Genomic DNA, 65,894 nt, shown 5'->3' on the forward strand with positions numbered 1-65,894 from the left:
GAAGTGATGAAACCACGCTTGCTGAGAGTCAAAGTATGTCCATCAGATTCCTAACTTCAATAACCAGAAACAGTGCTAAATTCAGAAAAGCCTTTATGGCCTATGGTATCCAGTCTTCTTCCTCTCAAAATGGTCTTTCAAGCTTTATTAACAAACATTTTTGAAATAAATGAGTAGCACATGTTAATAATTTATAGGAATTCCTATTTTCTCCTAATTTACTTAGTTTTCTAACACAAAGGTCCATCTTTTTCTTTTTTTTGGGGGGGGGGTCTGGTCGTGGGGCCTGAACTCTGGGCCTGGGCGCTGCCCCTCAGCTCTTCAGCTCAAGGCTAGCACTCTATCATTTGAGCCACAGCGCCACTTGTGGCTTTTTTCTTTTTGCTTATGTGGTGCTGAGGAATCGAACCCAGGGCCTCGGGCATGCAAAGCAAGCACTCTACCATTGAGCCACCTTCCCAGCCCCATCTTTTTCTTTTTGTTGTATTGTCCAAGTAAGTTTTTGGGTAGAAGTGTTAATTAAAGCTCAAGAGTACCTGTTAACATTTTTGTTTGTTTACTTTTGTCTTAGGATGAAGGCTAGCTACAAGACAATACTCCTGAAAAATTGTGAACCCTAATCTGGAGTGAATCTTCTGCTGAACTCTCTGGCCCCAGAATGGCAATTCTCTTGCAGAATAGATCTCTTAATAGTGAGCTGATAGTAGAGAAGAGGACTGTGCCAGAGACCAAGAATTAGTACTGTAAGGAAATCACGGATCTTCTTTGGCCTATTTAGGGTGTTACTTCCAGGTATAAAAACTTGAATCTCAAAAAACTTCAGAAGACTCAGGAAACTTGGCTATATGTAAGGAAGAGGTGCTGGAACAGGTCCTTAGCCTAGAATAGGATGATGTCCAGAATGTGGAGAGGAGACATTGGTTATACTGGAAAAATTTCTGTGACAATTTGAATGAAGGATAAGCGTAGTGGGAGGGTTTAGGAGGATCCTTTAGGGCTTAGTGAAAGGCTTTGGAAATAGCACAGAAAACAACAAAAGTGAACTTAGGATCCAGGAGATGTCTCAAGCAATTATCCTGATGCTCCCTCATGAACTTCATGTGCACCACTGGAACCTTCTCTGTTAGATATTTTTACTGAAGATTTAGGTTCAAATTATGTTTTCTAAGACCAACTTTGTCTAATTGCCTTCAAGTCTCCAGGGTAAAAGACAGAAGATATACAAGGCAGAGAGATCATAACCTTGAAATCAAATGTTTCATGTCCAAACTAAGATCCTAGTTTAACTCTCAGCTCTGTTACTTTTTGGTAAGGAAAAGTGAAAAAGAGAAAAAAAAATCTCTGGAGAGACAGAAAAAGAGAACCTCACAAGGGAAGCTTTGTAGTGTCCTGACTCTTGAATATTTGTCTCTATCCATCTCCTACTTATGTCTTATTCTTTAAATAGAAACTCAGCCATATGTATGAGGTTTTGATTTTTATTTTTAACCTAATAAACTCCACTAGCTTCAAACTTTGTGAAAAATGATGGAATGACCTGCATTCTTTTAATATGTTAATGAATTAATTTACTATTTTTAAGTATATTTTCAATATTTATGTGAAATTGGTTCATCTTTTTTTTTTTTTTTTGTCAGTTGCGGGGCTTGAACTCAGCACCTAGGTGCTGTCCCTGGGCTCTTTAGCTCAAGGCAAGTACTCTACCACTTGAGCCACAGTGCCACTTCCATTATTTTCTTTTTTAGTACTTTTCAGATTTAGATTTTACCTTCTGGGATAGAGTATCAGGTGAAGTGGGAGCTTTTCTGAAGCTGGTGATGAGCAGCTGAGGTTCTAGAGTGGTGTTTATTGACCTAGGGGCTCTTGATGTCACACATTTCTTGGTCAGACTGTTCTTCAGATTCCTTGATGGTTGGTGGTTCCAGAGGATTTGGGAGGTTGTGTGTGGAAAAGGCTACCCCTTTCAGTCTTCTCACTGTTCCCAAGCACTTAGTTTCTTTTTCAACTTCATGTTTATTTGCAATTGAATGACATCCTAAGTCAATTCTCATGGTCCATTCATGCTGGATTCTGCACTAACAGGTTGTATTATTACTTTGATTTGTGTGCCTAAACATTTATAGCATTTTGTGCCAGCCTTTGAAGCAATTTTATCAATCAGCAAGTCCCTTACCACATATTTGCGCTATAAATATGTGAGGTATTTCCAGTTTGCCTTGTATTTCCTGCATTGGTTCTTTTTTACCATTTTGCCTTTGATCCTGTGTATATATTATTACATTGAGTACTGGTCAATTTATTTTGTAATTGGAGTCATACTGAGTTAATGAAGGTAATGTTGAAGATTTAGAATAACTACCTAGTCTAATTTTAGATATGCTAATTTTTTATATTTCTACTATAAGTATTATGCTGAATAATGTATTCTTAAAGACACTGGTTTGAATTTTACCCACACCAAAATTCTGCACAAATTAGTCATTTTAGGTATAAATGGTCCTTAGAAATAGGAGAGTTTTCATCCTAGAAATATTTTCCCTCAACAGCCTGTTTTTTGAAATTTTGTGCCCTAAAAAGGTTTTATGATATAGCAGCTGATTTATTTTGCTAGTTTTTATCAACTGAACAAAAATAGACAGATTTAGCCACTCTTATCTGGTAATATGACTACTATAAAAATCCATCAACACATTACAGCAATTACTATCATTTTAGCAACTACACAATATTAGTTTCTGGTCCATTAATGCAACACATATTTATGGACCAGGAACTATTTATTTTAGGTATTGTTATTAGAGACATAAAGATACAACCAAATGAAAGCATAATGAATGGACATCTAGTTCCTAACAATATACAGCAGATAAATTCCTGCTAAGTACAATAAAGCCCTAGAAATTATGTAAAACAAAATTCTGAAGGTTGATGAGAAGACAGCAGCTAGGGACCCAGGAAAGACGCAGGTGAATTTCCTTGGTAATTTTAATTTGTTTGGCCTCATGTCATGTAGTGTCAGTAGAGACGTAAATTGACTGCTAGGAAAGCCTTAATTCAGTAATGCTGAAGTTGAATTTACCTAGGAACTTATTTCAGCTGATTTTTCAGTTCTAAAATTTTAACTACACCCTCAAATTTTAGACTCCATTTTTTTCTGATACTTTCATATCAAGATTTTCCTAAATGGACCCTGAAGCATTTTTATGATTGCTTTAAAATCTTTGTAAAATAATTCCAGTATCTGTGTTCTTGGTGTTGGTGTCTACTTATTCCTTCACTTTCAAGTGAAGATTCTCAGACTTACTGAAATAGGAGTAGGTTTTTTTTGTTTGTTTCCTGGATTTAAAAAGATGTGGACATTATGGTCTTTTGGATATTATTTTAATATTGTTTTAGCAGACCTTGAACTGGAAATTACATGTAATCTGTAGAATTGCTAGACAGAAAATCAGCAAAGATGAAGAACTATTAACACTTTAAAAAATATCCATCAGAACTGGGCACCAAGGGCTGGGAAGGTAGCTCAGTGGTAGAGCGCTTGCCTTGCATGCCTGAGGCCCTGGGTTCGATTCTTCAGCACCACATAAGCAAAAAGAAAAAAGTCGGAAGTGGCACTGTGGCTCAAGTGGTAGAGCTCTAGCCTTGAGCTGAAGAACTGAGGGACCGCCCAGGCCCAGAGGTCAGGCCCCACGACCGGACCAAAAAAAAAAAAAAAAGAACTGGGCACCAATTGCTCATGCTTGTAATCCTGCCTACTTATGAGGCTGAGACCTGAGGATCATGGTTCAAAGCCATCTTGTGCAAGAAAGTCCATGAGACTTTAATTTACAAATAAACTACTCAAAAAAGCCAGAAGTGGCACTGTGGCTCAAGTGGTAGAGCACTTACCTTGAACAAAAGAAGCTCAGAGACAGGGCTCAAGCCCCAGGACCACCACCAACAACAAAAAGCTAGAAGTAGAGCTGTAATTCAAGTGGTAAAGAGCTAGCCTTCAGCAAAAAAGCTCAGGGATAGCACCCAAGGCATTGAGTTCAAGCCCCATGATGGACACAAAAATAAAGCAGGGCTGGAGGCATGGCTTAAATGGAAGAACACCAACCATTAACATGAAACCCTAGTAAGCCAGTTTATTATTCATTCAACATGAACTGTGCTAGATGCTGAGGATATTCTCGACATTGGTAAACCAGTTACATCTCCTGTTCCCCAGCTTTCTCTAGCTTGATCTACAGGCTATTACTGCCAGATGAAAGAACTGTCATCTTTAGGTTGTACATGTTCTTGACTATATTGAAGATAGATATAAAATGACATGTGAAACTAAAGCCCTTTTATAAAGTTATTTGAGGAAACAAAAAGTGGGAGCATGATGAAAAGTTTTAGTAATTTAGTTAATGCTTGAAATTACAGTATTGTAATGGTTAATTTTTTTTTTTGGTCGGTCATAGGGCTTGAACTCTGGGCCTGGGAGCTGTCCCTCAGCTCTTCAACTCAAGGCAAGCGCTCTACCACTTGAGCTACAGCGCCACTTCTGGTTTTCTGGTGGTTTATTGGAGATAGGAGTCTCACGGACTTTCTTGCCCAGGCTGGCTTTGAACCGCAATCCTCAGATCTCAGCCTCCTGAGTAGCTAGGATTACAGGCGTGAGCCACCAGCGCCCAGCTGGTTAATTTTATATGTCAACTTTGATGGGTCACAGGGTGCCCAGACATATTGTCAAACATTATTCTGATTATGCCTGTAAAATTGGTTTGAAGATTAACATTTAAATCTGAAGCACATTGTTGAGTTGCAGCATTCAATCAATTGAAGACCTGCCCTTCTCTCAAAGACTATTCATCTTGCCTAATGCCATTGAGCTCGGACATCGGTTTTCCTAACCTTGGGACTCAAACTAAAACTATGGCTTTTAGGTCTCTAGCCTGTTGACTTTTGGACTAGAACTCACCACATCATTGGCTTTCCTGGGTCTTTTAGTTTAATTAAGAATGTCTCTATAATCACATGACCCAGTGATAAATAGATATTATTACCAACATGTAGGTACATACACACACATGCATTAATTATACTGATTGTTTCTTTGCAGAATCCTATTATATGTTCAGAAAGCAAAAATCATGCAACAAATTTTTAATCAGTTTAAGAATTCACACAAAATGACAATATGGTTTATTGCTGTAACATAAATCATATCACTAGGATGTAAAATTTGTGTCCATTAGATCCCTGAAAAACTGAAGTAGCAGGCTTTGAAACTGGCATGAAAAGAGGCTTGTATAAATTTGCTGAAATTTTGGATGCCCACTCAATTCCTAACAAAGTACATATAATAGAAGATTGTTACAACAGAAAATGCATTATGAAGTGTTAAATTATTAAATGTCAAAAGAAAACCTTGCTGCATCCTAATTCCAGAATCGTATAGATATTACAAATACAGAATATCACTGGTGTCAAAAATCAAGCGAGAAACATTAACTGCAAAAATGAAAACATGTTAATATAAGTAATACCCTGCTGGGCACTGGTGGCTCACATTTGTATCCTAGCTCAGGAGGTTGAGATCTGAGGATCCTGGTTCAAATCCAACCTAGGCAGGGAAGTCCATGAGGCTCTTCAGTTAACCACCAAAAGCTGGAAGTGGAACCATGGGTCAAGTGGCAGAACATTAGCCTTGAGTGAAAGAAAAATCAAGGACAGCATCCAGATCCTGAGTTCAAGTCCCAGGACTGCCTCCACTCCAAAAGAAGAGAAAGTGGTCACTCTGAAACTTTTGTGGAAACTATTGAAATACACATTACTTATACAGAGCTGGCTTTAAACAAAAAATTTCTCACTTAAATTCACAGGACTAAAATTTTTACTATGAGGAGGTAAAACAGAAAACAAAAAAAAAAGATGATTTAGCAAAGTATGTTTAAAGCAGATAACCTGAGAAGTTAACTTAATGGCTGAAGTTCTCATTGTGAATAATTAAGGAGCTGCTAGCACACACATGACTTGATAGGCACTGTACTAGCTGAGCAGTGTGTCCAGCCCCACACATGGTTTTTGGAGTCAAATAATTTGAAGACCACGACTGCACGTTAATCAAGTTTCAAACCAAAAGTAATACTTGTTGAAAACATTTGGTGTGAATTCACCTGCCTGGGGAACGTGTGAGTTTAGCAGGGATAGGTTTTATGCAGTTTGCTATGTCGAATGCCTTGGCAGGTGAAAAACCACTGAGCAAAGGGCGAAAAATATGTCTCAGAAATGTCCCTTTCTATTTCCAAACCTCGTACCAAGTGAGATTGAGAGTGAGCAAAACCAGAATATTTCGGATAAACTTCCACAGGCACACTGGAAGCTGGGCAAACTAGTGCTACCTACAAAGGGAGGCTGTATTACTGCACATATACTGTCACTATATTTGATCATACAAGGATATAGCAAGTTAATGTCGATGTTTTTGTAATCTAACATATAAAACGCTTCTGCCTTCTGTAGGAAGTATAGAACAGAATACTGTGGAAAAGATAAGTGCTTTTGAGCCGGGCGCTGGTGGCTCACGCCTGTAATCCTAGCTACTCAGGAGGCTGAGATCTGAGGATCGCGGTTCAAAGCCAGCCCGGGCAGGAGAGACCATGAGACTCCTATCTCCAATAAACCACCAGAAAACCGGAAGTGGCACTGTAGCTCAAGTGGTAGAGCGCTGGCCTTGAGCTGAAGATCTGAGGGACAGCGCCCAGGCCCAGAGTTCAGGCCCCACGACCGACAAAAAAAAAAAAAAAAGATAAGTGCTTTTGTCCAGCCACTGACTGAATCTTTCACTTAGTGATGTTGGACCTCATTCATTCCTCATGGACTTCCCTTGTTGGTATGCATGAATGAGCCTCATGTCTCAAATACTGTTTCAGGTATTTTCTCCAGTCTTTCTGAAACCTCTCCCACTATCCTAGGACAACTAGGCTGTGGTCATGACAGTAGCAGGGTGGAGGCAAAATAGTTTTTACAGCTTTGAGATTTGGGGTATGCCAATGATAACTACAACTCAAGAACCCAGATGGTAAGTTTTGGAAAGTTTATCATTTTATTCTGATCTGATCACTAATTTTCACACTACCTGAATAGAAAAGTTTTCTCAAGAATAGCAAAATTAGTGTCAGAAAGAAAATAAGAAAGCATGGAATTCCATTCAGAATGATTTAGTAAAAATAAGAAGCTGTTTAAGGCATTTCTCACTAGAAGTCTTAGGTAAAGAAATATGGATTCTTTTTTTTTTTTTTTTGCCAGACATCAGTCTTGAGCTCAGGACCTAGCCACTGTCCCTGAGCTGCTTTTGTTCAAGGCTAGCACTCTACCACTTGAGCCACAGTGCCACTTGCAGCTTTTTTTGTTTATGTGGTACTGAGGAATCACACCCATGGCTTCATGCATGCTAGGCAAGCACTCTACCATTAAGCCACATTCCCAGCCCAGAAATATGGACTCTCTTTATCACAGTAACCTCACTGTCACCCATGCTCTGGCAAGCCTATTTACTTGGTAAGAAGAGCACGGGATTGACTCAGAATCTAGAACTTGAGGGAAGTAACCAATCTGGAAGCCCACTTAATTCTGATGGGGGAGAAGAAAACACTTCCAGTTCTGTCTCTTCCAGACAACTCTGTCAACACCTTCTCTGTAGAACACAGATCATTTATCTCAGATTCTAGCTTTTAATACATGATGATGTGAATCAGTAAGGTTGAGCTCACAGCATCTGTGGCCAGGAAGGGATCTGTGGTGGCTTCATGTCAATGACAAAGAGCACCAACTCTGTCATGTATGGCACAGGTCACTGTGACAGAATTCTTTTCCCAGTGTGGCTTCGCTGATGTTGAACCAGGTATGAGGTTCGAGCAAAGCCTTTTCCACATGTGTCACACTGGTAGGGTTTCTCACCAGTGTGGATTTTTAGATGTTCAATAAGGCCTGTATTCTGAGCGAAACTTCTCTCACACTCATTACATTTATAAGACACAGGTGTTTCAGTATTTTCCCACTGGCTTTCCATTCTACCTTGACCTTCCCAGTCAGGCTCCCGAACATTTTTAGCTCCAGTATGGATCCTCTGATGTCTCCGGAGGTGTGAACTACGCCTAAAGGCTTTGCCACACATGATGCATGGGTATGGCTTCTCCCCGGTGTGAATTTTGTGATGCTCAAGGAGGCTGCAGCTCTGGCTGAAGGTTTTCCCGCAGTCATCGCACTCATAGGGCTTCTCCCCAGTGTGGGTTCTCTGGTGTTTGATGAGGTCTGAGCTGTGACTGAAGGCCTTGCCACACTCTTTACACTCGTATGGCTTCTCACCAGTGTGAACGCGCTGATGAGTGATGAGGGCAGAGCTCCCAATGAAGGCTTTTCTGCACTCCTCACACTCGTAGGGTTTTTCTCCAGTGTGGATTCTCTTGTGCTTACTCAGGCCTGAACTCTGAGCAAAACTCTTTCCACATTCCTGGCAAATGTGCCTCCTATTCCCTGTGGCACTTTTCTGCTTTCTTTGTAACCTGCTCTCCTGCTCATATACAGGAATATGGGCAATGTCTTCACCCAGGTGTCTAGGCTCTTGTTCTGAATGCTTTTCAGCTGCAGCCATGTCACTGGTCTTCGTCTGCATTTCCTGACCTGCAACCACAAAGGCCAGTGACTGTCAGTTATATCCTGCACGGCAGGGAGCTGTGTGATGAAAGCCAAGAAGGCAAGAATTAAAGAGGGCTCTGCATGCCAAAGATAAGGACTTCAGTGCAGGAGTAAGGATGGGAATAAAGGGGATACCAGGAATGCTGGGGAGACCTGAGAATGCGAACTGGGCCATTGGAAGAAACATACAACTGGGAAAGTACAAGGAAAGATGCAAAGATGGTAAGAACCAAGGACTGTGCTAGGGGTTGGTAAAGGGGATGGTCCTGAGAGCTCTAGTAATAGTGAGATGGGCCATATACCTAGGATTTGATATTAAAAGGGCTAAGTACAGAAAGTGATAGTAAACAGGGCAAGTAAGAGGATTTATGAAGTATCAGAAACTCAGAAACTGGTTAGTAAAGGGCTTATCTTAGATTGCACCCTGGGCAGAATCACTGTCTCTATACAGAAGATACTGGTCCTGAGAAAATGAAGCTGGAGCCTCCACTGTGGCTATGCGACCTTTTCTATATCTCTGCACCTTCACCCCTAAAACCAGGGTCTGTAGCCAATGTCTAAGGTCATTTTAAACACACACTCTATGACTCCATGTCTCATCCTTTCCAAAAGAGTTCCCTAAGCTTTTTCTTCAGTCAGGCCAAAATATAGGAAGGAAGAGGAAGAAAGCAATCTTTTTTGAGGGAGGGTGGGGGTGGAGGAGGAACTCGAGTTTAAACTCAGGGACTTTCCCTTGTTAAGCAGGTACTCTACCACTTCCTCTTCCTGCTTTTATTGGTTATCAGATCTTGCTTTTTTCCATGGGCTAACTTAGATCATAATCCGTTTATTTATACTTCCCATGTAGTTGGAATGACAGACACACAACACTATACCTAGCTTTTTATTAGTTAAGATGGAGTCTTGTGAACTTTTTTGTCCAGGCTGGCTTCAAATTGCAGTCCTCCTGATTCGGCCTCCCAAGCAGCTAATATCACAGGCATGAGCCTCTATAACAAAACTTTTTTTTTTTCCCCCAGTGACAAGGATTGAGTTCTTGGTCTTATTCAAAATGGGAGATAAGAGCCTGACACCAGTAGCTCATGCCTATAATCTCAGGAGGCTGAGATTTGCGGTTCACAGTTCAAAGCCAGCCTGGGTAAGGAAGTCTGTGAGAGTCTTTATCGCTGATAAACTACTAAAAAAAAAACAAACGCCAGGAGTGCAGCTCTAACTCACATGGTAAAGTGCTAGTCTTGAGCAAAAATGCTCAAAGTCTTAGAAAACGCACACACAAACCCAACAAACCCCCAAACAAAAACAAAATGGGAGGTAAGCACTCTATTCCAACCAGCATTTATTGAGCATTTCCCACAAGGGAACAACACTAGAGAGTACAGTTGTATCTAATTCATCCCACTCACCTTGACTACAACACTGGCAAGTCAAAGAATGCAAGATCACAAGTGTTAAGGAGCTAGTCAGTGGTTTGGAAATCCACAAATGTGGTTTGGAATCCAAACATCATGAACTCAATAGTTTCTAAGAATCTCACGGGGTTAGTATGTTCTAATATACAGAGGATGCCAAGAAACCTGAGGAGAAATTAATGCCCATTGGTCTTACCCAGGGAGACCTGGCTGCCATAGTTCCGCCTTTCATCTCTGCTGAGGTTCATCTGAGATGAATCCTGTTGTACCCACCCAGGGGAGAGGGTCATGGTATCTTCCATTTTCAGCAATCCCTAAAGGAACAGAAGTGGTTGACTAAAGAGACAGAGGAAGGAAAAGCTGGGAAGTACAAACAACTCCCCAAGACAGTAATGAAACCTGAGAAGCCTCTTTATATAAAGTTAGACAGTGATAAGCAACCATGAGCTAGATGAGAATATTCACATCCCATCTACATATCAGGTAGAGGGCCTAGCTGGGAGATAAAGGTAAAATGGAGACGAAGGAACTTTGCAGAAGCACAACAGTAATAAAAGGCATTAAGGAGGGAAAGGGGCTCCAGCTCACCTGGGACTCTGGAGTGAGTCTGGCAGTTATCATTGGGTCTTCTCCACAGCCTTCCTGGAAAACTAAGAAGGAAAGATGCTCTGCGTGAGATCTACCCTAGCATCCAGCCTTCTTGCCTGTGAAATACAAGTTTAAAAACTGGAAAAATTTCTGCAAAAACAAGTTTATATACGGTTGATTCCTTTCCAAAATACATGATTCCTACTAGATTCAATTCTAGAGCTTAAACAGATCTAATATTCTCTGCAGATATATAAAAACTATGCAAGAGTTGGATGTGTGGGCTGGGAATGTGGCTTAGTGGAATAGTGCTTGCCTAGCATGCATAAATCCCTGGGGTCAATTCCTCAGTACCACATAAATAGAAAAAGCTAGAACTAGTGCTGTGGCTCAAGTGGTGGAGTGCTAGCCTTCAGCAAAAGAAGCTGAGGAAGAGAACCGAGGCTGAGTTCAGGCCACAGGACTGGCAAAAAAAAAAAAAAGTTGGATGTGTGTGGATTTGATCCCCAGCACCACCAGTGACAGAGAGAGAGAGAGAGAGAGAGAGAGAGAGAGACAGACAGACAGACAGACAGACAGACAGACAGACAGACCATACAGCCTAGAAGATAACACTCACCTCTGTCTTGTAAGGCTTGGGATTCCAAAGATTCATGCTTAAGTAGAGGCTTCATTGGCTGGAACTGGCTATTTTGTGAGACCTGGGCAGGTGTGAATGGGACCACTTTGGAATAGAGTAGTTCTTGTTCTTGATCACCACCTGGAACCTAGAAGTCAATCATTTATTTTTATCTTCATTTACTCATCACACATGTCTATACCACTTTCTATGAGCCTGGCACTGCTTTCAAGAACACTACAACTATGGATTCATCTAACAAAGACGACTTCCTTCCTTCCTTTCTCTCTATCTTTTTCTCTTTCTTTTTGGCAGTACTGGGTTTTGAGCTAAGACCTCATACTTGGTATGCAAGTGCTCTACCACTTGAGCCACTCTGCCAGCCTGTCAACAACTGCTTTAGAAGGGAGATACAATACTTGTACTCATTTTGCTGATGGAGCAATAAGATGACATACTATAAAATCCCCTAACAGGGCCTGGCATGAGTATTAAGATTTCCTACTGGACATTTATAGTTTGAGTTTCAAATTAATGTCATAGTGTAAATCAGAATTTTGCACAAAGCACTGAGAGAATTTTTTCTCATTGTTACAGAGTTCTGTGAAATGAATCCAAGTCAAGAACATTGGTTTCCTGGTAACTAGTTAGATGGTTCTGGCCCCCAGTTCTCTGAGGGAATGTGTACAAAACCACTGAACCATACAGAGAGAAACAGTCTCATAAAACAGGCAGAAAATGGAACTAAAAACCAAGTTCAAAACCAGTGCTCTGTTAACGTGGATAGGAAAAATAACAGGTTTTATTTTTACTAGTTTCAAAGAAACTAGTCCATTATTAATGGAAGCAACAAACCAATGCATCATTATACATGTTTTCCCTGTACATTGCGAGAAAATATCTTTAGAGTTATTTGCTTATCATCACTTTCAAATGACCAGTTACCTACACCGCCCCTGTCCCCCAACTGGCTCTTGACCTGGAAGGCCAAGAATAGGGCTGGTCCAAGAATAGGAATGGTACCTGATGTTTTCACTCACTGGCTGGTGCTCTACCAACTAAATCATGCCTCCAACCCCAAAATGACCTGTTTTTAACCTTGACATTAGGCTCATTTTATTTACCCTACTAATTTAATAAAGCATAATTTTATCACAAATTCGTTTAGTATTTTGCTAACGAGTTCAGCAAGTCTGAGTTCTTTTGCAATCTTTTGGTATTTTCCTTTATGTATTTAGAAGTCCTGTTCTGAGAAAGGAGATCCGGGTATGTTTGCCTTACTGCCAAAGAGGTTCAGGGTACAAAGAGACTGAGAACTCCGGACCTGAGAGGCATGTCCCTCGCTGGGAGAGTTCAGGATGCACAGATACTAAACCCGTTCTTTCTACCTGCGGCAGCGGCTCATCCAGCTGCCTCTCCAAATACTCCAGCAGCAGCACCACCTCCTCCCCGCTCTCTGGATGCTGCTCCCGCACCCAGCCCTGCAGGTCCCCTGGCAGGATGGTCAGGAACTGCTCCAGCACCAGCAGCTCCAGGATCTGTTCCTTGCTGCGCAGGTCGGGCCGCAGCCACTGTCTGCAGAGCTCCCGCAGCTGGCTCAGCGCCTCTCGGGGGCCCACTGTTTCAGGGTAGCGGAAAGCGCGGAAGCACTGGCGGGAATGCTCAGGCCCCTGGGCACCGCTGCCTGGCAAATGAACCTCCTCTGCAAAGGTGGAGGCCTCTTCCTCCTCCACCTTTATGACCAGAAGTCCGATCTGATCCTCTGTCGATTGGTCATCCAGGGCTGTGTTTGCCTTCGACTCTCTAGCCATCTTCAGTGAAAGCAGTACTGTGAGGTTACTGTAACGGCACACTGTTCATCGGCAAGAGATATCTGAAAAGCAGAAACAAATCAGTTAGCTATTCAACTTGCAGACAGCTGTCTTCCCTCATGCCTAGGACTCTCTAATGAGTGCATCATAGAACATTCATGGAGATTTCTTCCCTATGTTCAACTATCTGGCTTCATTTTTTGCACCACCCCAAACCTGATCCCCTGCATAAGCTCCCCAAAGGTGACCATGAGAATTGGTCTTGCCACCCCTACATCCTTGACTAATGAACATAAGATCTAGGCTTATTCTCAAACTCTCTAGTGAGGCATCTCAGTGATTTGCTGACCCTGCTTTGTCTTCTGAGGGGGCTGCCTGCCTCTGTCTTTGCCACCCTTCTATCTGCCACTCAAGACAGAGCCAACTTTTTGAAACAACATTCCTTCAGGCTCTGGCCAGTTTTCACCACTAAACCTTCAACATATCCTAGACAACAGACCACAGGAAGGTCACAAAGGCTGCCCTTGCAGAAGTGTAGAGATACTTCTTTGAGTTACTGTGTTCTCAGGTAAGCAGTTCCGTGTTGCCTGTCCTCCTTCCAAAACTCACTATTCCCTAGATTCAAGGACCTCACTCTCCAATGCCTAGCATGTGGTAAGTACTATATTAATGTCAGCCAAGTGTATAATCGATTGGCCTTTCTTGTTTTAGGTAAGAGTGGGCCTTGGAATTCTTCTCTTGACCACATCTTTGAATCACTTGTAAGACTTTAACTCTTTATTTCTAAGCTTTCCACATCTTTGAATCACTTGTAAGACTTTAACTCTTTCTCTTTCCACATCTTTGAATCACTTGTAAGACTTTAACTCTTTATTTCTAAGCTAAATATTCTTGATCCCTATCCTGAGCTCCTTCCCAGACAGTTCTACCTGGAAATCTTACAAACAAATTCAATTTGATATGCCCCAAATGAAACTAAAGGAAAGAGAGAGACAGAGATAGAGAGAGGGGGGTGGGGAAAGGAAGCAGGGACAGGGACAGAAAAAGGATACATATGACCAAAAGATGATGGTGTGGAAGGTGAGTTATGGACACATTATTTGGATTGACTAATTTTTTCTCTACATTTATGTTTGAATTTCCCAAAAATCAAACGAATTCCTACTTTCATTCCATTCTACGTAATACAGTACAAAGCATGTATGTGGGGCCAAGGGAGGTAAGAGAAATGACCAGAGCCTAGCCCAGAGTAAATCAGAAGTCTAAGGGGGAGTAAGGAGGGTGTTCACATATGCAGAAGGAGGGAAGCTGTGGAAGGAAAAGTAAGGCTGTTTGCCTGACATATGTTACTGTACCCCTTCTGTACATCACCTTTATAATAACAATAAAAAATTGAAAAAAAGAAAAGTCTCATATATCCTACCCAGCTGTACCCCAGACTCCAGGTTTCACCACCAGTCACATTTGGGTCCTGAGCCCAACTGAGCAGCATCAAAAGGTATGGGATTAAGAGACTTTACTAACAGGAAATATTCTCAAATAAGTAAATAAATTGAAGGTAATAAAATAAAAGCTTCTAATGCACAGAAGAAAGTTACAATTATTATTTATTTTTTTGTGGTCATGAGGCTTGAACTCAGGGCCTGGGTGCTGTCCCTCAACTTCTTTTGCTCAAGGCTAGTGTTCTACCACTTTGAGTCACAGCTCCACTTCCAGTTTTCTGGTGGTTACTTGGAGATAAGAGTTTCATGGACTTTCTTGCCTGGGCTGTCTTTGAACCTCTATCCTCAGATCTCAGCCTCCTGAGTAGCTAGGATTACAGATGTGAGCCACTAGCAAGGGAAGAAAATGACACAGTATTGTTACAGTGGAGTGTAGGGGGGAGGTAGTGTGAACTCATCTATGCAATATATATGGTCCCACTGGTAGGCTTACAAAACCTCCAGATCCTCAGCACAGAGCAGGATTTCTAAGCAGTGATTTCTACTTATACTAGTCCTTCCTCATTGTTGGAAACCTCTCTTGCTCCTCTTAAGTCTCAAGCCAAAGAAAAAGTATCTTTACACCTTTAAAAACCATTATGAATTTGAACATCATGAGACACTTTGGGATAAGCTGCTCTTTAGAATATCTTATTTTTTTCCCCTCCTAAAATACAGAAATCCATTACAAAAAAAAAAAAAAACTCGGTGGATGATACTAAAATTAAGAAAAAAAGAACAATATCCAGTTACCAATCCTACTCACTGAAAATAATATGCTACCACAGTTCACCTTCAAAAAAAATAGAAATCATAGCACATTTTTAGCTGCGCTTACTCTGTAGCCGGTGCTATTTTAAGCACCTGACACACAAAGCATCTGCTCACAAAGACCCCAGTGACTTAAAGTGACATCATTATCCCCGTTTTACAAAGCCGATCAAATAAGGCATAGAGAATACTGGCCAAAAAAAAAAGTCATACAGGAGATAGTCATGGTGGAAGCTACATTTCAATCAAGCAACCCGACTTCAAGGTTCGGGTTCTGGTCCAGGACAAACAGAATCCATTGAAGACCCTGGAACTAACCTTGTCTCCAGGAAGGACAAAACTAAAACCGCTCCCATGTTCAAGGTTCGTGTATGTGACCCAAGAGTCCCAACACCAACTGAGTGACGGCCCCAGACACCCGGAAACGACCCTCGCCACGGGCGCCCAGGGTGGGCCCAAACCACAGCTACGCCGCGACCGGCCCGCCCTGCCGCGCCTCTCCCAGGGGGTCTCGGTCCTCCGGCTGGGCGCAGGGGCCGGGAAGGAAAACGTTCCACACGCGTACGCCCGCAAATGCAACCCTACCCCGGAACAAAAGAACCGCAGCATCGGCAGGTGGAGAGCCACCGGAGGAGACCTACACACACACACACACACACCGGAAAGCGTCTCCCATTCAGCCCACACTCGACGGAAGTGTCCGGAACTAGCAAACCCTCCGCAGGGAGGGGCGTGGGGTCATTTCCGGCCTCTTTAGCTGCCTTCCTGGGAGGATACTAGTTCGTTTGCGGCCTCTGGGTCTCCTCTCCTCCCCGCCCTCTTACTATTAAAAAAGAGACATTAAAACAAAAATTTACCCCAGTGATTGATATAAGAAAGAGATAAAAGTAAGGTGTTAAGCTATATGTGGTTTGCTATCTTTGCGAAAGATAGCAAAGAAAGTGAACAAACTCATGATACTTGGTTGTGGGTCACTAAGTGCTTAGCACTTCTTAAATTTACAGAGCTGATTGCATTACTTAGTTTTAATTATGTATTTGTAACTAATTTTAGTAGCATGCTCAGGGATTTACATAGAAAATCCAAGGTAATCTACTGGCCAGTTTATGATAACAGGTTAGCAAAGTTGTTGCATTTTAAATAATTTTCACAATCACATTTCCACACAGCTCAAGTTAGAAACAATTTTAAAAAGACAATTACGAGCTCAAAGAAATTCAAAAAATGCCTGAACTGAAACATTATAAAACTTCTCTCATTAAGGATAAACAATTTTGACATCAGAAACTTAACACTAGAAGAGCTGCATCCTGGCCTACTCACAATTTCTATCCAGCTGATTGGTAACAGAATGACTTCTGGTTAGGGTTGATATTATGGAGTAATCTGAGAGGGTTTGTTCCTGGATTTCAAGGTTACTACAGGTTTGGGACAAAGATTGGATGTAAGCAAACATTTTGATTATTGGGAGTATGAGTAAAGGAAAAGAGCAGGAAGTTGAATTCAACAAGCCAACAAGTTATACTCGGGATGAAAAACTGAGAAGGACAACCAAGTCTCCTTCAGTTGGCTGAAGAGAAAATGCCACCTTTACAACTAGGGTCCCTTTTTATTAGGCAGAAAAGAGGTCAGGAGTGACTTGTATATTGTGAAGGGGGAGGAGCATTGGCAGGATGGAAACGGGGGAGGAGCTCTGTGCAAAAATGGAGGCAGGGGTGAGTTTTAACAGCATCTGTGTCAACAGATGCTTCAACTCTAGGCCTTTAGGCCCTTAGGGGAGGGGGAAATTATTCCAGGAGGTTGGCAGTAGGGGAAGTTCTGATAAATTTTTCAGAATGTGGCTGTCAAGGAGATGAGCTGGGTGCAGGTGGCTCACCCTTGTAATCCTAGCTACTCAGGAGGCTGAGATCTGAGGATCGAATTTCGAACCAGCCCAGGCAGGAAAGTCCATGAGACTCTACAATTAACCACCAGAAGACATGAAACGGCACCGTGGCTCAAGTGGTAAGTGCCCGCCTTGAGCTGAAGAGCTGAGGGACAGTGCCCAGGCCCAGAATTCAAGCCCCACGACCGCCCCCCCCAAGAAGATGATTGTTTCTAGTTCCAGCTGTTTTCCATCACTGGAGACTTTAAGGTGCCTTTTCAGTGGCTCTGGAATAGGATTTGGGAAACACTGACATTATGGCATGCTTTTACTTCTTTGGCCATAGTAGCCCCAGAGTCAGGGCCTTTGAATAGTTTCCAGTGCTCTTCTCATTCCTCAAGGGGTTGAGAAATGCTGGGCTTACTCCTTTAGCATTTAAGGGCTCAGCTTAAATGTTACCTTAGCTGTTCCTGTTTAGTTATTTTGTGCATTAAAAGAATGAAGTCCTCTCTCCTCTTAATTTCCTGTTACTGCACCTGTGCAGACTTCCCCTTCCCACCCAATTTGTTTTCTCACATCTGAGATGAAATTAGACATAGAGAAAGGTGTAACACTGGAGTTCGATATTTTCAAGTAGTTTTTAATGTTATCTGTTATAAGTCTTTGAAATTCCATTTTTGATTTAAAAAATACCAGTTATGATCGAAGGTCATATAATCTATTCTCAAGCTAATTTATTAAAGGCCTTTAACAATGTGTATGTATTTCATGCTATCTGTAAATAAAGCACTATGAGGATTGCAAAAAAATACTAGTTATATAATAATTGTACTGTCTATATCAGATTTCTTTGGTAGGGTGCAATCTAATAGTAGTTACAAATTTTCTGTGTCTTGCTACTCCTTGTACTTTGTTCATTTTCATCTGCCTTAATTGGACAGATTAATATTGTGTCCCAAGTAGAAATGTGCAACACATCTCCGAAAATCCAAGAGGTCTAAAGAGGAGCCTGGGTTACAGATTCTATGCAGCTGCCATGCATTATTCATAGCTACATCAACCATATAGCTCACCAATATTGAATACCATTTCTTGCTTCTCAACCTCACTCTGTACTTAGAAATAATTTGATCCATTTTACCTACACCTTTCCTGCATTCCTCATATAATTTCACTATGGATGGTTGACTTACCTGAGGGATCTCTTCACCATCTGCGAAACAACTTATCTCATTGACTGGTTCTATGCCTACAGCATTTGAGCACAGACTGATAATGCCATCACCATGCCAACGACACAAAATTATCTCATCACTTTCTTCCACTCGGAAATCAAAATACCCCCTCTTCATTTTTTTCATATGTTCTGCATTCATAAGTGGGCATTTTTCAGTCCTGTTCTCACGAATGGATCCTGTTGCCCTCACCCCTTTCTTTTTCAAAGCTGACATCAATTTGACACTGGTAAAGAAGCTATCAAAACACAAATGATAGGGATATTGACCTCTCTCTAAAAGAACATCAGCAAAGTTCATGACTAGATTTCCACCAAGCCCAAGGTCAAGATCCTTATCTGTCTCCATAGTTGATTCTTCTTGATAGGGCTCAAACCAAACCAGATAACCCTGGGTGGTTGTACCACACCAAATTTTGTAGCCAATTCTAAGAGGCTTTCCATTCAGGAATTGGTCACTATCAAAGCATTCACACATTGATTTGTCAAAGCAATAGTATTCTTCTAGGGGAGCATACAAGAGGAAATTTTTATTCATTTGTTTTATGAGAGGCCTCAATTTAGAAAACTTATCTTTTTGGTCTAGGTGACTATTATCTGCAAAATGCAGGTATGAGAAGATCAGTTCAAATCTCTCCCTTCTAATTGCATCTCTAACCAGGTTCTGGTCAGCATCAGAAATTTCCCAATACAGTCCCCTTCTGGGGCGCCTTACAAATCCACTCCAAAGCAGGACACCAAACACACACCGCATTTCCTGAACTGTGACTTCCAAGTTGACATTTTTCTGAGAAGCGTAATTGTTAGTTTCATTGACAATCAAGTTGAATGTTTCATCATCAAAAAACAATTCAAAGAGTTCTACTGGGTTCAATTTCTCACTCTTGAGGTTCAAGAGTCCAGAGTCCAGTGCTGACCAGCTTGGGAAGTTGGATTTTAGGTCTCTTTTAGTCCAGCTTTTCTCTGAGACACTTGACACCTTTAGCTTCTTCTGTAAAGGCTGCAACTCAGGCTCAATTTCTTCCTCTACCTCTGAGTCATCAGAAAATGCAAGGCCTTGGAGCAGTTCACTCACTCGAGCTTTGTCTTTTTTTCTCCCTTTTCGAGTAATGTCTCCTGCTGCATACTGCAAGGATGCAATGTGCATGCGCGCCCACGAGTCACGAGGAGGGTGACGATCCTTCAGAGTGTTCACATTTGAGACTGTCTTTTCAGTAGTACTACAAGGTATGTGGGGTGTACAATCTCTGGGAAAGGAAAGGAAAAAAAAACATATGCTACAAAGATCCTTAGTCTTACTAGGTGCCGGTGGCTCACACCTGTAATCCTAGTTACTCAGGAGGCTGAGATCTGAGGATCATTGTTCAAAGCCATCCAGGGCAGCAAAGTCCATGACATTCTTATTTCCAGTTAACCCACCCCCAAATTGGAAGTGCAGCTATGGCTCAAGTGGTAGTGTGCCAACCTCGAGCAAAAAAGCTCAGAGATAGTGCCCAGGCCTTGAGTTCAAGCCCAAGACCATCACAAGAAAGAAAGAGAGATGGGAGGTGGGGAAGAGAGATAGGGAAGCAGGGAAGGAGGAAGAGAAGGAAGGAAAGAAGGAAGGAAAGAAGGAAGCAAGGAAGGAAGGAAAGAAGGAATGAAGAAAAGAGAAAAATTCCGGAGAGATTACAATTTCTCTATTCTTTTTTTTTTTTTGGTTTGCTTTTGGGTCTGGTTGTGGGGCCTGAACTCTGGGCCTGGGCGCTGTCCCTCAGCTCTTCAGCTCAAGGCTAGTACTCTACCACTTGAGCCACAGCGCTACTTCCGGCTTTTTTCTTTTTGCTTATGTGGTGCTGAGGAATCGAATCCAGGGCCTCATGCATGCAAGGCAATCGCTCTACCACAAGTTCTCTATTCTTATCTATTCTATCCATAGGGAAGACTTCAGCTAAACTTAACATTACTAGTTTCTCCTCACCTCTCATTCATTTCTCATGACCTAAGTAATTAAATACAGAAGGGCTGGGAATGCGGCTTAGTGGTAGAAACAAAAACGTGAAACAAAACAAAAAAGCCACATAAACAAAAAAAGCCAAAAGTGGCACTGTGGCTCAAGGGGTAGAGTGCTAGCTTTTAGCAGCTCAGGGACAGTACTTAGGCCCTGAGTTCAAGCCCTAAGTTGGCAAAACAAGAAAACCAATAAATACAGAAGAAACGGGGCATCCTTAGCATATCTTCCCCCTCTGTCTTCTTTACAATGCAGATAGTCTATGCCTCTTTTGCCATAGCTTGGTCCTGTGCACTGTCCCTCAACTCTTCAGTTCAAGGCTAGCGCACTACCACTTGAGCCGCAGTGCCACTTCCAGCTTTTTCTGTTTATGTGGTACTGAGGAATCAAACCCAGGGCCTCATGCATGCGAGGCAAGCACTCTACCACTGAGCTACCTTCCCAGCTACCTTCCCAGCCCCCAGTCTAACTTCTATCAGCACTGAGTTCAGATTTCTAGGTCCATCTGTATTACTTCCCTATTCCCATCTTCTGATTCTTTTTCATTTTCTTTTTGTTGTTGTTGTTGATGTTGGTTGTGAGTCTTTGAACTCAGGGCTTAAGCACTGTCCCTGAGCTTTTTTGCTCAAGGCTAGTGCTTTCCCACTTTGATTATAGCTCCACTTCTGGTTTTCTGGTGGTTAACTGGAGATATGAATCTCACAGACTTTCTTGCCCAGGCTGGCTTTGAACCACAGTCCTCAGAGCTCAGCCTCCTGAGTAGCTAGGATTATAGGTATGAGCCACTGGTGCCTGGTTTTATTTTTATTCTTATAGGCATTGTAAGTCATACTTTCAGTTACCAACAGTCATGCAGATTCCTATTCTTAGTTACAACTGCATGCTATGTTACTCAAGTGGTAACTCTTCCTTTAGTGGAGTTTAGCTCAGTCCTTATTAGCTTAATGAAAATTTCATTTTTTCTTCTTAAACTTCAAAGTGCTTCTGTTGTAAAGGCTGGGAGGTAACTCGGTGGTAGAGAGCAGGGTGAGGTCCTAGGTTCAATCCCTAGCACTAAATTAATCAATACATTTTCTCTTTTCGCTGAGGTTTAGGTCCCTGTTTTCCTAAGATGAACATTTATGTCAACAATGGGAGTCTTCACTCCCAGCCCTGCTCTTTAGGCTAATTATATCATCTTGTTTCCTTCTCCTCTTTCCTCAAGTCAAGAGAAGTTAATGGCCTCACAAGAAGCCAACCCTCTGCTTGCGATTTGATTCTTCCCTTTTACCTTTAGTAACACAGTACATTTCTGTCTATGATAAACATTTTTGAAGAGCCTACTTATTATAATTATTTTCTTTCACCAGCTACTTTTCTTTTGATCTGTTTCTTACTTAGTTCTCCTGATGGAGTGTGAAAGTAGTCTACTTATCCTCCCTAAATCCTCTTCCAGCTCTGATACTTAACTGTCATGGCAGATTCACCTGCAGCCTTTACTGTAAATTCTCTGCCTTCTGGCTTTTCCATTTACACCTCTCATAAGGGAGCCAAGCAGACTTGGGGTATGGCTCAGGTAGTAGAATGCTCACCTAGTAAATGTAAGGTCTCAGGACAGGCAAAACATACATATATATAAACATGCATGCATGCATACATACATACATAAGCATATATACAAGAGTGGTCAATAGGACAGAATGGGTCAGTCGAGGACAGGACTGTTGGAGTTAACTGAAGGCCAAATTTAGATTTTTCCTAATTATTATATACTGATAGGTCACCATCCTGGCATGGAATCGCCTAGGATCACAGAAGTGAGAGTGTCAATTATTTAGTATTACTCAGGAAAGCAGGCTTGACTACCTGGTTTCTCTGGCTCCATTCCAATTTCTTCTTATATCCACAGGATTTGATTCAGTCAGGACCAAAGACTCACCTACTGGGACTTCCTGAGGTCTTCTCACCTTGTTCCATTTCTTCAGAAGCATCTTGTTCTATATTAAGCAAACTATCTTTAGTTATAACTTATTCGGAAACAATATTTGTTATTTAAATGTCATCTATTTCATGAATTTATATAAAAAACAATCCCTAAGGTAAGAAATAGTCTAAATTAATTTTTAAAAAAATCAACAGGTAGCCAGGTGCTGGTGGCTCATGCTTGTAAATCCTACCTCCTCAGGAGGCTGAGATCTGAGGATCACAGTTCAAAGCCAGCCCAGTCTGTGAGACTCTTATCTCCAACAAAATACTCAGAAAAAGCCAGAAGTGGTGCTGTGGCTCAAATGGTAGAGCACCAGCCTTGAGCAAAAGAAGCTCAGGGACCATGACCATGCCCTGAGTTCAAGCCCCAGGACTGGCAAACAACAACAGCAACAACAACAAACAAACAGATATCTTGGGTTTCAGTACTACTATGAAATATGGCACAGTACAGGAAGATAGAAAGACTGACTAGGGTATCAGAGACCAGTTGGGACAAGGGTCTTAAGGAAAGTTAAAAAGTGATGGCCTTGTTCACACTGAAGAGAACTTCCTCTGAGGTAGAAGGATTGGGCAGAGGCAGTCACAGGGTTTCCAAGTATGAAGGGCTATCTGGAATGACAAGTTATATGGAACTGTGGATGAAGAAGAAGATGATGCAGAGGTATCACTTAGGGGAATTAGTGGAAAGAAAAGAATAGCCAGAGAAGGTCAAAATAATTAATAACCAACCCACCAAATACTGTTTGGAAAAGTGGGGAGGAGGTAGGAGAGGAATGGGCATATGGTAGGAGGGATGAATTTGTTTAAAGTGCAATGTGTGCATGTATGGAACTACGACAGTGAGTTAGCATTCAATGTGATATTTGCAAATGTATGCTCATTACAAATGTATGTTTGTATATGTAATAATTATGTGTCAATCCAAAAATAAAATAATAAAAAAGTATCAATAACCAAGGCAATGAGCAACAGAAGATAATGTGATTGGGAAGGATGCAAAATGGTAAGGGCTGAGAAGAGTTTGGAGGCAGAGGGCAGAAGAAAGGAAGGGAGTGTGAAGACCCAGAGAAGTGAAGACTCCAAGGCCAAGTTCAGGGACAGTGATTAGAAAAGAAGAGCACTCTTACTCATCAGGCTGGCAACCTTCTCCTGAGCTGAGTTCCCATAGAGGTGTCTCTGAGTCAAACTCAGGCGTGGCCACTCCTCTGGGGCAAAAGCCTGGGGTGCTTCTTCTCCAGTCTGTGCTGACATCTAAAAGGCAAAAAATGACCCATTAGTTTTCACTGTGACAGGGGTCCAGTTATGAAAAGTATTGAGTATATTACTAGACCAGTGGTACCGTAACTAATGACATTTGTAAATTTGTTGGAGGTGATGCTTATCACCAGCTCATGCCAATACCATTCAGAGGATGAGGCTAGATATTAGGTATCATGCAATGCATGGGAGAATCCCCAATCTTTCCACTCTCCTTCCCCACCCGTACAGCAAGGTGCCCCATATCCTGCAGAACTTCTGAGTATCTATTGAACCAAACCTACAACCAGTACACATTGGCTGTACCTAAGTCTAAGAATCCTGACAATTTTTATGGGATGATATTGGGGAAAAAAAAAAAAAGTAAGAGTACTCTAGAGGAAGAAGCTTACATGGAAGAAAGATATTGTCACAGAAGCTGAGTCACTGGAACTGTGGTTCTCATTGTTTTCATACTATTTTCTACTAAGGTTGATGAGCATTTCAGTGCAATATTACAATATAGCACATACAGTTAAACTGATTACAAATATATAGTGGAAGAATTTTGAAACTCCTTTTAACAGAACTGGAACTTAATGGAAATGAAGGAATCTCACTGAATCTCATTAAAAAAGAGTAGTTCAAAATATTTTATAGGGCCGGGTGCTGGTGGCTCATGCCTGTAATCCAACTACTCACGAGTCTGAGATCTGGGGACTGCAGTTCAAAGCTAGCCCAGGTGGTGAAGTCCATGAGACTCTTATCTCCAATTAACTGCCAGAAAACCAGAAGTGGCTCTGTGGCTACTCAGAAGGCTGAGATCTGGGGATTATGGTTCAAAGCCAGCCCATGTAGGAAAGGCCATGAGATCTTATCTCCATTTAACCGCCAGAAAAACAGAAATAGCGCTAGCTTTGAGCTGAAGAGCTCAGATACAGTGCCCAGGCTGAGTTCAAGCCCCATGCATGACTGACAAAAATATAAATAAATAAAATTACACACACACACACACACACACACACACACACACACATTGTAGCTAGCTATGTGTGGTGGCTCTTGCCACTTGGGAGGCAGAGACTGGATGATTAGTTTGAGGTCTCCTCCTCCCCCACACCCCGGCAAAAAGTTGGTGAGACCTCATTTCATCTAGTAGGTTGGTCATGGTGGTATGTACCTGTAATGCTAGCTACACAAAAGCAGTATGAGGCTAGCCCTGGGCAAAAACACAAGACCTCTGAAAAATATCCAAAGCAAAATAGACTGGGTGAGGGCAGGGGTGGATGTAGCTCAAGTTGTGGACAGCCTGCCTAGCAAGTGTAAGGCCGAACTCAAACCCTAAGTACTGCCAAAAAAAAAAAAAGAAACTGAATATTTTGATAAGGAAGACATGTGTTGTTTTTTTTTTTAAATCTCATCACTGTCTTATCCTCCTAACAGAACTACTTTTATAAAGAAAAGCTTTCCTCATTTAAATAGTATCATCATTCTGTATCGATATGTAATTTGACACAAAGTGAACTTAGAGAAACCATGCCATCAGCAAGGCTTTCAGGTGAGGAGTGTGGGCCAAGAGAAGGGCAGAGCACAGGTCTAGAAAGAAAACTGTTGCCATTAGGCCATCGGACTCACCTGGACCCTAGGTGGGTTAAACTCAGTCAGTGCGGCCTCATTTCTGGAACTTTCTTCCTGGGCAAAGGTTGTTCCCTGGGGAGTAATCCCTAGAAAGAGAGGAGACAAAGGCCCTGAGTGACTGGCCTTTAGAAGTGTCCTTTGTTTGGGATTAGCCCCCCAAAAGGAGTTCCTTAACCCTCCAAACTAAGATGCAGATCTTATTGTCCAAGATAGCGTATTGAGTCCCATGGTTTCCCTTATTTGCAATATCTAGTATATGTATGAGTCAAGCGGAAAAGGTCAGATAATGTGATGTCAGGAAAATGAACCCTTAGATATGTATTTTAATGTTTTTTCTTTCATGCATGTGTTTCTAACGAATTTATAAGATTATCTCTTTGTTGCTTTGTATGTCCCTCCCCCACAGTATAACCCCTGCTTTCAATATATTTGATGTCAGTATAACTTGTGGAGGAGATGGGGAAAAACCAGTTGTTTAAAGATACAGGTGGACCTGATGCAACAATGAGAAGTACTAGTTGTCATGTCCAAAACGAACTTTACAACGTCGGTGGGGGGGGGGGGGGGGGGGGGGGGGAGGGAGAAGGATGGGATGGGGGGGGGAGGCTGGGAAGTGATGTGAAGGGTAAACAAAGGAGGAGGCTGCAATGCTTGGTAAGAAATGTACGCATTATCCTGCCCATGCAATTGTAACCCCTCTGTACAGTATTTTCACAAATAAAAAAAAAAATACTTCAAAAAAAAAAAAAGATAGCGTATTGAGACTGCCTTCATACTGTCAAAAATTCTAAAATTCTAAAACTCTGGTGTCTTTTACCTTCCAAACTCGATGGAGTTGATGAATTTATAAGGGGCCTTACAGTGATTAGCTTTTGCATACATAAAGGAAAATTAAAATAAAGATAAAGGAGGATGATGGTGGTGATAAGTACTTTATTTTGAATAGTATAGCACAAAACCCACAAAAGTCTACTTTTGAACTACTCTGATTTGATCTCTTTTTCTTTTGCTGGCTATGTTGTAGTAGCTGTTGTTTTTGTATAGACATGTAACAGAGAAAGAATAGTTTGGGTCAAATGTCAGGAGCCTTAACTTTTAGAAGTACCTTTGCTTCTGTTGACCCTGGGTGAGTTGTTTTGAGTGTTGATCTTTCTAACTATTAATTGAGGGCACTGGAGAAGACCTTAGAATTATGATACTGTGTGATTCCTTGTGTTTTTAAAGCTTACTTAGATATAGGGATGAACAAAACTATATAACTTAATATTGATCAAAGAACATAAACTTTTTGTTATGAATAAGTTCTGGAGTCTTAATGTATAGTACAGTGACTACCTTGAATTTTTTTTTTTTTAGATAAGGTCTTACTATGTTGTCCAGACTGGCCTTGAACATCTTGGCTCAAGCAATCTTATCTCAGTTTCCCAAGTACCTAAGACTATAGGCATGTGTTACAATGCCTAAGCTTCATACTTGAAATTTGCTCTGAGTAGATTTCAAGTATTCTCAAGATGCACACATAGTAACTGTAAGATGATAAATATGTTAAGTGCCTTATAGTATTCATTCTACAAAATGTACACAAATATAAGAAATAACACTTGAGGCCATGATAGCACATCTATAATTCCAGCATTTAGGATGCTGAAGCAGGAGGAATACCAGTTTGAGGCCACCTTATGTTAAGTGAGTTCCAGACTGGTTAGTATATAGTGAGACCCTGTCTCAACTCTCCTACCTACAAGGAAAGAAGGAAAGAAGAAAGAAAGGAAGGAAGGAAGGAAAGAAGGAAGTAAGGAAGAAAGGAAGGAGAGAGAGAGAGAAAAAAAAAGAAAGTGAATAAATGAGTAAGTTCTGGAGTCTTAATGTACTTTTCTTTTGTTTTTATCTAAGGTCTTATTATGTTAAACTCACCCTCTGCACTCACCATTCACTTCTTGGGGGAGCTGTGGAGGTTCACATGTCAGGGTGGTGATCCCAGGCAGGATATGGAGGCTCTGACATTCCAAAGAGGCCCCCTGATATTCTGCTACCACTAAGTGCATGTCCTGTCCTTGAATGTAGAATGATGCCTGGAGACAAGAGTTGTACCTTGAAAAAACATCCTGGTGGAAACTAGAGCGAATAGCAGTTAGAGACATCCCCAAGGAAACACTGAACAAGCCCTATGCAACCCTTTAAGGAAGGAGTGAGTAGAACAGTCATACATCCCTTTGGCAAATAAAGACTACGTGTCCACTAAAATTGGCCCTATTCTATATGTGGGAATTCAGCACCAAGCAGGGTAGAAAAGATAAGTAAGGTTCCCTGCCCAGGAAAAGAACTGCAAAAAGTCAGGTGAACGTCTAAACTAGAGTGGGAAGGTGGCTCAGTGGTAGAGTGCTTGCCTTGCATGCCTGAGGCCCTGGGTTCAATTCCTCAGCACCACATAAGCAAAAAGAAAAAAAAAAGCCGGAAGTGGTGCTGTGGCTCAAGTGGTTAGATCGCTCGCCTTGAGCTGAAGAGCTGAGGGACAGCACCCAAGCCCAGAGTTCAGGCCCCACGACTGGACCAAAAAAAAAAAAAAGTCTCCTACCAATTACTTAGTTGTCATGGAAGGGAAAGTAATAATTTTCTAGTGAAGAAATCTGATAAGACCTCATCAATAATGGGATAAAACATTACTCCTGAAATGATGGACTGAGGAGAATACAGTATCACCTGTGAGGTAGATATTCTAGGCAAATCGCACATCCTTGGATCTAATCTGCAGAAAATATAAACTGAATTTGAAACACTGGCATGGGCTTCAGGCCACTGAACAGATGCATAGAAACCAAAAAAGACAAAGCAACTAAATGGAAAATGTAATGTTGGGTTATGTCCTGGATCAAAAGAAAAACTGCCATAAAGAACACTATTAGGATAATATGGCAAATTTTTGACAAGGATTACTATTCTATAATAGTATCAGGACAACTTTATTTAATGCCCCTAAACTTGATGGTTGTACTCGGCTTGTGCAAGAGAATATCCTTGTTCATCAGAAATACACACTGAAGTATTTAGAGGTAAAGGAGAATAATGCCTGCTATTAGCTCTCAAATGGTTCAGGAGGAAAGTAGGTGAGTGTGTGTGTGTGTGTTGTATGTGTGTGTATATTGGCATATGCATGGAAAAACAGAGAGATTCAGTATGGGCTGGGTTACATGGTGCACATCATGAAATGAAACAAATGTTACCAACTGAGGATCTTGGGGAAGACATAGGAATTCTCTATATTATTCTCCTCACCCTTTTGTTAAGTTATATATTATTTCAATGTATTTCTTATGCATCACCATACCTGTCCTGTGTGTGCCTGTCCTGTGGCTAGGTTCTCCAATACTGTCACTGCCTGCTCTCCACTTTGCAGACAATCCATCTGCACCCAGGCCTGAAGCTCCTTGGGCAGGATGGTCAGGAACTGCTCCAGCACCAGCAGCTCCATGATCTGCTCCTTGGTGTGCATCTCTGGTCTCAGCCATTGGTGACAAAGTTCTCGGAGCTGGGCCAGAGCCTCCCTGGGCCCAGATGCCTCTTGATAACAAAACTGCCGGAAGCGCAGACGGCAAAGCTCCTGCGTGTGGGTGCTGCTCTCCTGTGAGTGGTATGCCTGCTCCCAGGAAGAATCTTCTGCCTTCACTTTCACAAGATTATCTTCATTTTCACAAGTGGAATCTGGCAAATCTTCAAACATGTTGAGCTCAGAAGCTAGAAGAAGGCTCACTAGGCTGAAGTCTATGCTTCAGTAATGTTTTTCCAAAGGTACATCTAAAGTATAATAATTTATCATAATTACAAAAATAATAAGTTTCAAAATTCTATTCAGTATGCTTAATGCTTGTGTGTGTATGTGTGTGTGTGTGTGTGCGCGCACACACACACACACACACATGTGCATGCCTGCACTTGTGTTTGAACTCAGAGCCACTAACTCTTATTTGGCTTTTTACACTCTTAGCTGGTACCCTAACACTTGAGCCATATCTATACTTTTGACGTTTTACTGGTTAATTGAGGATAAGAGTCTCTCAATCTGTTTGCAAGGTCTAGCTTCAAAATAAGATTCTTCTTTTTTTTTTGGTCCATTGTGGGGCTTGAACTCAGGTACTGTCCCTGAGCTTTTTTGCTCAAGGTTAGTGCTCTACCACTTTGAAGTATAGTGCTACTTCCTCAAACCATGATGAAGTTTTTTATTGTAAAAATACTATACAGAGGAGTTACAGTTACATGAGCAAGGTAATGAGTACATTTCCTAATAAGCATTACCTCCTCCTTTGTTTTCCCCCTACCATCCCTTCCCTCCCACCTTCACAACTATATTCTCCTCTCACCCCCCACCTCAAACCATGATTCTTAAATCTTGTCTCCTGAGTACTTTGGATTGTAAGTGTGAAACACAAGTGCCTGAAACATACTTATATGTGTTATGTTTGTCCCCATTGGAGGTCATGCTCAAAAGCTGAACTTGTGCTGGGCATAAGTGGCTCATACCTGTAATCCTAGCTACTCAGGAGGTTGAGATCTGGGCATCGTGGTTCAAAGCCAGCTGGAGCAGGAAATTCTGTGAGACTCTTATCTCCAATTAACCACCAGAAAACTGGAGGTGGTGTTGTAGCTCAAGTGGTAGAGTGCTTGTCTTAAGCTGAAGAGTTGAGGGACAGTGCCCAAGCCCAGAGTTCAAGCCCGAGGACCAAAAACAAACAAAACAAACAAAAAAATTGAACTTGCTAGCCTTTCTATAAAAGAAGTGAATCACAAGTACTTCTTAAACACTAAAGGTGTTGAACCCAGTGGTAAGAGGATGCAATACATGAGAGAGAAAGGTTAACACTTGGTTAGCCAAGTGTACTGGAATATTTTAGCACTTGGGAGGCAGAGTCCAGCCTAGGCTACAAAGTGAGACTATGTCTCAAAGAAAGGAAAAGGAAATGGAATCTCAATCTATAACATCATTAAAAGAAACTCATCCATTATCTATTTCTCCATTTCTTTTGCTGTCATGATCTTCCATATATTTAAGCTTATACCAGGTTCTATCACTGGGTCCAGTTTTTTTCCACAAAATGCCTTACAGCTATTCTTTCCTTTTTGTTCTCTTATTATCCTTTCTATTCACTATTGCAATCATTTTTTGTGTGATATTCTTGCTTAACCACCCATCATTGAATTAATATTTCCTAAAAGCAAATACTGGCCCCATTCATTATACCTCCGGAGAGCATGAAATATCTGTTTGGTATTTGTCCACTTTCCTGGCATGGAACTCCTTAAAATCTTCAGAGTAGTTTGTTTTTGTAGTCTAATAACTGATTGCTGGTGGGCAAGTAGGTGGTTTCTGGACAGGAGCTGATCACTGAGTATGACACCAAACCAGGATTACGAATTGGGACTTTCAGCCCTCACCCCCAAAATCTGGGGGCGGGGGAAGAGGAATGGAAAGGTAGGCTGATAAGCAATGAAGAGTGATTTAATCAATCAGGCTTATGTACTGAGGCCTCCATAAAAATAAAAAACGGATAGGGTTCATGGAACTTTGAAATAGCTGGTCATGAAGAAATTCCTGGAGGTTGGTCCCTTCACAGAGGGCATGGGAGCTGCACACTCCTTAACTTTGCCCTATGCAATTCTTCATCTGTATCCTTTACCCTACTACATCAGTAAACATGTGTTTTCTTGAGTTGTGTGACTTCAAGAAAGAGGCTGTAGGAATCCTGATTTCTAGCCAGTTGGGCAAGCACAGGTAAAATAACCTGGGGCTGACAACTGACACTGGAAATTGGAGGCAGATTTGTGCAGCTAGGTCCTCAACTTATGGGTGTCAGGGATACCCTGTGATGTCCTAGGAAAAATTAACTGTTGCTGGTGTGTGGGGGGGAAATCGCTACACTTGAGAATACATGCATCTTCTGGGAAAATGACTGTGGTGTAACAGCAGAGAAAAAAGTCTGTTTCTCCTATAGACAAGTTAAACTCTCCAGGATCTGCTATCTACTGGCTTTTATTTGGCTGTTATTCAGCACCTCAATATTTTCCAGGCATAAAGCTTTTCTTTTCTTACCTTGAATAAAATCATGGTCTTCCCAAATATCTCATGTCACGGCCACGATGACTAACTCAAGGTTTTCCCATTCACTTTGTACTTCATAGCCAGGACCATCTTTTAAATGCAAATTCAGTGCAAAAGGTTATGTAGGGCATAACCTTCTCTGGCTACCCTCAAACACATGGATAGAAGGGGACAACTGTTCTGTCTTTTATGCCACACGAGTGACCATGTGGCGTTTCCACGGGAAACCGTACCCACTCCTCAGACCACAGAACCACTCTAGCTTGAGGACAGGGGTTTATCTGTTAACAGACTGCACGCCCAGCACGTACCTGGTATTCAACAGATCCTGGTGGGCTCCTGGATGGATGACTTTACCCAGATGTCTGAGATGCTAGGATTCTGGCAGGCGCCCGGCACACAGCAGACGGGTCCGTCCAATTGGTGGCGTCCAAGTGCAGGCGCAGATTACGAGTTTTAAAAAAGAAAAGGGTGCACAACAAAAATGTGGCCGCCGACCTTGTTTAAGGGTCTCCCAGGAACCCCGGGCCGTAGAGTGGGAGGCGCCCGCTGGGCCTCTGCTCGCCCCACACACGCAGTGGAATCTTGTAGCGCCAGGACGTGTCACCAGGGGCTTCGGACAGCCGAGCTGCGGGCTGCGGGGCACGACCTGCAGCGGGAGCGCGAGCTGGAGGCTGGAGGCATTTCTTCCCGCCGCGCCTGCGCCCTAGCAGCAGCTTCCGGACGGGTTCCGCGTCTCTCTAGGAAACACGCCCCCCGTCTCGCTGGTGCACCGGGCGGAGGCAATTGCCGCCCAGCCACTGGCATTTCTTTGCTCGGATTTCCTTCAGATCTGTTTTCGCTTACTCCATCACTACACATTTTTGTAAATCGTTTCAATTAAAATTCTGGACGGAGCCTGGCACTGGTGGCTCACACCTGTAATCTTAGTTACTACCCAGGAGGCTGAGATCTGAAGATCGCGGTTCAAAGCCAGCCCTGGCAGGAGAGACCGTGAGACTCCTATCTCCAATAAACCACCAGAAAACCGGAAGTGGCGCTGTAGCTCAAGTGGTAGAGCGCTCGCCTTGAGCTGGAGAGCTGAGGGACAGCGCCCAGGCCCAGAGTTCAAGTCCCACGACCGACAAAAAAATAAATAAATAAATAAATAAAATAAAAGAGCAAGATTAGCAAGATCACAGATCACTAAAGGTTTTTTAAAGAGCAAAGAAAAATTGAAGAATGTGTGTTTAAATGATGGAGAATTATCAGAAGGAAACATGACTTCAGTGGCAGAACTAAGGTAACACTAAAGAGAGAGAAAGACAAGGGAGAGAAATGATACTTGTTTTACATGTGTGAAAACTCTTTGACTAACTGGGAGCTGGTAGCTGAAAGAGGCTGAAATCTGAGGATCACAGTTCAAAGCCAGTCCGGGCAAGAAACTCTGTGAGATTCTAATCTCCCATAAACAAGTCAGAAAAAGCTGGAAGTGGTGTTGTGGCTCATGTGGTAGAATGCTTGCCTTGAACAAAAATGTTTCAGGGATAGCACCCAGGCCTTAAATTCAAGTCCCAGGACCGGCACAAGAACAAAACAAAACAATAAAAACAAACCCCTACCTCATTGCGTGGTATAGTTACCAAAAAATGAACTTAACTGATATAAATTATACTTCAATAAACCTGACAGAATGAAAACACAAATCCCCAAGGACGATGGAGCAGTGGGAGCTGCACAGCTTAACCCACCTCCCATGTGAAAATTTGCAACCCAATTCTTACCCTTCTCTTTCTTAGGTTTCTGAACTTCACAGTCAGGCAGGACCCTCTGTTCCAGAACTACTTTGAGAGAAGCTGTTTCTTCCACCAGCAGCTTATCTTTCTTTCCCTTGTCTGGATCCTAGAGACAATTAGGTACATATAGAGACAATCAGGTATATGTAAATATAATTAGTTGCATGTGGGCTTAGAAAAAGAAAAGACTCGGGCTGGGAATGTGGTCTAGTGGTAGTGCTTACCTAGCAAGCATGAAGCCCTGGGTTCTATTCCTCAGTACCACATACACAGAAGTGGCGCTGTGGCTTAAGTGGTCAAGTGCTAGCCTTGAGCAAATAAGATCAGGGACAGTGCCCAGGCCCTGAGTTCAAGCCCCAGGACTGGTAAAGACAACAACAACAACAAAAAGACCACAACCATAGAAAAGAGAGCAAAGAAATGTCAAGAATCAGGAGCACATTTCATTTCCTCCCAGCAGAGGTCAGGTAGGTTAAAAAAGACCTTCAGAAGATAAATGAACACTCAGACATGTAAGAAATTGAACCCACGCTTAGCTATTCTCTGCCCACTGCTACACTGATGAACACCTGTCTGGCCAGAGATTCCTGCTTCCGTGTAAAAGAGGACATTTGACCCTTACCTCCTGTTGTTCTGTTTCTCCATGTTTCAGCTGTAAATCCTCCAGTACAACAACCAGGTCTTCTGCATTCTCTGGGTGATGCTCCCATACCTGAGACTGGAGCTCCTCAGGCAGGATGGTCAGAAACTGCTCCAGCACCAGCAGCTCCAGGATCTGTTCCTTGGTGTGGGTCTCCGGCTGCAGCCATTGTCGGCAGAGCTCTCTGAGTCGGCACAAAGCCTCTCGGGGTCCTGCAGTTTCTTCATAGCGCAACTGTCTGAATTGTTTGCACAGTGGTTCCTGTCCATCGTCTCTGCTGTTGTTACCTTGCAATGTGAATTCCTGTTTCCAAATAGAGCAGTTATAAAAAAGACTTAAAGGCTGGCACTTCATTTGGGCCTGTAGCTATTTCCTTTGGTACCTTAAACTTTGAGATAACTCTGCACATAGATATGTTGTTAATCATTTTTTATATGTCTATGTAAAAACGGTTAGTATAGGCCGATGTGTGTGTGTGTGTGTGTTTGTGTGTGTGTGTCAGTACTAAGACCTGAACTCAGGGCCTGAGTGTGTTTGCTTAGCTAGCAGTCTATCACTTGTGCCACAACTCCACTTCTGGCTTTTTGTTTTCTAATTGGAAACAAGAGTCTTATGGACTTTTCTACCTGGGCTGGCTTCAAAGTACAGTCCTCAGATGTCAGCTTCTTGAATAGTTAGATTTACAGGAGTGAGCCACTGGCATCTGGCTACCCCTAAATTTACCTAAGCTCTCTCCTTCCCCTTCAAAACTAAGAGCTGGGTGATGGTGGCTCATGCCTGTAACCCTAGCTACTCAGGAGGCTGAGATCTGAGGTACGCAGTTTAAAATCAGCTTGGGTAGGAAAGTCCATGAGACTCCAATAAACCACTCAGAAAAAGCCAAAAGTGGCACTATAGCTCAAGTGGTAGAGTGCTAGCCTTGAGCATACACACACACACACACAAAACTCAGGGAACTCAGAGTTCAAGCCCTAGGACCAGAAAAACAGACAAACAAACAAACAACAAAAACTAAGGACAGATAGGAATAACGAAGGCAGAGTGCTAGTGGCTCATGCCTGAAATCTTTATTCAGGAGGCTGACATCTGAAGATTAAAGTTGAACCCAGTCCAGGCAGATGAATCCAAGAGATTCATATCTGCAACTAACCAGATAAAGACCAGAACTGGAGGCATCAAGTAGTATAGTACTAGTGAAGCAAGAGAGCAAGATCCTGAATTTAAGACCCATTACTGGCATACAAGAGAGAAGAGAGGGAGAGAAATAAAGAGCAGCGGGTGGATAGAAAGAGAATGAGAGAGAGAGAGAGAGAGAGAGAGAGAGAGAGAGAGAGAGAGAGAGAGAGAGAGGTAACTAAGGTATTTTCATGATGCCCAGAACAGCAAGTCTTGCAGGCACACAACCCTGTGATATGAATCTGTTCCCCAAGTAGGAGCAATTATGCCCTGAAGGTGGGAGAACTGAAATGACTTCCTTAAATAATAATGACTTCCTTGGAGCCAGCAAGACTTGCAGAACTAGACTTGGCACAAAGATCACCCAGACTGCAGTTTGTCAAGACTGCTTGATTATAAGTACATGATCATATCTTGTCCCTCTCAACACCAGCTTTTGTCTTTCCCCAGTAAATCCTAAATAGCGTGACAGAATCCTGAAGACAGTGCTCCTCCAGTTTCTCCTCAGTGAGGCCACTCTGAATAATAAGTTTCTTGCTTGCTTCACCACCACACATCTCTGACTGGACACCAAATCTGGTCTGCTGGTATGCTCAGAGTCAGACTTCTGAACCAGGATTCTGGTAGTAGAGCTCCTCTCTCTTCTGATTCAGAGGAGTTAAGAAATGAAAACTCACCAATACTGTTGCCATCCCCAGCTTCAGACTGCTCTCTCTATTTGGAGAACTTTGACCAGATCCTCAAGGATGCTCCTAAAAATAGAATAACAAAAATTACCCAAACAGTTAATACTAGTACCAATAGTAGAAATAATGGCAGTGACCTTTTACCTGGGCTGGCCTCAGCCTCTTATGATCAAGCAATCCTTTCTCAGCTTCCCAAGTGGCTGGGACTATAGAAATGCCCACCATGTCCTGTTTAATGCCAGTATTCTCAATGGAAGTGAAAGGGTCCAAGAAAATAATGATTATGAGCTAGAAAGTTGGTGTGGTGATGATTCGTATGTTAGTTCTGGGCCACTGGATATTGAGATATTTGGTCAAACATTATTCTGGGTATTTCTGTGTGCTTTTGGATGAAACTAATATTTAGACTGAAGAGTGAGTGAAACCTTTTAAGTATTCTTGACTTTATTTTCATCCTGACAGTCTGTTCTCATTCATGAGTTGTCAGCTAAAGATGCTTTAAAATGGAAGTCAAATCATGTCTTTTCTGTTAGGTTTCATTGGCCATCACCATGGCCTCTATTTTGAGACTCCAGATCAGTATTTTGCTTGGCAATCACCTAGCCTACCTACCCCAACTGCCCTTTAGGCCATGACCAATTAGCACATTATCTGGCCCCATCAGTCCAAATAAAGCTAGTCTCCATACCTCAATACCTCTTCAGGTATTTCCCACTAATCCACTGGAAATACCTTCAGCCTGTAAGTGGTTGGTCATCCTTAGCAGGTTTTCCCCCAAATAAACCTGTGTTGGTCTTGAGAGTCTTTTTGCCTATTTTCTATGTTTTTTGAATCTAACTTTTTTTTCTGCTTAAAAATCTTCCAAAGCCAGGCACCACTGGTTCATGCCTGTAATTGTAGTTACTCAGGAGGTTGGGATCTGAGGATCATGGTTCAAAGCCAGCTCAGGCAGCAAAGTCTCTGAGACTTATTTCCAATTAATCATTAAAAAGATAGAAGTAGAGCTGTGGCTCAAGCACTAGAGTTCTGGCCTTGAGTAAAAAAGCTTAGGGACAGCACCCCAGCCTTGAGTTCAAGCTCCAGGACCTGCACAAAAAAAGAGGGGAGGGGAGAGAGAGAGAGAGAGTGTGTGTGTGTGTGTGTGTGAGAGAGAGAGAGAGAGAGAGAGAGAGAGGACAGAAAGAAAGAAAAGGAAGAAAGGTCTTCTAAGGTGCAGGAGGCTGAGATCTGCAGATCGTAGTGAGAAGCCAGTTGGTACAGAAAAGTCTGTGTCAGACTCTTATGTTGAATGAACCAGCAAAAACCCGAAATTGGAGGCTTAGCTCTAGTGGTAAGAACACCAGCCTTTCAAAAAAAAGGTGAGGGAGAGGGACAGTACCTTAGAATTCAATCCCTAGTATCTGCAACAGAGAGAGAGAGAGAGAGAGAGAAAGAGAGAGAGAGAGAGAGAGCTTATAAAATTCACACCAAGAAAGAACTAATTCTATTCTTTACACAACAGAATGTTCACTTTCTACATGCGTAATCTCTCTGCTGTAGTCCTCTCCAGTTACCCTAATTTGCTGCACTCAAATCACTCTGGTCTCGCTGTTATTACTCAAGTGTGACAAGCTTCAGGTTTAGGGCTTTTGCATTGGCCACTTCACTGCCTTGAAATCTCAGGCACTCAAAAGCCATCCAGGAGTTTTCATGTCCCTGTTTTCTGTCACCATTATCTTCTCAGTGGGACCTATCTTTGATATTGGGACCTGTCTAAAATTGTGTTCAATGGAGGTAAAAAATCCAGCAGAAGGCTGTGCCAGTGAACTAGGCTGTCGGCTTTATCCCTTTCACGGGTCCCAGGACTGACCCCTCCTCTCCAGCCGAGAATCCCACTTCCAGTTCTCAGGACCTCAAGATGAGGGAAAGCTGCTCTGCACCCGCGGGAAAGCCACCATTCCCAAACCCGACAGGCCGCGGCTCTGCCCTAACTGAAGCCCACACATCACTCACTCGATTAAAGGCCGGGCTGGAGCAGCCGATGTTCGCAAACCGCGCGTTACCTTTCCTCCGCGGGCCAGATCCCGTCCCCAAGCACTTTGGACTCTAGGACACGACTCCTTGCTGTCCAGCTACGGCCTCCGGGCGAGGGCAAGGTGGTTCCGCCCACCGAGACTCAGCGGCAGGCAATGAGCATGCGCGGGAGTGTGACTTCTGGCCCGTGGCTGTTTTCTTTTCAAAGCTGGGATTTTATTAATTTCAAAACGGGTCAGTTGGATGTTATCACAAATAGCTGTCTTCCCACTTTACTCATACATAAAAGCATCGTATTCTTTGCAGTTAAATCATCAAACACAATGACAAAAGTGTCAAAAGTATTGAAAAGTCATTATTTGAATATTTGGACGGTTTGAAATGACAAAAAAGCCTATTATTGAAGGAGAGAATAATCAAAAATATTTTTGTTTGTAATAAATGTAGGGTACAAGGAGCGAAAAAAAGCATCATATATCAATAGCAAAATCATTTTAGAGCTAGGCCCTGGTAGCTCACACCTGTAATCCTAGCAACTCAGGAGGCTGAGATCACTATTGGGAGTTAGCCTGGGCAGAAAAGTCCAAGAAACCTTTATCTCCAATTAGCCATTAAAAACAAAACAAAGAAAATAAAAAGCCATGCCAGAAATAGAGCTGTGGCTCAATTGACAGAGCATTAGCCTTAAGGAAAAAACAAACAAGGGGCAGTTCCCAGTCCATGAGCTCAAGCCCCAGTACTAGTACTAAATAAATACATTTTTAGAGAAATAATGCCTCTTGACAACCTTATCACTTTTTTTTTTTCTTTTGTCAGTCTGGTCATGGGGCTTGAACTCTGGGCCTGGGCGCTGTCCATCAGCTCTTCAGCTCAAGGCAAATGCTCTACTGCTTGAACCATAGCACCACTTCTGGCTTTCTGGTGATTTATTGGAGATAAGAGTGTCATGGACTTTCCTGCCTGGCTGGCTTTTAACTGCGATTCTCAGATATCAGCCTCCTGAGTAGTTAGGATTACAGGTGTGAGCCACCAGCACTGGTTCACAAACTTTTTACTGTTTTTTTTTTTTTTTTTTTTTGTCCCATCGTGGGGCCTGAACTCTGGGCCTGGGTGCTGTCCCTCAGCTCTTCAGCTCAAGGCTAGCGCTCTACCACTTGAGCCACAGCACCACTTCCGGCTTTTTTCTTTTTGCTTATGTGGTGCTGAGGATGAGGAATCGAACCCAAGGCCTCATACATGTAAGGCAAGCGTTCTACCACTGAGCCACCTTCCCAGCCCTGGTTCACAAACTTTTAAAAAATAGTTTTTCAATAAAATAAACTTATAAATCTGAACTCAGTTTTCTATTTATTAGCTGATAGTTTTGAAATATTATTAAGTAGCACAAGAACAATTATACTATGCCATATGTCCATAAATAAAATGAAAACATAAAAAGTCAAAAACAAGAAGTTCAATTGTAACAAGGAGAGTTGTATTTACTTTTTTCCTTGGGTGTCAAAAGCTTGAAAGTACCTTATAAAAGTTTAACTTAAAATTTTTTTCTTAAGTCAAGCAAATCCACTAACTATACATATTTTATCAATTAGAAACAAGTTTAATTGTGTTTTTTGTTTTTGCCCTTGAAGGGATATCAAGACCCAAACCATTATACTCTTATTCTTTTGCTTCCTTGTTGCCATGATATGAAGTTTTTTCCTGTGTTCTCCATCATGTGTTCTGCCCTGCCCTAGGTGCAAAATGCCCTAGGTCCAATCAACCATGGACTAATATAAGCTAATATAAATGTTTCTTTTTTTTTTTTGTCTGTCATAGAGTTAAACTCTGGGCCTGGGTGCTGTCCCTGAGCTCTTCAGCTCAAGGCTAGTGCCTTACCACTTGAGCCCCAGTGCCACTTCTGGTTTTCTGGTGGTTGTGGACTTTCCTGCCTGGACTGGCTTTGAATGGTGATCCTCAGATCTCAGCCTCCTGAGTAGCTAGGATTACAGGCATGAGCCACTGGTGCCCCAGCTCCCCCCCTTTTTTTTTTGGTCTGGTTGTGGGGCTTGAACTCTGGGCCTGAGCACTGTCCCTCAGCTCTTCAGCTCAAGGCTAGTGCCCTACCACTTGAGCCACAGCGCCACCTCCGGCTTTTTTCTTTTTGCTTATGTGGTGCTGAGGAATCGAACCCAGGGCCTCAGGCATAGCAAGGTAAGCGCTCTACCACTGAACCAACTTCCCAGCCCCCCCCTTTTTTAAAAAAAATTTCAGTATTTTGTTATAGCATAGGAAGCTGAATAGAAAACTTTAATTTTTCCAGCTTTATATATTTTCTTTACTAAGCTGCCGACAGCTAAAGTTTAGAAATAATTACCCTGTGTTGTGGAATTTTTCAAAATTATCACAAGCCAGGTGCCAGTGGCTAATACCTGTAATCCTATCAGTCCTGAGATCTGAGGACTGAAATTTGAAGTCAGCTAAAGCAGACAAATTTGTACCTTTTCCCAAGTGAGAAAGGCAAAGATAACTGTTTTGTTACTATTAAGGAGTCTTTCTAGGATTTGTAGGACAATATAATCATCTCACAGAAAACAAAGTCAATATACAAATAAGAGACGTGTCCAAGACATGTGATAAAGAGCTAATGTTTTATTATTTGAAGAGTTTTTATGATCAAGAAAAAAGACCAATGACCCTATAGAAGACTGAACAAGTTATAATGTGAGTTTACAATAAAAAGACTCCAAAAAATTCATACATAAAAATTCTGTACCTTATTCTTAATTAAAAAAGCAATTTTTACCTAACAGATTAACATAGATTAAAACGCTTTTGGAAAGTAGAGTATCAGTGATGATACTGGTCTGCAAACTTATAAAACTTATTTTAAGAGATAACAGTAATATCTATTAAAAACTGAGAACACAGCTTAAATATGATATTCTTAGGCCTTTCCTGACAGTCATTTGAGGAAAGTTTTGTTTTTAATCTCTACCCTCATATTTTCTTCATAGCACAGTAAAATTTGCAATGATTTGTTAACTTTTAAAACTGTCTTCCAGTAGAATGTACATTTCTATCATGCCAAAGATCAAGGCTAATGTATTCTTTGGTTTATCCCCAGAACTTTTCACACATGTCTTGTTGCTTATGACATAGTGGGCACCTAATCAGTGTTTTTCTTTGACTCAATAATTCCATTTCAAGGTGACCATTTCTCCATTTAGGAGACTTTTGCCACAATAATTCCATTTTATAAAAATATGCTACATATATATTGTCACACATCCACGGAGATTTTCACTACAGTACTGTGTAATAACAAAATAAGAGGAATGTCTCAACTATGCAATAACATGTGGGCCTTCTCAAACAGATAGCAATCCCTATGAAGGACAAAGAATAGATGCAGACCCAAAGCCACAACTTAAAATGTTGTATGTTAAAAATAAGTACTCTTTCTCTTAGCTTCCCCCCAAAACTTGCCTGCTATCTGTATTTTTAAATGTATACTCTTTTTGATCCCCTTACTCTCTTGGTAATCTCATAAGACTCAAAACCTTGGATGAAAGAAGAAAAGCTGGCCACCAGTGGCTCATGCCTGTAATCCTACTGAGAAAGCTGTGGTCTGAGGACTGAGGTTTGAAGCCCAGGCAGGAAAAGTTCTTGATGCTTATCTTCAATTAACCATGGAAGTGGAGCTATGGCTCAAGTGGCAGAATGTTAATCTTGAGCACAAAGGCTTCAGGACCTGAATTCAAGCCCCATGACTGTCACTCAAAATACTAACCCTGCCCCTCCCCCCCACCCCCAACAGGCTAGCTGTGGTGGCTCAGGCCTGTGCTCTGATACTTGCAAAGTGGAGATTGTGATTTGAGGTCAGTGCAGGCAGTAACCCTCTCCATCTCAACCAGTAGCTAGGTGTTGTGGTACATGGTTGTCATCCAGTTACATGGGCAGCATAAATAAGATCCTGATCCAGTCTGGTCAAGTAAAAATTTGAGAACTTCTCCCCAAAACAATCGTAAAATAAAGGCTAGTGGTAAGGCTTAAATGGCAGAATGCCCACCTAATAAGTACAAAAGCCTGAATTCAGCCCTTAACTAGCACAATAAAAATAAAAGTAATTCTCACAACAAACTGTGCTCTATAAACTTGTTACTAAAAGCAAAACGTGTTTTCTGCCATCCCTTTTTATAGATTTTCTTGATAAAGTAGCTTATTCTTACCACAAGACCAGAATCAAGATGGGGTGTTCCCTCATTAAAGCCAAAATGTTTGTATAGAGAAAACACATTTTAAAACTGGTGCCCATAGTTAATGAAAAAACCAATGGAGCCTAATCCGTCTCTACAAACCCTGCAGAAGCAAAGCCTGGTGTCTTTCAGTCATGCTTCCAATTCTCCATCTCTTTGATCAAACTTCCTTGGCTTGATTTCAATTCCATTGTCATTAGAATTACATGTTCAGTAACACTTTCATACTATGAAGCTATGTAAAGTGGAAAAAAGCAGTACCAATTTGTGTTTAGCATGGTAAAATGGCTTATTCCTAAAAATAAAAATATACAGATGTTACAGTTTGGCTTTTATCAGTGTTCTCTAACCCTATTTGGGAATGCTAGCTGTGAAACTGGAGTTAAAGGGTCCCTATATCACCCTGCTCTGAAAAATTTCTAGAAACTTATCCTTTTTCCCTCAGCTCTATGGGGCTTTTGGGTGTCTTGAGCCTTGAAAAAGAGGTATATCCAAGTGAAATATTTTGGGTAGTGTTGAATGAAAAATCTCAGGGTCAGTGAGTTATTAGGTAGCTATCTTCCAGTGACTCTAGGTGGAGCTACTCTAAAGTCCTCTCTAAGTTCTAGTAAGCCAGTCTCTCCACACTAATTCATTCATGTAGTACTTCCTGACCTGGCCTCTTCCACTTAAGCTTTGACAACTCTGTCTTTATGCCTTCTAATATTAGCTTTATCTGATAGTCTAGGTGGCCCTAACCACCTGCTGTTTGGTAGACTCGAGCACTCTGGATCATTTGATTAACTCTCTCTCTCTCTACATATACATACATATATATATATATATATATATATTTATAATTTTTTGGTTGGTCATGGGACTTGAACTCTGGGCCTGGGCTCTGTCCCTCAGCTCTTCAGCTCAAGGCTAGCGCTCTACCACTTGAGCCACAGTGCCACTTCCGGCTTTTTTCTTTTTTGCTTGTGTGGTGCTGAGGAATCGAACCCAGGGCCTCAGGCATGCAAGGCAAGGGCTCTCCCACTGAGCCACCTTCCTAGCCCTATATATTTAGAACATTTCAAAAACCAGTCCTTAGCATACTGGGGACTTACTAACAGTAAGTACAATATCACTGCAAAGCTTTTAAATGTCATCATTTAATAACAGTCTGTTCAAAAAGTCCTGTGCAACGAAGTCCTTACTTGTCATCTTTCCCTTTTGTCTTCCTGTATACCATCTCTCGGAAACTGGCTAGGATCTTATTCTCTCTCTTTCTCCTCTCTTCTTGGTTAAAGGATGCAAGTGCTCTTTTCTCATCAGCACTGTAAATCTGGTTCTCTTTACGAAGTCGTACTGCTTCCATTCTGCGATGCCTGCTACCACTCATGACATAACCTGAGCATTCAAATGCAGCAATCTCTTCACTTGTCAGCCCAATTTCACCTCTTCGTGGGATACGCTTTCCAGCTTTTACATACTCAGCCATAGCTGCCCCTTCACCTGGGAGCAGCGCATGGCCATAATTCAGAGGTTTCTCATCTTGACAGGTATGTATTATAGGTGCTTCTGGACCTATTAAATTTACTGTATCTGAAGTCTTTGACTGTTCGATCCAGATGCCTTCTGACAGTTCCCGTTCTAAAGTTTTACAACTTGTATTGCTGGTTTCTTTTTTACTTCTCTTCTTCTTTTTCTTGGCTTTCTTTGCCTTATGTTTCTTTTTCTTCTCTTTCTTCTTGGCTTTTTTGACTCTCTTTTTATCACGATCAGTACTTGAGTTGGTCTCGGAGTCGGAATCACTGTCGTTATCAGAATACTTCCTGTCTTTTCTTTTGGAGGATTTTTTCTTTTTTGAATGACTGATCTTCCTCTTTTTGTCTTCGGATGTGGAATCCGAACTAACGCTCTTAGGATTCTTGGCTTCATCCTCCACGGGTGTGTGCTCATCGGAATCTGGCTCAGGGAACTTAGGTGACAAACCCCACACCTCAGGCGCTCCCAACTCACCAATCCTCTCTCTCTCTTTCAGCCTCCTTTGTCGGTAGCTCTCTTCCTTTTCCTTCTCGTAGTCGATGGCCCGGTCACCAGCATGGTAGTGGTGGCGGCGGTATGCACCATAGTAGACCGAGGAGGAGGAAGAGGGGAAGGCACAGTCGCGGAGCCCCAAGGGCCTCTCTCCACACCCAGCGCGGCCCACCCGGGAAGAGGCGTGGGCGCTCATCCCGCCACCTCGAGGGGTCTCCTGGAGGTTCTCACCGCTTCGGGAGTAAGGGCAGGAAGTGCCACTCCAAGGGAAGCATCGGGTCTGCACCGAGGACGACGGCAGTGGTGGTGGCGGGCTCTGAGACGAGCTGCGTCCTAAAGCCCGGAGTGTCCTTGGAATAGTGCGACCCTGACACTGGCGCCATGAGCGGCGGCGTCGCAAATGGCGGTTACTACGGCCTCTGGCGAGGGCCCTGACTTTCCCTAGTGCGCAGGCGCATTAGGAAAAAAAAATTCCCGTGCAGGGAGTGATTCCCCTTCCCTTTCCGTCGCGTTTCGAGGTGAGGGCTGAATTCACAGGTGGCTTGGCGGTAGGTGCTCTTCCGAAGTGGTGGAGGGGAAATGTGGACACCGGTTCTCAGTATTAACATTCCCTATGCGGATTTTTTTTTTTTTGTAAACCTATGATCAATAAAGACCCCCTGGAAAAGTCTATAGGAACAGATGATACCAGACATTTTTTTTCCTTCGGTTTGCAGTGGCCAGAACTTGTGCACATGACAGCCCTTCTGGTTTCAGCATCCAGCAGCAACCACTAGTATTGCAGCCCTAAATCACACGATGTATGCTAGTGTAACTTCACTGCTGCTACAACCAACCATCTTCTTGGATTCTCATACTCAGGGAATAAAGTTCACAGATAGAGGATGATATAAAGAATTTACTCCAAACATAACTTTGCTAGCCAGACTGCAGCTGAATTTAAGGGATTTTATCCTTCGGACAGTCAATGACCTATGCAAGTGAGGTGTAGCATAACCAACCAATCAGAATATCCCTGACATAGCATTGTAGCTGTGCCTATTATTTATGATAATTAGGTGTTTTGGAACATGATTCTCATTGGTCAAATCTTGTGACATTCTGAATGATAATTACAGATAACTATGTTCTACAAATTCCTGCCCTTAGGGTTGTGGGAAGGATCATTTAACTTGAGAATGAAGAACTGGAAGGCCTTCTGGAGAAGCTGAGGCAGGATGTTTCCTGCTGGGGTTTTCGAAACAATCTTGTGGTTTTTTTTTTTTTTTCTTCAAAGTTTAGTGTCCATTTGCCAGGGCAGTTATGCCTTCCTCTTTGAGATGCTCTGGATTCTAATATAATAGATTCTCATCTATTCTAATCTAATAGTTACTGAACTATTTAACAGTGTTTGGTCAGGGGATTAGGAAGGGGAGGAGGGTGGAGGTGTCCTGGGACTTGAACTCAAAGCCTAGGTGCTGTTCCTGAGCCTTTTTTGTGCTCAAGGTTAGTGCTCTACCACTAGAGACACAACGCCACTATCAGCTTTTTCTGAGTAGTTTACTGGAGATAAGAGTCTCTTGGAGCTGGACGCAGGAGGCTCACACCTACAATTCTAGCTAGTCAAAGATTTAACCAATCTTTGCTCCGGTTTGAGTATCCGGATATTTTAAAAGCTCTCCACTAATCGGAACGTGACAGAATTTGAAAACTGCTAACTTAACTTGCTTCTCTATTTTACCTATATAGAGTATTGGGATATAGAGATTAGAAATCCAGGATATCCAGGTTCGCTGATTTTGCTAACAACGTTACGTGAGTAGTATTCCTGGTGCAGGTCATACAGACAAAAATATTTCCCAGTATTCATTTGTAGTGCCCTTTGATAGCTGTAATATTAAATTCGTTTTCTTCTTTGTCATTCTTTGAACTTAATAGTTCAAAGTAAAAACTAAGAGCAATATTGGCATGCTATTTTCTGATAACCTTCTGAACATGTATTTTCTCGCTTGTCCATTCCACTTGATAGAACATTTACTAATACTTCAATCCAGCCAAACAACTTGCATTCACTTATAGCTTAAAATCTAGTCACAACGGACTTCTAACAAATCCCAGACCTTCCTTTTATTCTAGGGTAAGATCTAACTTATTGTAAACCACACATCTAAGCACTTTATGTAATGTCCATAATATTATTTAACCATTATTTAATGCCCACAACATCTTTGTTTACAATTGCTACCTTCACTTGTAAATCAGGGAAGTTGGGCACAGATAAACTTTCCCAAATCACTCATCTGGTATTTGGTCAAACCAAGACGGCTTTGTAACATGGTCTGATCACTGAGTTAGATGGTTAGTAGAGGCTGGAATACAAGAAGAAGGAAGCAGGCCAGAATAGGGTCTTTGAGCTAGAGATAAGAGAATTTTTGGAAGTAGACAGCAGTATGACCTGGGTTGCCTAACAAGATGTCATGAGAAATGGAGAGTGGTAAGTTAGAGTAGAGGAATCTCTGGTTACTTTTACATGAACCATCTTAGTAGCTGTAGGGCACTTTACTACCCACATTGTGTTAAAGATTAATGGGAGGCGAGATCTGGAGTCACCAGTGGAAAGGGCTGTCTTTCAAGGAGTTTGGCTCTAAAGGGGAGGAAAGAAAGTGTTAGATTAAGAGTGAAGAGGACAAGAACCAGAAGCAGTCACTTCTGTCTCCAGACAATGGCTTAATGATGGGTATGCTTTTTTTTTTTTTTTTAATGTTGCTGAAATAAAGTTCCTGCCAGAGTTCTGGAGTTTCTGGGTCACTCTACTTTCGAGTTGAATTTTATTGTCAGTTTGATGCTAGCTGTTTAGGCAAGCTTTACAGTAGATAAAAATGGAAGCCCTAGCAGAATCCTTCCAGAACTTGAAGATTTCCTATTTTATTACCCAGGGCCGGTTCCCCCCTCCGCTTCTCCCCCCTCCCCCACCCCCCACCCCTCGCCTTTTCCCTTGCTTGGAAGTAAGGATAGGATCCCTAATGGGTTAATTCGGAGAAGACGATCGAGAGGAGCTTCCTAGAGCGCCCAGGAAGTGGTTTTGGTTCCCACTGAGGTTTCCTGTGCCCCAGCCTCAACTTTGGTCTGTGTCTATTTAGTATTCACTTTTTTACCATCCCGAGGATATCCTTTGGGAGTGTTTATTTTGGGGGTTCAGGATGCATGCAGAGAACTCAGCAAAGACACGGGGAGAGCTGTGCTGCCGCGCCTCAGACGTGTCCTTGGACTCCAGATTTACTGGCAAATAATTCTTCCTCATCTTTCAAGAAGTCTATGAAGATAAACCGCACGCAGCGAGAGGCGGGAAGCTAATAAAGCCTTAGCTCAGGATGGCTGGAGAACCGGGACGACACACAGCACTGGATGCCCACTCTTCAGAGGACCAGATGGAGCTTCTAACTGTGAAGGTGGAGAAGGAGGAATTCTCCGCCTTGGCTGCAGACTCGGGTACACCCTGTAGTCGCGTCCGGGGCCCGGAGTGCTCCCGCCAGCGTTTCCGTGCTTTCGGCTACCCCGAGACCGCAGGCCCCCGAGAGGCGCTGAGCCAGCTGCGGGAGCTCTGCAGACAGTGGCTGCGGCCCGACCTGCGCAGCAAGGAACAGATCCTGGAGCTGCTGGTGCTGGAGCAGTTCCTGACCATCCTGCCAGGGGACCTGCAGGGCTGGGTGCGGGAGCAGCATCCAGAGAGCGGGGAGGAGGTGGTGCTGCTGCTGGAGTATTTGGAGAGGCAGCTGGATGAGCCCCTGCCGCAGGTAGAAAGAACGGGTTTAGTATCTGTGCATCCTGAACTCTCCCAGCGAGGGACATGCCTCTCAGGTCCGGAGTTCTCAGTCTCTTTGTACCCTGAACCTCTTTGGCAGTAAAGCCAAAATACCCTGACCTCCTCAGAATAAAATCTCTAAATACTAGGATAAAAATCTCTAAATACACCCTCAAAATAAGATCCTTAAATATATCAAGGAAACTATGAAAGAGTGCAAAAGGCCGGACAGAAAAGTCTGAAAAGAAATATCTTCAATTACCCCCCACAAAGCCGGAAGTGGAGCGGTGGCTCAAGTGGTGGAGAGCCAGAAGCTCCAGAGGAGTTTGAGCCCTAGTAAGAGTATGCGTGCACACACTCACAAACTGATGCACACACAGATTGAAAAAGAAGTCAGACTTGCTGATATTCAGTTAGCAAAATGCTGAACAAATCTGTGATAGTTATTACACATGTGCTTTTACATTAACATGCCAAATAAAATGGCCCAGTGACAGGTTAAAAACTGGACATTTCGCAGTGATGGTTAGCAAATGATACTTTTTTTGCAATGTGCTGCGAAAACACATGTAATGACTGAGTCTTGCCACTGCTTAGGCCACATTGGTTTGTTGCTTCCATTAATAATGAACTAATTTCTTAGAAACTGATAAAAAAAATAACACTTTTTTTTCTATCCAAGTTCATAGACCACTGGTTTTTGAATCTCTGGTAAAAAATTTTGGATTGGTTTTTAGTTCCTCTGCCTGCTTTTTTAGAAAACATTATAATGGTGACATACAGACATAAGTCAAGTAAAGAGTACATTTCCTTTTGGACAATGTCACCTCTTCCCTCCTCTTCTTCTGCCTGTGTTTTGAGTTTTCTCATTGCAGTTTAGTGTCTTTGTGTACAATCAGAGGACGGAAGACCAGAACCTTCTAACATTGACCAGGAAGCCAAGCTTCTTAGCTCTATTTCACAGAACTCTATAACAGTGAAAAAAAATCCTAAGTCTCAATGCTTTGTAAATGATGTGGTTAAATTCTGAGCTGTCCATAAGAAAGTAATGTGAAAACAAATTTAACTATGAATATCTGAAAGGAAAGCTGCATTTAATGAAGACACACTATATGTCAAGCTCTGTGTTGGGGTGATTTTGCATACTATAATCATATTTACTATTCCTCCAAACCCCATGAGCTAGAAATTAATATGCTTTTTTTTTTGCACATAATAGACTTGGATTCAGGGCCCTGGTGCTATACCTTAGATTTTTTGCTCAAGAGTGGTACTCTACCACTTGAACCACAGCTTCATTTCTGTCTTTTTGATGGATCTTTTGGACTTTCCTGCCCAGGCTGGATTGGAACCATGATCATCAGATCTTAGCTTCCTGGGTAGCTAGGATTACTGGCATGAGCCACTGGTGTATAACTGCTTATTTTTCAAATATCAAGAGATGTCAGTATTCTTTTCAGACTTTAACACCAGTTTCCAAAGGATTTCCTAAGAGAAAAGGTACATAGTGAGGAAGCACACAGTACTGATGTTTGAGAGGACAGCTTCTGTAGTCATTCTGCAGAGCCTGTATGATCTCCCATCATAGTATTTCTACTTATAAGTTGGGTGACTTGAAAAACTTTTTTGTCTGCCATGGGGCTTGAACTCAGCCTGGATAGAAAAACCATCTGATTAAAAAGTTAAATAATTAAACCTTTTTATTTTCTCTAAGTAAACCTGGTCTGATGTCACAAATAAATTCTTTATTTTAATCTTCTCTAATTACTTTTTTAAAAATTGGTCCTGGGGCTTGAACTCCAGGCCTGAGCACAGTCCCTGTGCTCTTCAGCTCAAGGTGAGCACTCTACCTCTTGAGCCACAGGGCCACTTCTGGTTTTCTTGTGGTTAATTGGAGATAAGAGTCTCATGGACTTTCTTGCCCTGACCATGATCCTTAGATCTCAGACTCCAGACTTGGAAAAACTTTTTAAACCAGGTCTCAGTTTCCCAACTGCAAATTTCACATAACAATGGTTTATATCAGCATTGGTGCATTAAATGAGTTAATTTTCATAAAGCTTTTTAGAATCAGTGTCTGGAAAATAAAAAGTAGTAGTACATAGAAAGCATGGAAATATCTGATGACTATATAAAAGCAAATGAATTGCTTTTAGGTCTTAACTGGTGACCTGAGGCAAGAACCACTCTGTTGTAAGGTGGCATTGTTGACACCAGCTGGAAGGTCCCAAAGTAGTCAGTTGCAGCCAATGAGGACTCTGTTCAAGCATGAATCTCTGGGATTGCAGCCCTTAGAAGAAAGAGGTGAGTACTATCTTCTAGTCTGGAGAGCAGACTCCTTTGTCCTTTTTGTGCCTATCCTTATCTGACTCCTCTTAGTTTTTCAGAACCAAAGAGGAAAGCCCACTAATAGCTATGGGAGACATTTAGCCACACAATAAAAACTTTTCTATCCCCTTCTCCCAGCAAAACTTAAGGGAGAAATATAAAGCTTATTTTTTTCCTTTATGTTACATTCATTTCACCATTCCTACAAAGGATTATTCCCCCACTATTTTGTTGTTGGTTCTTTTTTGTTTTACATATCTGCAGGAGCTCACTTGAACTACTTAAGTTCTAGAACTGGAGTTCGGAAGTGATCCGGAACTTTAGAAAACACTCTGTATAAATGTCTCCATACAAATTTACTAACCGAATTTTTATCTTGATTGCACATAACAAGGAGGCTGAAGGCCAGGGCAGATTTCATCCAGAGCTTCTCTTCTTAGTTCCCCAGGTTCCTGGACTTGCTCAGAGAGGAAGTTACAGAGAAGATGCCACAGGAGTATCCAGGTCCACTCTACAGGCCCAGGTGAGCTGAAACCCCTCCTTCTCCCCAATATACCTCACCTTTCATTAGTGTTGGGCTTTAGGTTAAGTTCCTCCCTCCCCAGTACTATTCCACTCTCATCCTAGATTTATATGAGATTTGAGTTTTCTCATCTTACATTGCTTATTGTTGAGTATCCATTTGGCTTTCACTTAACAGGTTTGCCCCTCTATCTTGGAATCTTTTTTTTTTTTTTTGCTTTTCAAATCTTTCCTACCCCAGCTTTTTGGTAGGCCTTTCTTCAGTGGAATTTCTTCAACAAGGGCAGTATTCAGAAAATGTAAATTGAAGGTTTTTTTTTTTTGTTTTTTTATTAGGGTGGTTTAGTGTTTTTTGTTGTTGTTGCTTTTTGTTTTGGTGGTGGAGGGCATGCTGAGGTTTATACATGATAAGCAAATGTTCTACTTAACTTCTTCTGCCTTGTTTTGTTTCTTAAAATATAGTATCTTGGTGAGGATATATTCACATATCTCACTTTGGGGAGTGATTATGAGCAAGTGGTACTAGATGGGGTTCCTTATTGTTTTAGGGATTGCTGAAAATGGAAGATGTGGCCCTGAGCCTTTCCTCTGGATGGATGTGGCAGGATTCATCTCAGATGAACCTCCTCAGAGATGCGAGACAGGAGAACTGTGGCAGCCTGGTTTCCCAGGGTAAGACTGCTGGGCACTGATTTCACTTAAGGTATCATTTTCTCCTTTGTTGTATTAGAAGCTAATGGAAGCTTAGTACATCAGAATCTATTTGAAGCTTATTTTGATTCACCATTTCTGAACCCTTGTTAAGGACCAGCTGTGTAATCAGCTACTTAAAACCCCTGATTTGCCAGGCACTGGTGTCTTATGCCTGTAATCCTAGCCACTCAGGAGGCTGAGATCTGAAGATCATGCTTCAAAGCCAGCTCAGACAGGAAAGTCCTGGAGACTCTTTCCTCCAGTTATCCAGCAAAAAGTCAGAAGTGGAGTGGCTCAAGTGGTAGAGCACTAGCCTTGAAGGAAAAAGCTAAGAAACATGGCCCATCCCTGAGTTCAAACGCCAGTACTGGCACAAGCATGTGCAGGTGCATGTGCACACATGCACACACGTGCACACTCACACACACACACACAAATGTAAAACAAACAAACAAAAACCCTTGACTCTTGCTTTCTTTTCTAACATAATAGTATTCTAGTCCATTTAAGTGATACGAAGTAGAAATAGCTTGTAACAATGGCCTGGCTTGTTGTAAGGTATATTAAGTAAGCAAGTTTCATTAGGTAACCGATGAAGAGAACACCATGTGCTATTCAGGAAGGAAAAGAAGTTTATTTACTGAACTGCTGCCCCGACTGTGCATAGTGGAGAGGCATGGCTGAAAAGGAAGGGGTGACCCACCCCTGGGCCAGAATTTATCTAGGCCAGGGACAGGAAGAGGTGTGGCCAGGTGGGGGAAAAGTGTGGCTACACTGGATCCAGATGTGACCTCAGGGTCTGGGACCCTCTTAAGGTCAGATGGAAGACATGTGACCAGAGGTGGCTGAGGATTTAACCTAGCAGGAGGGGAAGGTGAGTGCTTCCAGGTCTGCCAGTTACCTAGGTAACAGATAGTGGGCAGAAGCTTAAGCAAGAGGTAGGGAGGTGTCACTGTGCAGATCTTACACTTATTACTAGATGCTCCCTTTAAATTTCTAGTTCTGTCAGAGAGAGGAAGTTGATGAGCCTCTTCAGGAAATGGGCCATGAACTCATAGAGTATAAAAGTTAGTGATGACTTTAGACATTGACTGTAGATCCTGGCATTGGAGGTGAGAACGCAGAGGCACAGAGGGTTATCTGACTGCTTAGAGGTCACACAGCTGATTGGTGGCATGATGGGGGCTTCAGTTCAGAACTTTCTATTCTGATGCTGATTCTATTCGGGGATCCTACCTCCGCTGGGAATAGTGACAACAGCTTGAATCATCCATCAGTGACCAATTTCTTAGTCCCCACTTTCTCCATTTCTTCTACAAGGTCTCAACCCTCTTATGTCTTTGTTTAGTGTCTCCACCTGCTCAGCCCTTTTAGTATCTAAGTATGGGTGTATGGCTCTGCCTCATTATTCTTATCACTTGCAGACCCAACCACATGTATCTCTCTTTAGCTTAGTCTTTGAATCTCACCACCTTCCTTCCATTCCTTCATTTCCCAGTTCTAGACTTGGTCTAGTGTCCCTACTCTCACTTTCAGGCTTCTTTTATTTCCCTTTACCATCCTTATTTTTCAGCACTTAAATCTTCATCATGGCTTCTGAAACCACTGTGATTTCTTATTTCCTTGCTCTTTATCACAGATTTTTCTTTCATTGCAGGATGTAATTGACAATCCCTGACGTTTGTGGTTCCAGGTCAAGAAATGCAGATTAAGACCAGTGTTGAGACTGCAGTTAGAGAATATTCAGAACAGGAGCGTAGGCAGATACCACGCTGCGAGGGGGAAGACATTCCACAGGCTCCTCCAGATGCAAAAGCTGGTGAGCATGAGAGCAAGTTACAAAGAAAACAAAAAAGTGCCACAGAGAATAGGCGGCACCATTGCTGTGACTGTGGAAAGAGTTTTGCTCAGAGTTCAGGCCTGAGCAAGCACAGGAGAATCCACACTGGCGAGAAACCCTATGAGTGTGAAGACTGTGGGAAGACCTTCATTGGGAGCTCTGCCCTTGTCATTCATCAGCGAGTTCACACTGGTGAGAAGCCATATGAGTGTGAAGAATGTGGCAAGGTCTTCAGTCACAGCTCAAATCTTATCAAACACCAGAGAACCCACACTGGGGAGAAGCCCTATGAGTGCGATGACTGCGGGAAAACCTTCAGCCAGAGCTGCAGCCTCCTTGAGCATCACAAAATTCACACTGGGGAGAAGCCATACCCATGCACCATGTGTGGCAAAGCCTTTAGGAGGAATTCACATCTCTTGAGACATCAGAGGATCCATACTGGGGCTAGACATGTTCGGGAGCCTGACTGGGAAGGTGAAGGTAGACTCGAAGGCCAGTGGGAAAATACTGAAACTCCTGTGTCTTATAAATGTAGTGAATGTGAAAGAAGTTTTACTCGGAATAGAAGCCTTATTGAACATCTAAAAATCCACACTGGTGAGAAACCCTACCAGTGTGACACATGTGGAAAAGGCTTTACACGAACTTCTTACCTGGCTCAACATCAGAGAAGCCATGTAGGGAAAAAGCTTCTGTCACAGTGACCTGTCCCATGTCTATCAAACTTGGTGTCCATTTGTCATTGAATTGAAGCTATCAAGGAGCCTTTATTGGACACAGAAGTTATGGGGCTGGGGTCATACCACTATACACCTTCAGGTGTTAGACAATAGACTCTGGCTGAGATGGAGTATGTTCTGTGTTCTAGAAGGTGACTGGATCAAATTAAAAGACCACAGAAGTGTTTTATTCCTATTCATTTGACTTAACTGACCTCCCAGAATAGCTACTTGTCCTCAACCAGCACTTGTTTTCTCCTGGATGGGTGGCTCTTGATTTGAGGGTTGCTGCTTTTATAGTTTAATTTGACCACAATAAATTCTTCATGAGTTGGTCAGATCCGTGAAGTCTTTTATCCCTTATTGTGCCTTGTGCTAATTTACTAAAGATACCAGTGAAATGACTTTTATTACTCTGAAAAAGTCTGTCTTTAGATTTCTGAGGAATTGCTACCTAAGATCATTTGTGTTTGTGTCTGAATAAACTATTATGTCTATTTACATTACATCTCCTATGCAAGTGTGCATGGTAGGAAAATATTTGGTTAAAATGTGTAGTTCTCTTATGTTTTGTGTTCTATGAAGTCAATTAGTGTATTTGTGTCATGTATATAGTGTTGCTAGAGTTTGGGGTGGGAAAATATATAGTTCATGAGGATGGTTAGAATGCCTTAAACATATTTTTAATTATTATGATATTGGGAGATTACTTATTATACGCTTTAGGGGAATTTTTTTCACAGTCAGGTAAATAAAAATCAATTTATTGTCATATCAAAATGATTATGAGGGCTGGGAAGGTGGCTCAGTGGTAAGAGCGCTTGCCTTGCATGCCTAAGGCCCTGGGTTCGATTCCTCAGCACTACATAAGCAAAAAAAAAAAACAAGCCAGAAGTGGCGCTGTGGCTCAAGTGGTAGAGCGCTAGCCTTGAGCTGAAGAGCTGAGGGACAGCGCCCAGGCCCAGAGTTCAGGCCCCACGACCAGACCCCCCCCCCAAAAAAAAATCAAAATGATTATGACTTTTGATGTAAATTCTATATTGTTTAACATCTTGTTTGTTACATTTTACATACTTTAGGCCTATCCAAGTTCCAGAACACGGTTTGTAACCCTCTCCTTCAATGTATATCCAGCTACATCAAGGGTTATAAACTTCCTCTAGGTCAGAAGATTCACACCAAATGTGTGTGTGTGTGTGTGTGTGTGTGTGTGTGTGTGTGTGTATAATTATTCATGACTTCCAAACTGTCCTGTGGGTGGGGAATAGGAAAATTGAGTTAGTGACAGGTTTCTCAAGTGTGTATGGTAGGAGAGAATATATTTGTTTGGAAACTCTCTGAGATAATTCTCAGTGAAAAGGAACCCAAACTATGTAAATGTGAAGTCAAGACTCAAAGCTGTGAAATAAGACTTTTGTGGAATCTGCTATTTATCATTCGAATTACCTATGTCCTTCAAAGATCAGTAACTTCTTTTTAGGTGCTTGAGTGCACAATTCCAGCTCCCTGCTTTGCCAGACTCTATGGATGGATTCTGTTCTAGTGGAATCCCTGACCAAGTTGCTTTGCTTTGCTTTGTTTTCTCCTGGTGCCCAACGTAGTGTTTGTTCTTAGGTACTCTTTCTGGATTCCTGCTTTGAAGTACTATGATCTGACTAGGAACTTAAAATCAAAGGGATTATGGGTGTTGGTGTTTCATGCTTGAAATTCTAGCTACTCAAGAGGCTGATATCTAAGGATTGTGGTTCAAAGCCAGCCTGGGCAGGAAAGTCCATCAGACTCTTCTTTTCAATTAACCACCAAAAAGAGGCAGAAGTGGAGCTGTGGCTCAAGTAGTAGAGTGCTAGCCTTGAGCACAAAAGCTCAAGGTCAGCACCATCCTCGAGTTCAAGACCCAGGACTTGTGCACACACACCAAAATAAAAAACAAATAAACCAAAAATTCAAACAAAGGGCTCTCCCTTCAACAATTCCCTAAAAGCTTTCAATATGCTCTCATTATGCTCCCATTCCAGTCCAATTTAAAACTTTAACTTTCCAAAGTTCTGTTGACTATACTTTCTTTTTCTAGCCTTTAAAGTTTCCTTTTAAACTAGCCTATTTTCTTCTAAACTAGCTTGACTATTTCCACAAAGCTAACCATCTGTTCTCTCCTTAAACTTTAAACTACCTAAATACTTCCTAATAGTGCCTATCTTAAATAATCAAACTCAGCTGGACACCTGTAGCTCACACCTGTAATTCTAGCTCAGGAGGATGACTTCTGAGGATTGCAGTTCAAAGCCAGCCTGGGCAGGAAAGTCTGTGAGACTCTGATTTTCGATTAACCACCAGAAAATCAGAAGTTGTCCAGTGGCTCAAAGTAGTAGAGCACTAGCCTTGAGTGAAAAAGCCAGGCCCCAAGTCCAAGCCCCACAACTGAAAAATAAACAAAAATCAAACTCATTACTGACAAGTTCTGTCCATTTTTCCTTTGGTGCTTGTTTCTGATATTATATAAAGAGATTTATATGAAAGCCTTTTACACCAAAAAGCATTATGAAAGCATAACTAAATGAGATTAATTATTGATCCCTGTATCTCCTCTCACTTTTTGGTATCTAAAATCTTCTCTGTAGGAAAGAGAAATACTGTAGAAAAGTACTTTTGATGCTTATTATGTTAACAGCAGAAGGGCCAGAACTAAGTACGTGTGTGTGTGTGCACGCACAAGCACATATGCACACATGCCTATAACCTTAGGCTTAAGCTTTAATATAGTAAGGTTGATAAGACGAACATGGGAAAGGCAACATAACAATAAATTCCCTGTGAGTGGAAACAGGTCTGTAGAAGTGCAGAGGAAGAAACTTAACTGCTGTGAGCCATTATTTTCACACAAACAGGGTGATCTGTTAGAGATCTGAAAAGATTGCAGTGACTTTGTCAAATTCAGAAAATAAGGCAAGTTAGAAGAGATAGGTACATTATAGGGATTTTTTGTACCAGGGTAGGAAATTTAAATTTTATTCAGTAAACACTGGAAAGCACTGAATTTTAGGATCAAAATATTTTCTAGGATCTAGGATATGACTCTCGATAGAACACCTGCTTAGGTTGCACAAGGCTTTGGTTTGAACAAAATGTTAGCAAAAAATTGGCAGTATTGTATAATTTCAAATAAAAAATAATTTTGCTGATAGTCTTTCGCTATCACACTTTTGCATAAAACTAGTTTATTTATAAAAGAGTGAATTATAAAAGAGGCTTACAGCCTAGTGAGGTGGTCCAATGAATTATTTTCAAGTGAAATTAGATCCAATAAATTGCTTCATCAAGAAATGGGATTCCTGCCTTTGGAAGTACCTTTTGGCCTCTACTTTCATTATCAGGTGCTCATCACCTACCTCAGGAGCTAGAACATCAGGGATAAAACCTTCTTTGAATCTGTATTCATTCTGATTTCCAATAGCTGGCATTATACTTCAAGACATATCCTTGAAGGCTCCCTCCTCAGCAATAAAAATAATCGAAATGTGGCAATAACTGATGATAGAACCGATAACATAAGCAATTATCATAGATCCTAAAGTTTTAAAGTGATTTAGTAGTCAAAGACTAGAAATAATAGAAAAATACTGAGCCAGGCATGCTGGCACACATCTATTATAGCTCTACTAGTTGGGAGATAGAGACTATTTGGGAATCGATCACAATTCCAGACCAGCCTAAACTGTTTCAAAAGCAAAACAAAACACCACTAAGAACAAAAGGACTGGAGGTGTGAATCCCTATACACCCACAAAGAAAGAAAACAAAGATATGACAGCATAACATACAAATAGTATACGTAGACTTTCAAGTTATTGTGACATGGGTTTTACATTAGTTCTTTCATTGATTGTGTCATCTTCTTATATTGTTTCAAATTGCAGTCTGTGTAAATGAAATAGAAAGAATATCTTGTAAAACTCATGGAGGGGTTGGGAGTACAGTTTAGTGGTAGAGTGCTTGCCTAGTATGTGTGAGACCCTGGGTTAAACCTATAGCAAAGAAAGAGGGGAGGGGAGGGAAGGAAAATTCCTTTGTTTAATAGTTGATGCACATTACTCCAAATTTCTATATAAATAGTTTGAACTCAGTGGGTTGTGCTGGCACACTCACAATCCTATCACTTAGGAGGGTAAGACAGAGAAATGGGAAGTTCAAAGTCAGCCTGGGCTATATAGCCTGGAAATAAAAAGAATGTTGAACTCATAAAACCAAATTAGAAAATGAAATTAGAAAGCACTGTGCTTGTTCTTAACTAAATGAACAAACAAACGTTTATTGAAATCTTGACTTTCTTAGGCTTCAAAACAACCACTTAAGGCTGGTATTATTTTTGCCAAGACAGGGGTCTGTAGAACCTCACAGTTGCTTTAAACATTAGCATGAGTCGGGTACTGGTGGCTCAAGCCTGTAATCCTAGCTACTCAGGAGATCTGAGGATCATGGTTCAAAGAGCCCAGGCAGGAAAGTCCATGAGACTCTTATCTCCAATAAACCACTAGAAAGCTGGAATCAGTGTGTGGCTTAAGTGGTAGAGCGCTTGCCTTGAGCTGAAGAGTGCAGGGACAGCGCCCAGGCCCAGAGTTCAAGCCACACGACTTACCAAACAACAACAACAACAACAAAACATTAGCATGGAGTGTAGTGGCCTGTAACTGTAGCCCCAGCTACTCTTGGAGTTGAAGCAGATTCTTTCAAGCCAGGGATTAGAGAAGAGCCTGGGCAATAGTGTGAGATCCTGTATCAAAAATAAGAAAATAATTATCATAGGAGATATTAATGAAAAACCAAATCAGGGATAAGGCTTATGAATAAAAATAATACAATTATCAATTAATAATTAATGAAGTTTGAGATACATCATTTTGTGTATATAACTCTATGGAATTAAAATTGCAACAGTTACTTTAGGTTGGTTGGGCAAAACTTTTCAAAAGTCCTCAATTGACTCATTCTTCCCTTAGTTGGGAATAGCTGCTGAGCAAATTTATGAGGGAGGGAAACTTTGGTGTGGGAATGAACCAGGAATCAAATAAATCAAACAAATTGAAGTTGGAAGCTGGAATCAGTAAGGATTTAATTGAAGGTGATGGGGAGTTTAGAATAGCTTAACTGGATGGTGAATAAGGAATTAACTCCCTAAGGGGAAAAGTACCCATTGTTTAGGATTCTTGGAGTAAGAAGAAAAGAACTCAGATCCCGACGAGGATGGGATTCGAACCCACGCGTGCAGAGCACAATGGATTAGCAGTCCATCGCCTTAACCACTCGGCCACCTCGTCACATGGGCTTCTTGTCAACTTGATCTGTTCCACCCTACAAGGCTTCCAGGCACTTCTTGTTTTAAAACGTTTAATAGCCCTTCCCTTGCTTAATCATCACCATCACTGTCTGAGTCAGGCGTCACACAGTGCATTTACAATCACCGCAAAACTTTAGTGAATTCATTTGGCAAGTACTTAACAGGTTGAGCCAGTGTCCAGCATACTTTGAAGGAAGCAAAGTCCTCCTAACGCAGCGCTAGCAGATGCCTAGCAGAGGCCCCAATGATAAAGGGAACCCTCACCTCATTTTTCTGCAGCTTCATTTGCATTCTGCATTGGAAGTCGATTTTCCTGTTTTGGCGATCAGAACTCCTCACGTTTTCCCGGTTTCTGAGAGCCTCTGGAAACGTCACTCAGATTCTTTTTTCTTTTGCTTCTGTAATATGCTAGGACCCCCCCCCCCCCCCCCCCCCTTTTTTTTTTTTTGTTAGCTTTTTCTTCGACTTGGCCATTGACCAGTCTATGTAATAAATCAGCAGCAAGTGTGAACATGTTTTGAAAAGAAACCGTGAACTGAAATCACCCTAATGGGCTAATCTGACTTTGGTCAGGACAGTGGAAAAGGCAGTCTTTGTATCTAGGGCAAGACTGGTTCCACTCTTACTATTTCTACTATTAACTGAATAAGAGTTTCAGTGATAGTCTGACTTAGACAAGTTGCAAGGTAGGGAATGTATGTGTTATGGTCAGAATATTACACCAGTGTCAGTGAACAGACAACAACTATTGCAATAATGAATTAATGAAATATTTTAGGTTTAATAGAAAAAGAATTGACATCAGAACTAAGGTGAAAAGTTATTTTTACTTAATTAAAACTCTTAGGTTAATAAACATTTTTAAGAAAAAAAATTGTGAAGTGATATTGGGTGAGGGAAAGTTAGTGATATGCTTAGAATATTGTCTGGCAAATAGTAAACACTGTGTCATTTAACATTATCGGAAGTTGTTTTTATTACTATACTAACAACAAATAATAAAGTGCTAGCTAATTATCTGCAATTCTATCCAATAAGGAAAGGCAACCTAGTAGAAAAAAAGATCCTCTCCCAAATCAAATGGTGGATGAATGAATTTGAAGCCAGTTTATCTAACATATGTAAGGATAGTTAAAATATTAATAAATCATCTATCTTTCCCTACTTTCACTTTACATTTCTGAAATTTTGCCCATGAAAATTTAAATTGGCTCAGCCAAGTTGATACATAATTTTATTAAGTCCTATTAAAATGTATAAAGTTCTGGCTCTGGTGATGTAGCTCAGTGGTAGAGCACTTGTACAGTGTGCATGAGGTTCTGAGTTCAATCCTCAGTGTGGAAAGAAAAAAAGAATTATAAAGCTCATGTCCTTCTTTCAACCTAATAGTTAATTCAGTAGTAGAGAATCACACTAGAAAAATATACATACTGTACAGCACTACTTTTAACAGTTGACAATTAATTAAAATGGAATACTTAGTAAAATAATATATAACAAAGCAAAATGTGAGTGTGTGTTTAAAATTTCAATATAGTAACTTTCAATTATTTTTCCTCTGTTCAGTTTAGAAGGGTAAGCTGTAGACTAGAATACATAGTGGTTTTTTTTTGTTTGTTTGTTTTTGTCAGGTGATAGACTGAGTACATGCTTAATATCAACGAGGGCCATTTAGCTTTAGCTTAATGGTCTTAAACTTAGAGCTTTCATATTGTATTCAAAGGTGTATTATGTATGCATAATACACCTTATGGATGCATAATATGTCTCATATACATAGTCATTGTGCATCTCTTTAGGAGTTAGTGTTCAATATAGCTCAGTATTTTCAAGTCTTTCTTGACACATATATGCATGTATACACACACAAATACATACTGGGAATGAAACTTTTGTAACTTCCAGAAGACATTGATACTCTGATAGATGAGTACCAATTGTTAATAGCTGGTATATCAGACAGTAGGGCTATGAAACTTTTAAACTCTCTGTATAAATATTTTTGTACCTTTTAATACCTTTTATTTAATGAGTACGGTTACTAGTCATTAAAATTTTTAAATAAAGACAAATTGAAATAAATTATTTAGTCAGATGAGTAGTGACAGCAAAGGATGTCCTGAAATGAAGATATTAACTTAGAAGTGAACAGTAGATTTAATAAATCAAGTAATAATATCAAGTAAGATATTAATAAGAACCTTTTTTCCCCTTGATGGTACTGGGGTTTAAACTCAGAGCTTTGAGCTTGCTAGGCAGGTACTTTACCACTTGAACCACACCATTTTTTATATGTGAGTTCCATCTTACATTTGGCTGAAACTGGCTGACACTATATATGAGCAGTCTGATTTCAAGGCAGTGGAAAAAAATGTTCTCTTAAGTGTATTCTATACCACAGTGATGGTATTTATCACCCCTTCTCCAATTGAGTAAAATGCCTGGATATTCTTCATACAAAAGCTAAGATTATTTCTCAATTCTTGCTGAGTTATAGGGGACCAAGACCCTTCCCATCTTTTCTCAGTGTGGATCTGGATTACAGTTTCCATTTCCTCAGGGAGAGCATAAAATTTCTAAGAAGACATTTGATTATGAACCTCTATGAATCAGAATCTGAGCAAAATTCTCTTTCAATGCCTTGTTTTTGTTCCTGTGTTTTAGCCCTCGTCACTTGTTTATTTATCTGCACTTCAGCTCTGAGACCAATCAGGTGATCTCCTCATATTCTAGTTTTTCCACTCCTGTCCTACATGACTGGATATAGCCAAATCAATGAGTAGTCTTGGGGAAATTAGTTAGGTGTCCTTCCTAAATTTGAACCATGATTCTTTTAAGTGGCTAGAATTACAAGGCCACCATACCTGGGCCTCACACAGCCTTTTCTTTAAAAAAAAAAAAAAGGTAGCTAGACAAAATAGTTTTTTAAAAGTATTTTAATTATCATGAATTTCAAATAAAATCTCCCAATGTGACAAATGTTTTAATTATCCCTGGTTATGATACTTGTCACAATGATTTACCTTTACAATAGAAAATGAAAAGATGTGTCATAAACATCCAGCAATGTCACAGAAAAGTCATACCAGTTACAGTAACTTCATGTTTTCCTTTTCCTTTTTTTGGGGGGGTGGGGGCAGTACTGGAGTCTGAACTCAGTTCCTTAGTGCTGTCTCTTAGCTTTTTTTCACGCAAGGCTAGCAATCTACCACTTGAGCTACAGATCCACTTCTAGCTTTTTTTTTTGTAATTGGAGGTAAGAATCTGATGGACCTTCCTGCGTGGGCTGGCTTTGAACATGACCCTCAGATCTCAGCCTCCTAAGTAGCTGGAATTACAGGTCTAAGCCTCTAGTGCTCAACATTTTTCTTTTTTTGTCCGTTGTGGGGCTTTAATTCTGGGCTTGGTCGCTGTCCCTCAGCTCTTCAGCTCAAGGCCAGAGCTCTACTGCTTGAGCCACGGCGCCACTTCTGGTTTTCTGGTGGTTTATTGCAGATGAGTCTCACGGACTTTCCTGCCCAGGCTGGCTTTGAACTGCGATCCTCAGATCTCAGCCTCTTCAGTAGCTAAGATTATAGGCGTGCGCCACCGGCGCTTTATGGCCAAGAAAATCTTTTTGTTGTTGTTGTTGTTCCTGAACTCTGGGTCTGGGCACTGTCCCTCAGCTCTTCAGCTCAAGGCTAGCACTCTACCACTTGAGCCACTGAGCCAGTTCCGGCTTTTTTTGTTTATGTGATGCTGATGAATCGAACCCAGGGCCTCATGCATGCAAGGCAAGCACTCTACCACTGAGCCACCTTCCCAGACCGGAAAAAATAAAAATCTTTTATCTTTAGTATGTACTTGATTATTAAGTTTCATGTTTGTTGTGCATTTGATGTTTGGTAAGGGATAATAGGTCAAAAGGATTTTCACACATTTGACCCAGCTATAAGGTTTCTACCCAGTGTGGACTCTGATGTTTGATAAAGATCTGATCTTTGACTGAAGGCTTTCATACATTAAAAGAGCTTTATGCTCGTCACCAGTGGCTAATATCTGCAATCCTAACTACTCAAGAGACTGAGATCTGAGGATCAAAGGTCAAAACTAGCCCCTGTCAGGAAAGTCTATGAGATACTTATCTCCACTAAACTAACAAATAAATGAATGAATGAATGAATAATAAATAAAACTGGAATGAATAAATAATAAATAAAACTGGTAGAGCATTAGTCTTGAGTTAAAAGCAGCCCAGGGACAGTACCCAGGCCCTGTGTTCAAGCTTCAGGACTGGCAAAAATAAATAAATAAATAAATAGACAAATAAATAGCTTTTCTCCATGTAGACTTCTGATGGCCTTGAAGCACCTGGAGAACATTGTAAGATTTGGTACAGGAGTAGAGTTTTATTCCAGTGTGGTTTTTCTGATGGGTAGATTGAGCTTTTAATGATAGCCCTCCCATGTTTTTACTTGCAGATTTTCCTCTGATAAGTGCTGGTTTCCAAATACTTTCCATAGCACCCTTAATTTACCACATGTGGGTATGAACTACAATGGACTCTTTTACTACACTCTTCACACACATAGGTTTTATTTTCACCAGTGCAAATTTGGTGGTATTTAACATAGTACTTTAAGGCTAATGACATGGATAAGACTAATGACATAGATAAGGCCCCTGTCTAAAACAAACCTGCTCATGTTTAGTGAAACTGGAGTCCATGCAGAAGACCCTCACACTGAAGATATCCACGAGTTCTATGATTCTGACAAGATTCTTGCAGTAATCTGAAGGTTTTGTAACATTCTTCATTTTCATGGGATATTTTCCTAGGAAGGCTTCTGTCTTGTTTGGTGAAATAATCATATACACTGAAGGGCCTTCAGTATCTCTAAGGATATTCACAGGGCTCTCCTTCAGTTAGGATATACAGATGCTTAAGTCAGTTTTTGATGTGGCAGAGCTTATTACTTACAGTGAGAGGCTGCTTCTTTTATGACAGTTGAAGCTGAAAAATTTGTGCAAAATGAATGGAGGGTGTCTAATCAGCACCAGCAGGGTTGAGTTTTACAATTCTGAGATGCCTAAGTCCCTTTATCAGATAAAAATATTTTCTTTAGCTTGAGTCAATATATCTGCTAACTCAAAAGGGGTGCCTTGGGTAAATTATTTAGATTTATTCAATGTGGGGCTGCTAAAAGTTTTCTTATTTAGTTCCCTTGGCATCATCCTCTGAGTTGAGCTTCTTCCAGAAAGTTTTGATACAGATTCCAGAATTTATTACCTGAAAGAATAGGTGAGTTATTGAGGCCAGAAGTCATTACCTGAAAGAACAGGTGAATCACACAATTGGCTTCTTTTTCTTAAAGGCAGAAAGGGGGATTCAAATGGAGCATATAAGAGAATAGTCTACAGAGTCAACCTGAAATACAAATCTTTATATGTGAGAGCTTTATATAATTCCATGTTTGTCTTTTCATTAATTTATGCTTTTAATATTTTTATTTTGTGCTTTGTTTTTTGAGACAGGGTTTCACTATGTAACTTAGGCTGGTTTCACTGGTGATTCTCCTCTCTCAGTTTCCTCTGTACTGGGATTACAGGTGTGTGCCACCATGCTCTCAGCTCTTTTTTCTGCTTTCCCTGGGTTGTTTTCCTGTTTTTTGTTACCATTCTCAAAATGGGTTTATAGAGCATTACCTTTTGTTTATTCTTTTCTCTGTATCTGAACATTTAGTCAGGAAAAGTACCTGGAACAGAGCAGTTCATATCAAATGATAGTTATTGGTAGTAATAGTACTAATAAAAACAAATAGAGGGTGGAGATTCAATATGAATTCAAGATCCTCTATGAACATAATATGGAGAACAGTAGACCAAAGAAAAGGCCCTCACATTAACAAAGTACTTTATTATGTATTTGGAGAGATTATAAAAATTTGAAAGTTGGAAAGGAATCCAAGCAAATATCTGTTATATTTCCTTTCTTTTTTGTAGAAATTGCAGGCAAGTTAGATGACTTCTTAGTTGCCAGAACCTTCAAATCAACTTCATTGTTTAACTGTCTTAATATATCTCTGAAAAGAGAAATTTACTGCCGGTTACTGGTGGCTCATGCCCGTAATCCTAGCTACTCAGGAGGCTGAGATCTGAGGATCACGGTTCAAAGACAGCCCAGGCAGGAAAGTCCATGAGACTCTTATCTCCAATAAACCACCAGAAAACAGGAAGTGGCACTGTGGTAGAGTGCTAACCTTGAGCTAAAAAGTGCAGGGACAGCGCCAAGGCCCAGAGTTCAAGCCCAATGACTTGAAAAAGAGAGAGAGAGAAACTTACCATCTATAGTAGGTTAGATACAGATACAGAGTCAATATATAAAAACAAAGAGACCACTCTGTTTACACACAATGGAAAATTATCAAATAGAAATAAAATTAACAAAGATATTGGAAACATCTACTCAGAAGACAATAAAATAGTGCTGGGATAATTTTTTTTAAAGATCCTAAAGAAATGAAAAGCTATACCATGTTTACAGAATGGAAGACTTGCTAAAATGTTGATTTTCTTCTTTTTTTTTTTGGTTGGTTGTGGGGCTTGAACTCTGGGCCTGGGTGCTGTCCTTCAGCTCTTCAGCTCAAGGCAAGTGCTCTACCACTTGAGCCACAGCGCCACTTCCTTGATTTTCTTGATTAATGTAAAAAATGAATACCATCTTAATTAAAAAATCTATCTTTCTCACTCTTTCTCTATACCTCATATATATGCATATATAATTTTTTTTTTTTGCCAGCC

General features: G+C 41.4%; 5 protein-coding genes and 1 non-coding gene across 9 annotated transcripts; 1 reads left to right on the forward strand and 5 right to left on the reverse strand.

The window, feature by feature from the left end:
• Positions 1–7,440: 7,440 nt before the first annotated feature.
• LOC105996979 (zinc finger protein with KRAB and SCAN domains 4-like) lies at positions 7,441–16,004 on the reverse strand. Of its 2 annotated transcripts, none has more exons than XM_013031244.1 (6): positions 15,932–16,004; positions 12,672–13,156; positions 11,284–11,431; positions 10,665–10,726; positions 10,273–10,390; positions 7,441–8,652 (listed from the first exon to the last, which is right to left on the reverse strand). In XM_013031244.1, exons 2-6 carry the CDS (start codon positions 13,092–13,094, stop codon positions 7,823–7,825), a joined length of 1,581 nt encoding a protein of 526 aa, XP_012886698.1. In that variant the 5' UTR covers positions 13,095–13,156; positions 15,932–16,004; the 3' UTR covers positions 7,441–7,822. The 2 variants fall into 2 exon arrangements, with proteins under 2 accessions (XP_012886698.1, XP_012886697.1); XM_013031243.1 differs by having other exon boundaries at positions 15,665–15,955.
• Positions 16,005–17,854: 1,850 nt separating this feature from the next.
• Pgbd1 (piggyBac transposable element derived 1) lies at positions 17,855–32,045 on the reverse strand. Of its 2 annotated transcripts, none has more exons than XM_013031232.1 (7): positions 31,679–32,045; positions 28,602–29,068; positions 27,204–27,348; positions 25,274–25,362; positions 23,530–23,653; positions 22,353–22,410; positions 17,855–19,691 (listed from the first exon to the last, which is right to left on the reverse strand). In XM_013031232.1, exons 2-7 carry the CDS (start codon positions 28,992–28,994, stop codon positions 18,140–18,142), a joined length of 2,361 nt encoding a protein of 786 aa, XP_012886686.1. In that variant the 5' UTR covers positions 28,995–29,068; positions 31,679–32,045; the 3' UTR covers positions 17,855–18,139. The 2 variants fall into 2 exon arrangements, with proteins under 2 accessions (XP_012886686.1, XP_012886687.1); XM_013031233.1 differs by lacking the exon at positions 31,679–32,045 and adding an exon at positions 29,792–29,816.
• Positions 32,046–32,969: 924 nt separating this feature from the next.
• Zscan26 (zinc finger and SCAN domain containing 26) lies at positions 32,970–37,679 on the reverse strand. The gene is made up of 5 exons (XM_013031165.1): positions 37,637–37,679; positions 35,636–35,710; positions 33,765–34,085; positions 33,131–33,248; positions 32,970–33,031 (listed from the first exon to the last, which is right to left on the reverse strand). Exons 2-5 carry the CDS (start codon positions 35,648–35,650, stop codon positions 32,970–32,972), a joined length of 516 nt encoding a protein of 171 aa, XP_012886619.1. The 5' UTR covers positions 35,651–35,710; positions 37,637–37,679.
• A 5,390-nt stretch (positions 37,680–43,069) lies between these two features.
• Positions 43,070–47,176, reverse strand: Nkapl (NFKB activating protein-like). Its single transcript, XM_013031166.1, has 2 exons — positions 47,104–47,176; positions 43,070–44,337 (listed from the first exon to the last, which is right to left on the reverse strand). Exons 1-2 carry the CDS (start codon positions 47,174–47,176, stop codon positions 43,070–43,072), a joined length of 1,341 nt encoding a protein of 446 aa, XP_012886620.1.
• A 34-nt stretch (positions 47,177–47,210) lies between these two features.
• On the forward strand, positions 47,211–54,122 carry LOC105996978 (zinc finger protein with KRAB and SCAN domains 4-like). Of its 2 annotated transcripts, XM_013031241.1 has the most exons (5): positions 47,211–47,669; positions 49,834–49,981; positions 50,446–50,528; positions 51,076–51,199; positions 52,914–54,122. In XM_013031241.1, exons 1-5 carry the CDS (start codon positions 47,247–47,249, stop codon positions 53,765–53,767), a joined length of 1,632 nt encoding a protein of 543 aa, XP_012886695.1. In that variant the 5' UTR covers positions 47,211–47,246; the 3' UTR covers positions 53,768–54,122. The 2 variants fall into 2 exon arrangements, with proteins under 2 accessions (XP_012886695.1, XP_012886696.1); XM_013031242.1 differs by lacking the exons at positions 50,446–50,528; positions 51,076–51,199.
• Positions 54,123–59,012: 4,890 nt separating this feature from the next.
• Trnas-gcu lies at positions 59,013–59,094 on the reverse strand. The gene has a single exon. It is a non-coding gene; the product is annotated as a tRNA-Ser (tRNA).
• Positions 59,095–65,894: the final 6,800 nt, after the last annotated feature.

The sequence above is a fragment of the Dipodomys ordii genome, unplaced genomic scaffold (genome assembly GCF_000151885.1).
Source record: "Dipodomys ordii isolate 6190 unplaced genomic scaffold, Dord_2.0 Scaffold138, whole genome shotgun sequence".
Classification (NCBI taxonomy): Eukaryota; Metazoa; Chordata; class Mammalia; order Rodentia; family Heteromyidae; genus Dipodomys; species Dipodomys ordii.

What these genes read in the sequence shown, in the direction of transcription:
- LOC105996979 (XM_013031244.1), bottom strand. Translation starts at nt 13,094, where the DNA reads ATGGCTAGAGAGTCGAAGGCAAACACAGCCCTGGATGACCAATCGACA. An exon ending in TGGATGAGCCGCTGCCGCAG is followed by an intron (nt 11,432 to 12,671) that starts GTAGAAAGAACG and finishes ATTGACTTCTAG; the next exon opens with GTTCCAGGTGGTGATCAAGA. An exon ending in CCAAGCCTTACAAGACAGAG is followed by an intron (nt 10,727 to 11,283) that starts GTGAGTGTTATC and finishes TTTCCTTCTTAG; the next exon opens with TTTTCCAGGAAGGCTGTGGA.
- Pgbd1 (XM_013031232.1), bottom strand. Translation starts at nt 28,994, where the DNA reads ATGTTTGAAGATTTGCCAGATTCCACTTGTGAAAATGAAGATAATCTT. An exon ending in GCTCCCCCAAGAAGTGAATG is followed by an intron (nt 25,363 to 27,203) that starts GTGAGTGCAGAG and finishes CTCTCTTTCTAG; the next exon opens with GGATTACTCCCCAGGGAACA. An exon ending in GAAGGTTGCCAGCCTGATGA is followed by an intron (nt 22,411 to 23,529) that starts GTAAGAGTGCTC and finishes TGCTTAATATAG; the next exon opens with AACAAGATGCTTCTGAAGAA.
- Zscan26 (XM_013031165.1), bottom strand. An exon ending in GAGAAACAGAACAACAGGAG is followed by an intron (nt 33,249 to 33,764) that starts GTAAGGGTCAAA and finishes AATTGTCTCTAG; the next exon opens with GATCCAGACAAGGGAAAGAA. An exon ending in GAAACCTAAGAAAGAGAAGG is followed by an intron (nt 33,032 to 33,130) that starts GTAAGAATTGGG and finishes TCATTCTGTCAG; the next exon opens with GTTTATTGAAGTATAATTTA.
- Nkapl (XM_013031166.1), bottom strand. Translation starts at nt 47,176, where the DNA reads ATGAGGAAGAATTATTTGCCAGTAAATCTGGAGTCCAAGGACACGTCT. An exon ending in GCGGCAGCACAGCTCTCCCC is followed by an intron (nt 44,338 to 47,103) that starts GTGTCTTTGCTG and finishes CCTGCGCACTAG; the next exon opens with GGAAAGTCAGGGCCCTCGCC.
- LOC105996978 (XM_013031241.1), top strand. Translation starts at nt 47,247, where the DNA reads ATGGCTGGAGAACCGGGACGACACACAGCACTGGATGCCCACTCTTCA. An exon ending in GCAGCCCTTAGAAGAAAGAG is followed by an intron (nt 49,982 to 50,445) that starts GTGAGTACTATC and finishes TTCTCTTCTTAG; the next exon opens with TTCCCCAGGTTCCTGGACTT. An exon ending in GGTCCACTCTACAGGCCCAG is followed by an intron (nt 50,529 to 51,075) that starts GTGAGCTGAAAC and finishes TTATTGTTTTAG; the next exon opens with GGATTGCTGAAAATGGAAGA.